This window comes from Mustela putorius, unplaced genomic scaffold (assembly GCF_011764305.1).
Source record: "Mustela putorius furo isolate JIRA1106 unplaced genomic scaffold, ASM1176430v1.1 tig00000139_pilon_pilon_pilon, whole genome shotgun sequence".
Lineage (NCBI taxonomy): Eukaryota > Metazoa > Chordata > Mammalia > Carnivora > Mustelidae > Mustela > Mustela putorius.
In genome coordinates, this window is record NW_025421293.1 from 11079007 (window position 1) to 11147603 (window position 68597).

At 50.1% G+C, this 68597-nt stretch overlaps 3 protein-coding genes across 11 annotated transcripts; all 3 read left to right on the forward strand.

Annotated features, from left to right (window-relative positions):
* The first annotated feature begins 491 nt into the window (after window positions 1–491).
* ZDHHC4 (zinc finger DHHC-type palmitoyltransferase 4) lies at window positions 492–14952 on the forward strand. Of its 6 annotated transcripts, XR_200981.3 has the most exons (9): window positions 508–678; window positions 1093–1284; window positions 1868–1991; window positions 2810–2861; window positions 3752–3930; window positions 5652–5777; window positions 7313–7557; window positions 12149–12213; window positions 14605–14737. XR_200981.3 is itself a non-coding variant. In XM_004774991.3 (8 exons), the coding sequence occupies exons 2-8, from the start codon at window positions 1180–1182 to the stop codon at window positions 14893–14895; spliced, it is 1122 nt and encodes a 373-aa protein (XP_004775048.1). In that variant the 5' UTR covers window positions 492–591; window positions 1093–1179; the 3' UTR covers window positions 14896–14952. The 6 variants fall into 6 exon arrangements, 5 of the variants coding, with proteins under 5 accessions (XP_004775048.1, XP_004775047.1, XP_004775050.1 ...); XM_004774991.3 differs by lacking the exon at window positions 12149–12213 and having other exon boundaries at window positions 492–591; window positions 14605–14952; XM_004774990.3 differs by lacking the exon at window positions 12149–12213 and having other exon boundaries at window positions 14605–14952.
* A 1126-nt stretch (window positions 14953–16078) lies between these two features.
* On the forward strand, window positions 16079–29863 carry CUNH7orf26 (chromosome unknown C7orf26 homolog). 4 transcript variants are annotated; one of them, XR_200982.3, is made up of 7 exons: window positions 16079–16576; window positions 17056–17277; window positions 19550–19715; window positions 23351–23875; window positions 23974–24078; window positions 24842–24881; window positions 29126–29227. XR_200982.3 is itself a non-coding variant. In XM_004774997.3 (6 exons), exons 1-6 carry the CDS (start codon window positions 16385–16387, stop codon window positions 29325–29327), a joined length of 1317 nt encoding a protein of 438 aa, XP_004775054.1. In that variant the 5' UTR covers window positions 16080–16384; the 3' UTR covers window positions 29328–29863. The 4 variants fall into 4 exon arrangements, 3 of the variants coding, with proteins under 3 accessions (XP_004775054.1, XP_004775053.1, XP_004775056.1); XM_004774997.3 differs by lacking the exon at window positions 23974–24078 and having other exon boundaries at window positions 16080–16546; window positions 29126–29863; XM_004774996.3 differs by lacking the exon at window positions 23974–24078 and having other exon boundaries at window positions 16081–16576; window positions 29126–29863.
* Window positions 29864–53601: 23738 nt separating this feature from the next.
* ZNF853 (zinc finger protein 853) lies at window positions 53602–61276 on the forward strand. Its single transcript, XM_045075137.1, has 4 exons — window positions 53602–54141; window positions 54919–55036; window positions 57676–57831; window positions 58138–61276. The coding sequence occupies exons 1-4, from the start codon at window positions 54130–54132 to the stop codon at window positions 59916–59918; spliced, it is 2067 nt and encodes a 688-aa protein (XP_044931072.1). The 5' UTR covers window positions 53602–54129; the 3' UTR covers window positions 59919–61276.
* Window positions 61277–68597: the final 7321 nt, after the last annotated feature.

Here is a 68597-nt window from a genome sequence, read left to right on the forward strand (position 1 = left end):
GAAGCAGCTCTTCTCACCCCAGGTTCAACTATCATTAAACAGCCTTCCTTCTTATCCTCCAGGTTTGGAGTCAAGCAATTGTTCACTGTTCCTGGGGACAGGATGTTCAGAGCTGTTCTGAGACATCAGGAGCAAAGACACTGGGGCGGGTCGGACGGGGACGGGTCGGACGGATCGACGGATCCCTACGGTGCGGTTAGCAGAAAGCAAAGCAAGTCCTGCCCATCGCGAAGACTCGGTATAGGAGCCCCTAAGTGTGCACGCCACGGGCCAGCCGGGGTCCCTGCTTGACTGGTTCAACCCAAGCTGCCAGGCAGCTCGGCCCGCTTCAAAGTTCGATTTTCCAGCCCTCGGACTCGACCACCCCTCCTGAAAGGTCCAGCGTGCGAAGCTACCAACACCATCCCAACCGCGAACCCCAGCCGCGAATCCCACCCTCAGCGGCTGCTCGTCAGCCCGCCCGCCCACATTTCCGCCGGAAGTCGGCCTAGAGGCCCGCGTCGCGTGCTGACGTCACAGGCCCGCCGGAAGTTTAAAGAAGCGCCCTGAAGGCGCCGCCTCGGCGCTAGTGGAGGTTGACTGATCCCGGCGGTAAGGTCGCCTCCGAGGGCTCTTTTTTGACACTCAGCTGGACCAGGGGCGTCTGTCTCCTTGTCTGATCCGCCCTTACACCTGTGTGTGAGTGTATATGTGTGGGTGTGGGTATGTGGTCGCAGCCCCACCCCTCCACCCCTCAGGGCACCCACCGTATCCCCTCTGCGCCTTTTACACCCCGTCCCCCAACCAGGCTCCCGGCCCCCGGGGAAAACTCCGACCAGGCCCACCCGCCGGGACCCCCGGATAGTGTAGCCTCGGATAAGCCTTTCTGTCCGGTGGCCAGCGTAGGCACCTCAGAGATTAGGAATAGAAACCAGGACCCAAGGCTCCTGGCTTAATCTTCCCAGTTAGCTTTTCCTTCCGAAGTCCTATAGTCCCGTTCACAACCGCGGGATCTCAGCATCCCCTGACTTTAAAATTATTTTCCACACTTTATACCGTCCCCTGACTCCCACCCTGTTTTATTGTGTGGGTGTTTTATCGATGTCTCTGCAGCCAGATCCAGCCTTCTAGAAGAACCATGCCTCCTGCAGCTTTGGGTGCCACCTGTTGTGCCAGGCACACGCCGCTGCACACGAGCAGATGCCGTTTGAGTTCTCCGTGAATGTTGGGAGGAGGAATGCCCGAGCTGCCGGTAGAAAATTATCCAAACGGGAAATATGTAGGCTGGGGACCCTGACTCACATCGTGAGAATTGCTGCTCATTGTTTCCTCCGTCTTATCTCATGAATAGTTTGTAGTTTGGTTATCTCAGTTGGAAGTCCTGCCTGGAATCATATCTGCTAAGGCCAGAAGTAACCGTTTCCAGTTAATACAGGCCTGTGTGTTGACTCTGGTCCCCCTGGGTGATCCACGATTGTTGTGGGAGTGAGTCCCCGACTGCCTCTGGGCGATGTTTGTTCCAGTAGTATTGTCAGCAGATTCTTTTGGGTACATTCCGTATCAATATCTACGTGGGTTTGTATTTAAGTAAATACAAAGATGATTTGTTGCTGGTGGGAGGGAAAGTGTATGCATTTTGCACATTCCCCCCCCCCATTTAATTTTGGAATGTGTAGGCAGAAGATGCCCTAAATAAGTCACAGTGGTTTGATTAGGAAGTTCTTGAAGGACAGTCTCAGTGCAAAGTGGGCGGTCTCAGTGCAAAGCAGTGTGTGCATAAGGGCTGCTGAATTCTGTTTGGGGACCCGTTTACAGAGTTGATATCTAAGAATATGCACCTTGGAATATATCCCCCAGTAGTAGTCACACTCTTTCTGTTTCTTTGTAGCCCCAGGATGGACTTCTTGGTTCTCTTCTTGTTCTACTTGGCTTTGGTGCTGATTGGTGTTGTTATGATCTGCATCTGCTCAAAAACCCATTACCTGAAAGGCCTGGTCAGAGGGGCAGCACAGGTAATGGTGATGCCTGGAGACCACTGGATTTTGACTACCACCAGTCTAAAAGGCTCATCAGTTCCCTGATGGAACAAAAAGAGAGTTGCCATTTTTATTATTTGTTCAGTTCTTTCATTTATGGTATTTGTGGTCTATTCAAAAGTCTCTCTCTCGCTCTCTCTCTCTCTCTCTCTTTTTTTTTTTTTTGTTATTGTTGAAAGTAATCTTGTGATGTCGCTTTGAGAGAAGATAACATTCTCAAGGTTGGCTATTTTTCTTTGAATTTGATGCCTGTAATTGGGCCTGGATGTGAGCAGTGTGTGCCTAGAGGGTCCTGATGGGTGGAACTGGGGGCTGTATGACCAGGGAGTAAGCATCATGCTGCCAACCATCCTTCAGGGGGCAAAGTGAGCAGAGTTGGGGTCAGCAGCCTTTGGGAACGGGTTGACTTGGGACTGACCTGGGTTAATGCCTAGTGATTACAAATGAACTCTGGAACGTAGGATTGAACCCAAGGTAGGGAAGGGAGTGGAGTTCACATTAACATACCTACCAGCCCCTCTACTCTCCTTCCTTTGCCTGAAGACCGCAACATGGTGCTTTCTTTGGAGTTAGAGTGGAAAGGTAGGAGAGGAACTGGCATCAAAGGAAGACCAGCTGAGGGAAACCCTTTATTTTATTCTCTCTCAAATCTCTTCTCTGCCCTTAATGCAGAAACACAAATCCCCAGTATCACTAGCTCAAAGGGGAGCATCTGGTATGTTTGGGAGCGGGGAGAATGTGAAATGACATTGAATCCTTCTTTTTTGTTTAGATAATTTCCTATATAATTCCAGAATGCCTTCAGAGAGCTGTGCTAAAATTGCTTCATTACCTCTTCCATACACGGTATGAGTTTAAATACTCTTTTCTTGTCCGGGCGGGTCAGTTGGTTAAGCGTCTGACTCTTGGTTTCAGCTCAGGCCCTGATCGCAGAGTCCTGAGAGTGAGCCGTGAGTCGGGCTTTTTGCTGGGCATGGGGCCCGCTTAAGATTCTCTCTCTTCTCTTTCCTTCTGCCCCTCCCCCTGCTCGCTCACTCTCTCTCTCTCTCTCTCTCAATAAAATCTTGAAAAATTTTTTTAAAAATACTGTTTTCTTTACTGTTTTGATTATTATTTGTTGCTGTCCCCTAGCTTCAGGACACTGCTTGTTGGTTTCCTTCCAGTTCGGGGAAGGAAGCTGAGAAGGATCAAGAATCCTGGGTTTAGGACCTCTGCTCATAAATAATCTGCCTTTTATTTCTGGAGTTTTCACAGAAATATTTAAGGAATGGCAATATTACATGCATTTCTATGAAAAGAGATACATCCTGATACCTCAATCCCCAATAAAGACAAAAGGGGTGCCTGGGTGGCTCAGTCAGTTGAGCCATCCAGCTCTTGATTTCAGTTCAGTTCATGACCTTGGGGTCATGGGATCAAGCCCCACTTTGAGCTCCCGGCTCAGAATGGAGTCCGCTTGAGATTCTCTCTCTCCCTCTGTCCCTCCCCCTGCTGTCACACGCTCACACACTCTCTCTCTCTCTCTCTCTCTGAATAATTAAAATACTAAAAAAAAAGTTAATAGATGACATCTATTGAGTACTGAGTATTGTGAGGCAATGTGGGAACTGTCTCAAATGGTCTCTTGCATAATTCGTGCTATTATCAAGCCCAAAGGAAGTGGTTGGGCCCAGGTTAACTTTAGTATGACACGATTTCTTCATGGAGAAGGCCACATGCTGCCTTTTTCCTTTCAGAAACCACACCTTCATTCTTCTGCACCTTGTCTTGCAAGGGATGGTTTACAGTGAATACACCTGCGAAGTATTTGGCTACTGTCGAGAGCTGGAGTTTCCCTTGCATTACCTTCTTCTGCCCTACCTGCTGCTGATTGTAAACCTGGTGTTTTTCACGCTCAGCTGTGTGAGCAACCCTGGTAAGTTGAGGCCCTCAGTGTGGAGACTGGCGGCAACTCAGCCGTCCACCTACACGGTTACAGACTAGTGATCCCTCTGGAGACTTGGTAAAAGATGTGATATGCAGTGTCTTCATCATCTTCTCGTTGGGATTGTCTTCTGATTTTATTTGTTTCTTCTTTGACCCTTGGGTTATTTAGGACAGCCTAAAATTTTCTACATGCTTTTTTAGTTTATTTTTTGATACTTTGTGTTATGTAGCGACTTTGTGGTCTCTGTGGCCCTGTTTCAAAAATTTCATTGGTATTTGCATCATGCCCGGTTGTGTGTCATTTTTGTAAGTGATCTGTGTGGTTTTGAAATAATGTATATATTCTAGTTCTTGGGTGTAGACCCATATGAGTTCATTAAGTCAAGTTGGTTAATTATGTTCAAATCTTTTATGTTCATCCTAATATTTTTGTTTGCAATAACGGAGAGAGGTATGTTACCTCATTCTGATGATAGATTTGAGGTTTCTCCTTGTCAGTTTTGGCTTTACTTATTTTGAAGCTATTATAGATGTATGTATGTATAGGTGTGTATAATAGTTATGTATATATTTGTATTATATGCATTCAGGTTTAGAATTGGTATTCCTTTTTCCTTGAATGTTTTTTCAAAATACAATGAGCCTCTTTGTCACTAGTAATGCTCTTTGCTCTCAGTTTTCTTTTGTTTGATATTATACTTTTTTTAAGAGGGAGAGAGGGGTGGGGGACAAGTGGCAGAGGGAGAGAGAGAATCTTTTTTTTATTTTTTAAGATTTTATTTTATTTGACAAAAAGAGGTCATAAGTAGGCAGAGAGGCAGGCAGAGAGAGGAAGGGAAGCAGGCTCCCTGCTTGAGCAAGGAGCCTGATGCGGGGCTTGATCCCAGGACTCTGGGATCATGACCTGAGCTGAAGGCAGAGGCTTTAACCCACTGAGCCACCCAGGCGCCCCAAGAGAGAGACTTTTAAGCAGGCTCCATGCCCAGCGCAGAGCCCAACACAGGCTTGATTTCACAATCCAGAGATCATGACCTAAGTTGATATCAGGGGTCAGATGCTTAACCGACTAAGCCACCCAGGTACCCGTTACTGTTTTTTTTTGTTTGTTTTTTTGATTGATATTTGCTTGGTATCTTTTTTCCATGCCTTTACTTTTAAGCTTTTCTATCCTGGAAGCCCCACCTGTCCATCAACGGACGAATAGGTAAATGTGATGTGCCTCTTCAATGGAACAGAGTTTGGCAATAGGAGTGATATGTGCTAGAACATAGAGGAACCTTGAAAAACTATGCTAAATGAAAGAAGGTGGATACGAAAGACTACAAGTTGTATGAGTCCATTTATAAGAAGTATCCAAACAAGGCAAATGCATGGAGACAGAAAATAGATTACATGATTGCCAAGGGCTGGGATTCGAGAGGATTGGGGTTGACTGCTAAGGGGTTTCTTTCTGAAGTGATAGAAATGTTCTAAAATTGATTGCAGTGATGGTTGCATAACACTGTGAATGGACTAAAAACTGTTAAGTTGTACACTTTAAATGGGTGAATTGGGCTTATGAACTGTATCTCAGTAAAGGTATTTATTTTAAAATGAGTTATTTAGAATAGTAAATACAGAAGTTTTTAGTCACTCTTTGTCAGGACAGATTTTGTGAACGTTCAGTCCATCGGATCGCTTGAAACCGACACTTGTCCTTACGTTTTTCAGGTACCATAACAAAAGCAAATGAGTTATCATTTCTTCAAGTTTATGAATTCGACGAAGTGATGTTCTCAAAGAATATGAAGTGTTCTACTTGCAATTTAAGGAAACCAGCGCGATCCAAGCACTGCAGTAAGTTTGGCTTTGGTTCATCCCAGCTCTGTCCTTGCGCAGCAGACACATGGGCCTTGTAGCAAGAAAATGTTACAGAAATCTAGAAGCAGGACCATTTTTCTCTTAGACATGGAGCAGCCACTGCTGGTAGAGACCAGATAGTGGTTTCTTACAGATGACTGGAGGTGAGCTCTTATTTTATTTTATTTTAAAATTTTATTTATTTGAGAGAAAGGGAAAATACGAGTGGTGACAGGGCAGAGGGAGAGAACAGAGCAAACTCTGCGCTGAGCAGGGAGCCCTGACACAGGGCTCAATCCCAGGACCCCAAGATCGTGACCCGAGCCGAAGGCAGACATTTAGCCCAACTGAGCCACCTGGGCTCCCCTGAAGATGAAGCTCGTAATGTTCTTGTGTAGTGGGCAACTCAGTCCTGGACATAACAGCCTTTCCTTTGCCAAGTGGTAGGTCTTGTTACCCAACAGGAATTTCTGTGGGATGTTATGTTTACAGATGTCTTTCATGGCAGAGCCTACTCCTCTGGGGAATAACCAAGATTCTAGACTAGTGCTGTCCAACAAAAATACAAATTGAGCCACATGTGATTTAAATTTTCTAGTAGCCACATTACAAAAGTAAAATGAGGGACCATTAAATTTAATGATACATTTTATTTAACCTAACATACCTAAAATATCATTTTAATGTGTAGTCAGTATAAAAAATCATTCATGGATAGTTTATATTCTCTTTTTCATACTTAGGTTTTGAAATCTGGTATATATTTTCCATTTACAGAACATGTCCACTGAGACACTAAACTTCCCCGGAACTACTTGATCTATATTTAGATTTTATAAAATTTGCAGTAGGAAGAGCAGATTCACATACCCAAGTTATTCCAGAAATTCTTACGCGTTTTAAAATAACTGAATCAGTACCAAAAAGTCATTTTCCTTTAATGCCTACATAATGGTTCATCTTTATCAGAAGAATTGATTTGACTTTAATTGTTTTGACTCTAGTTTTAAAATTATATCTGTTCAGGGGCTCAGTGGCTTAAAACCTCTGCCTTCGGCTCAGGTCATGGTCCCAGGGTCCTGGGATCGAGTCGAGTATCAGGCTCTCTATTTGGCAGGAAGCCTGCTTCCTCTCTTTCTCTCTGCCTGCCTCTGCCTACTTGTGATCTCTGTCAAATAAAGAAATAAAATCTAAAAAGTTAAAAATTAAAAAAAAATTATATCTGTTCAAGTAACGCTCATATTGAACTTAATGGAACATTGCATAAATTGAAAAACTATCTAGAATTTATCAATATCAACAGAGTATGCTTTCATATTTTTCTTGTAGTCACATTTCAAGTGCTTACTAACCCACCCGTGGCTCGTGGCCACTGTACTGATGCTGTAGTTCTGATAGCTCGGTGATAGCAGCTGTCATTTCTTCCAGCTCATACTGCCAAGAGTTCATAAAAAAAATCTCCATAGATGTGTGTGGTCTCATTGTTCTATCAAGAACTGACTCAGGCTTGTGGCTTTCCCCGTTCTGTGCAGGTGTGTGTAACAGGTGTGTGCACCGTTTTGACCATCACTGTGTTTGGGTAAACAATTGTATCGGGGCCTGGAACGCCAGGTACTTCCTCCTCTACCTCTTGACATTGACGGCCTCAGCTGGCACCATGGCCGTGGTGAGCACTGTGTTTCTGGTCCAGTTGGTGGTGCTGTCGGACTTGTATCTGGAGACTTACGTTGATGATCTGGGACACTTCCAGGTTGTCGACATTGTCTTTCTCATTCAGGTAATTAATGTGCAGGTAATTATGTTGTAGGGTGTATGTTTCTGACTTTTGGTTTCAAAATTGGAAAAAGGACATTTTCCTAGTCAAAAGATGAAGCCGTTCCTTTTAAAAAAATTAATATGTAACTTTTAAATATTTAATTACTTATTTAAGATTTTATTTATTTGAGAGAAAAAGAGTGTACACGGTCACACGCATGAACAAGGGGAGGGGCAGAGAGAGAGAGAATCTCAAGCAGACTCCCCACTGAGCATGGAGCCTGACACAGGCCTCAGTCTCACAACCTTGAGATCATGACCTGAGCTGAAATCAAGAGTCAGATGCTTAACCGACTGAACCAACCAGGTGCCCCAGTATATAGTTTGTTTAGTTGATATATAATACATTTACCATAGAATTCATCCTTTTATTTAGTTTACTTATTTTTAAGTTTACTTATTAATTAAGTAATAAGTTTACTTATTTTTTTAGTAATCTCTACACTCCATGTGGGGCTTAAACTTATGACCCCAAGATCAAGAGTTAACCTGCTCTTCCTACTGAGCCAACCAGGGGCCCCTAAAATTCATCCTTTTAAAGTGTATAGTCTAGTGGTTCAGTTGTGTAACCTCTACCACCATCTAATTTCAGAACATTTCATCACCCCAAAAATAAACTCTTACCTATCAGCAGTCATTCCCCATGCCGCTCTTTCCTGGCAACTACTAATCTACCTTCTTTTTTTAATGGATTTGCCTTTTCTGAGTATTTCAGATAAATGGAATTGTACAGTATGTGGCCTTTTGAACTGGCTTCTTTTTTTTAACTTAATATGTTCAAGATTCATCCATGTTGTACCATGAATCAGTATTTCACTCCTTTTCGTGGCTGAATAATATTCCGTTGTGTGGATGGACCACATTTTATTTGTTCATCACTTATGGACTCTTGAGTGTTTTTACTTTTCATTTGTTTTTGAATAAGGCTACCATGAACATCTGTGTACGAGTTTTTTTGTGGATACAGGTTTCTACTGCTTTTGAGTCAGGCCCAGGAGAATTGCTAGGTCATATGGTCACTATATTTGTAATCATTTGAGGAGCTGAGATTGTTTTCCAAAGCATCTTCACCATTTTACATTCCCACCATCCATGTATGAAGGTTCCAACTTCATACATCCTTGCCGGATACTTGTTAGTATCTGTCTTTTTTTTTTTTTTTTTTTTTTTAAAGGTTTTATTTATTTATTTGTAAGAGAGAGAGAGTGAGAGCGAGCACAGGCAGACAGAGTGGAAGGCAGAGTCAGAGGGAGAGGCAGGCTCCCTGCGGAGCAAGTAGCCCGATGTGGGACTCGATCCCAGGACGCTGGGATCATGACCTGAGCCGAAGGCAGCTGCTTAACCAACTGAGCCACCCAGGCGTCCCAGTATCTGTCTTTTTGATTAAAGTCATCCTAATAGATGTGAAGTGGTGCCTTATTGTGGTCTGATTTGTGTTTCCCTGATGACTTAACGATGCTGACCATCTTTTTGTGTGCTGCTTCGTCATTTATATGTCTTCTTTGGAGAAGATTTAGAGGAGAAGCTCATTTTTTTGGATTGTCGTTTCTTCTTGTATTGTAAGATTTTTTCATATAACCTGGACACTTGATCCTTCACAGGTATAGAATTTGCAAGTATTTTCTCCCATTCTGTGGGTTGTCTTTTCATTTGGGGGATAACTTTCTTTGAAACACAAAAGTTTCATATTTTGATTTTATATTTTCTTTTGTTGCTTATGCTTCGGTGTCATATGTAAGAATCCATTGCCTAGGGGTGTCTGGGTGGCTCAGTTGGTTAAAGCCTCTGCCTTAGGCTCAGGTCATGATCCCTGGGTCCTGGAATCGAGCCCCACATCGGGCTGTCTGCTCAGCAGGGAGCCTACTTCCTCCTCTCTCTCTCTCTGCCTGCCTCTCTGCCTACTTGTGATCTCTGTCTGTTAAATAAATAAATAAAAATCTTAAAAAAAAAAAAAAGAATCCATTGCCTAATCCAAGGTCATGAAGATTTATACTTAAATGTTCTTCTACGTATTTATTTAGGTCTTTGATCCTTTTTGAGTCAGTTTGAGTATGTGCTATTGGGTTGGGCTCTAACTTGATACTTTTAGTATGTGAATGCCCAGATGTCCTGCATCTTTTGTTGAAAAGACCCTTCTTTGCTCATTGAATTGTTTTGACACCCTTGTCAGAAATTAATTTACAATAATGTAGAGTTTTTTAAAAAGCTCATTTGATGACTAAAAGATTTCTACTGAATTTATGGGAAGTGGCTTATGAACAGTCACTAGGGAACTACTTACTTCTTCTTGAGTGTTTTTTCCTTTGGTTTCAAAGAATATAAAAATGCCATGAACAAGTGGGATATACTCGGATATACTCCATGAATGCAAGGTTGGTTCAATGTTAGGAAACTGACTAATATTTTATACAGCAAGGTTGGTTCAATATTAGGAAATTGATTTAATATTTTATACAGAATTATTAAATATAAAGAACAATGACCTGATTATTTCTCTAGATGCTGAAAAGTGTTTCACAGAATTCAACACCCATTCTTATTTAAAAGCACTCAGAAAATAGGACTGGAAGGATACTGTGTTAATATGGTAAAACACAGTCTTTTTTTTTTTTTTTTTAAAGATTTTACTTATTTACTTGATAGAGAGACGGTGAGAGTGGGAACACAAGCAGGGGGAGTGGGACAGGGAGAAGCAGGCTTTCCCCTGAGCAGGGAGTCCAATGCAGGGCTTGACCCCAGGACCCTGGGATTATGACCTGAGCTGAAGGCAAACACTTAATGACTGAGCCACTCAGGTGCCCTGACAAAATACATAGTCTTAAAGCCAGTGTTTTTTTAAAGTTTATTTTGAAATAATTACAGTTTTATAGGAGATTACAAAGAAACACACAGGAAGCCTATGTGCTTGTAAGCCCTTAGCCCCGTGCCAGCATCCCTCTACAAGCATGGCTCAAGGCCAAAACCAAGCAATTGAGGTTGTCACAATCCCCATAGCCAATTGAGATTTTACCAGTTACATATGTGTTTATTTGTGGTTTTGTGTATGTGTGTGTGTGTGTGTAGCTTTGTGCAGTTTGTCCCATGTGCAGCCATGTATAACCACCACTACAGTCAACACGCTGTATTATCCATCACTACACACTCCCTCATGTTACTGCTCACAGCTACAGCTTCCTCCTCACATCCCTAATGCCTGGTACCACTACTCCCTTCTCCACCTCTGTTATTGTTATTTTATGATTGTTACACAAATGGATCATACACTATCTTTCTGAGGTTGGTTTCTTCACTTAATGCAATTTCTTTGAGATCCACACAAGTGGTTGCACGGATCTAGGGTTCCTTCCTTTTTACTGCTGTATAGCATTCCACACTCTGTTTAGCTATTCACCCTCTGAAGGACCCTGCGAAATGCTGCATTGAACATTCCCATTCACAAGTCCTACGTGATGATCTGTCTTCAGTGTGATCGTTGGGTTGACGATAAGTCCATTTTCAGTCTTGGAAAGGACCGCCATCTTCTTTTCTAGAGTGGTTGTACCCCATTGTACATCCTCACCAGTGAAGGGGGAGGGACTGGTTTGTCTGTATCCTTGCTAGCACTTAATGTTATCACTGTTTTTCATTTTAGCCATTCTGATAGGTTGTGTAGTGATAACCTTGTCGTTTCAACCTTGAACAGTTTTTACTCTTAAAAATTTTTTTCAATTATGGGGTGCCTGTGTGGCTCATTTGGTTAAGTATCCAATTTTTGATTTCTTCTCGGGTTGTGATCTTGGTGTTGTGAGACCGAGCCCCATGTTGGTCTCATAAATTGAAGACATCATGTCGCTTTGCCCCTAAATTCTTGAACATGCATTTTTAAAGAATGTCAACCTTCTCCTATATAACTATAATTATGTTACCTCATGTAAGAAAAGTAATAGTAAATCTATGTAATAAACATAGGATATATAATAAATAGGTACTAAATCATCTAGTCCATATGGAAATATCCCCACTGTTTCTCTTTTTTTTTTTCATTTTTTTCAAATCAATCTTTTATAGCTTTTTTACCTCCTTGAACCAGATTTCACCTCATCGTTAGGCAACTGAATGTTGTCTTGTTAGTCTGTTTAAAATAATGCCCCTGCTTTTTCTTTTTTTTTTTTTCATGAAATTGACATTTAGTAGTTTAGTTGGTTGTCTTTTAGAATGTCCCTTGTTCTAAATTTGCCTTTTTCCTACTTCTGTCAACAGATTTTCCTCTGTTCCTTCATAATAATGTGAACTGGAAGTTAGTCTAGAGCCCTGATTAGATTCAAGTTAAATATTTTTGGCAAGAATGTTTCCTAGGTAGGGATGTGTATTTCATGTTACTTCCCATCAGGTGGGACATGGGACCCGTGATACACAGCTCTCTCCATGGGTGAAGTGTGTTTTCCCCTTTGCAGTGTATATAGTTTTGTCTTTGTACTTAGGACTTTCTGTAGGATAAATTCCAAAAAATATGTACTGGATCAGAGATTATTAACATTTATAAATCTTTTGACTTGAATATATATTTTTATCAGTGTTCATTTCGTTGAGGCAGAGCTGGCATTGAGGATGCCCGGGAGCAGCAGGTGCTTCTAATTTGGTAGGAAACTACTGTGTATCCTTTTTAAAAATTCTATTTCTTTCATTGCTTTTGATTACTTTTCTCATTTGTCAGTTATTTGTAGATCTTTTCTGAATTATGTCCTTTTAACTGTTTACCTATTTGATACTAGAATTACTTTTGATTTGAGATTGTGCAGTAATGACAGTTTATTCTTCTATTTGTTTTCAATTTATGTATCCTTTTCTGTATTTAAAAACTTAGACCTCCTTTCTCATCTAATATATCTCTTTTCTTTATAACTTCAGTTAGAAAGTCTCCCCTGTCAAGAGATGCATCTACTTCTCTCTTACTCCTGACTTTCAAATATACTGAACTCTTGGGGCACCTGGGTGGCTCAGTTAAGTGTCTGCCTACAGCTCAGGCCATGATCTCAGGGTCCTGGGATCGAGTCCCTCATCTGGCTCCCTGCTCAGCAGGAATTTGGTTTCTTTCTCACCCTCTGCCCACCCCCCAACTTGTTCTCTCTCTCTTTCTCTCTCAAGTAAACAAAATATTTTAAAAAATACTGACCTCTTTCAAAATTCATTTTCTTTTCTTTTTTTTTTTTTTTAAGATTTTATTTATTTGTCAGAGAGAGAGAGGGAGAGAGCGAGCACAAGCAGACAGAATGGCAGGCAGAGACAGAGGGAGAAGCAGGCTCCCTGCCGAGCAAGGAGCCCGATGTGGGACTCGATCCCAGGACGCTGGGATCATGACCTGAGCCGAAGGCAGCTGCTTAACCAACTGAGCCACCCAGGCGTCCCTCATTTTCTTTATTTAAAAAATATAACAAAAATTCAAGCAGTCAGAAGCGTTTAAAAAAAAAAAAAAAGACGGAGAAGGTGGGGAATTGGGCATAGGTAGTAAAGGTACAGAGTCATATTTGAAAGATGAAGAAGTCCTGGGGATACAATGTACAGCCTGGGAACTGTAGTTAACAATACTGTGTTGTATATTTGATGGTTGCTAAGAGAGTGGGTTTTAAAAGTTCTCATCACACACACACAAAAAAACATTTTAACCATGTGTGGTGATGGATGTATTAACTAAGCCTGTTGTAATCATTTGCTGTATGTCATATTATGCACCTTAAACTTTCAGTGTCCTGTCAATTATATCTCAGTAAAGCTGGGGAGAGAAGCATGAAATTTTAAACATCTTTAGGAAGAAATGAAAAGAAAACTGGGAGATTCGCCCCTCCCCTCCTAACAACTTCACACCCCAGGGGCAACTACTTTTGTAGTTGTTGTTATTGTTGTTGTTTTTTTTTTAAGATTTTATTTATTCATTTATTTGTCAGAGAGAGAGAGAAAGCACAAGCAGGCAGAGTGGCAGGCAGAGGCAGAGAGAGAAACAGGTTCCCCACTGAGCAAGGAGCCCGACATGGGACTCAATCCCAGGCCCCTGGGATCATGACCTGAGCCGAAGGCAGCAGCTTAACCAACTGAGCCACCCAGGCATCCCTACTTCTGTAGTTTTGTGTGAACATTTCAGTCTTTTTTCTTTTGTGTGTTTATATAGTCATAGGGAGTTTCATGGAATCTTTTTGTTTTTACACAAATATGATCCCATGGTGAGCCTCGCCTCTTGTCTTTCACATCCAACAATCTTTTATCAGTGTCTTTTCCAAATTGGAACGTAGGAATTGATCTCATTTCTATCGGCTCCTTTTTATTCCAGAGCGTGACTATCCCAAGGTTTGACTTCCTTGTGGATGGACTTTTTTTTTTTTTTTTTTAAGATTTTATCCATTTATTTGACAGAGAGAGATCACAAGTAGGCCGAGAGACAAGGCAGAGAGAGAGGGGGAAGCAGTCTCCCCGCGGAGCAGAGAGGCCGATGTGGGACCGGATCCCAGGACCCTGGGATCATGACCCGAGCCGAAGGCAGAGGCTTTAACCACTGAGCCACCCAGGCACCCCTGTGGATGGACTTTTAACGTGTTTCTTTTAGGAAGAGGGGCCATTCAAATCAGTGTAGTGAATACTCTTGTATGCGCATTTCCATGGTCATGCTGTGTTGAGAGAGAGTGATCTCTGTCCATCTGGACTTGATTTTGATGCATGAACTCAGGTCTGTAGTTAGGGCTTTGTTTTATACACCGCTAACAGGGAAGGCACTCCCTCCTGGGAGTATCCTTTCCCTTTTCCTTCAGTGTACACGTTTCATTTAGCTCACTTGGAACTCTTGTACATACTCGGGTTTCCTCCCGGGCTGTTTTTCAGTGCTGCTTGTGGTTCGGTGTTTAGATGGTCAGATGTGTATGCAGGTCGGGGAGCTGGGTGGGCAGCTCTCGAGTGTTTGCGGACTGGGCCGCAGCTGGAGGGTGCAGCCCTTTCTTCTGTCCCAGCCTGGCTGCCTAACGTGCTGTTTCTTCTTTGCCCCCAGTACCTGTTCGTTACCTTCCCAAGGATTGTCTTCATGCTGGGCTTTGTCGTCATGCTGAGCCTCCTCCTGGGGGGCTACCTGTGCTTTGCTTTGTACCTGGCTGCCACCAACCAGACCACTAACGAGTGGTACCGAGGTGACCGGGCCTGGTGTCAACATTGCCCCCACGCGGCCCGGCCCCCTTCAGCAGAGCCCCAGGTCTACCGGAACATTCACTCCCATGGGCTTTGGAGCAACCTCAGAGAGATCTTCCTTCCTGCCACTGCACATTATGAGAGAAAGAAAAACTAAGAATGGGAAGTGTTACTGCCACTTAAATATAGTATAAATTTATTTATACAAATAGTACTTTCTAAGAGTTGGTGTGGTGTTTCTTTTTCTGGTTTCTGCATGTTTATCGATGGGCTCTCAGGGGTTCAGGAAGGGAAGAGAAAACTCGTGTTTCCTTAATCCGTACAACTGCCACGCTGATTCCCGTGGTAGAAATCTTCCCTGTTCATCCTCTGTTCCCTCAGCCTGTTGGAATGGAGTTTATCTCAAGTCCTGGTGCCAAGAGCATCAAAGATGACTTCGCAGAGGTTCCAGCGAACCTTGGTCTCCCACTGTAGATTCGAGGCTTCCGAAGGAAGGGTCTTGACTGTGTCCCCTGATGTGCAGGAGAGTCTCAGTGAGGTAGGGTTGTACCAGCTGCACGCTCTGTGATGCCCTTTCCAGCTCTCCCAGGGAAAGGACTTGGCTTTTCATCTCCTTAGTCATGCTCAACACCCTCACCCAAGCCCTCCTTGTGGCCAGCATGGGCCTTTTACACAGGACCCAATCTTGCACTTGTGGTCCCCCGGCTGCCCTGCCCTGGCTTCTTGTGGCCATGTTCAAGTTTTTTCTGCCCTATTTTTAAAATTCCGAACTAACACCCCAGGCCCCGCGCTGCTACTGCCCCGTTAATTCAGCGTAGGGATGGATGCAGAAGAAAGTGTTGAGGATTTTGGGGAGGGGAGAGTTTTCAGGAGCAGGACACCTAGGATTCCCATGGCCAGCCGCACTGGAGGGGATTGGGGAGTAGGGGGACTCGGGACAAGAACTCGGAGGCCAGGGATCGGATGGCATCATTTGTCACTGCGGCCCCAAGAGTTCCAGACTAGATACACCCTTTGACACGGCCCTGCACCACCACGCCTCTGTTACAGGTGGAAAAGCGCGGTTAAATCAATCAATGGACTTAGAGCGCCGCGCAAAGGAAGCCCGCGGAGCTTCACGTCCGGCGCGCGGGCCGGTGGAGCGCCAAGCCCAGTGAGCGTTCAGTGGTGGGCGCGGCCGCCCAGGTCCGCGCGGCGGAGCGCTGGGCCCCAGGTCCGGGGGCGGTCGCAGGGCCCGGGGGCGGGGCCTGTGGGGCGGGGCGTGCCTCCCTCCGCGCGGGCGGGCCGCGCCGCCAGGTGGCGCCCTCTTGAGAGCCAGCCCTCGCGGCCGCCTGCGCTTGGCCCCTGCGGGCCGCCGTCGCCGCGCTCGGCATTCCGCCGCCGTTCGGCTCCGCGGCGACGGGCTCCCGCTGCCCTCGGTGGCGCCGCACTCGCACAGCCGGGAGCCCGCTGGCCGGCGGCGGCGGCAGCGATGGCCCCCTGAGCGGCCCGGAGCGGGAGCGGCGGGCGGACGGGCGCCGGGGTCGGCGGGCGGAGGCCGGGTCGCGGCCTCTTTGTCTCGGCGGCGGCGGCGGCGGGCGCGCCCGCGGGGCCCGGGGCGGAAGTCCCGACGCGCTCCGGGCGCCCCGGGCCGCAGCGGCCGCACCATGAGCGACATCCGCCACTCGCTGCTGCGCCGCGACGCGCTGAGCGCCGCCAAGGAGGTGCTGTACCACCTGGACATCTACTTCAGCAGCCAGCTGCAGAGCGCGCCGCTGCCCATCGTGGACAAGGGCCCCGTGGAGCTGCTCGAGGAGTTCGTGTTCCAGGTGCCCAAGGAGCGCGGCGCGCAGCCCAAGGTGCGGCGGGCGGCCGCGAGAAGGAAACTCCCGCTTCTTTCCCGCCCCTCGCGGTGACAAGCCTTGGCCAACCACAGACCCTCTTCCCACCGGCGGCGCCGTGCTCGCCCCGGGGCGCGCTCCTTCGCAGCAGCCCCAGTCCACCTGCTCTGGCTTCCTGAGCATTGCTCGGCTGTGGGCCTGCTTGCCGGGCGTGCGACAGCCCGGTCTCGGCGGTGCTGCAGGAAGAGACGTTAAAGGCCTGTAATCGAGTCTCAGACCGCTGTAGGTCATCATCCCGAGGGCCCCAGGAGGATGTCGAATTCTGTATACTGACATTTCCCGGGATTAACAGAGTTCTTCCCCCTGGGACCCAGGCTTTAGAGGGGTGAACAGTTCCCAGGGGGAAAATAGGATTATTTCCTGTTTTCTTACCGTATGGATTAGTGCGCACGTTAAAGCTAAGTTTCTTACCGCTTCTCTTGGATTTGTTTTTGCAGAGGTTGAATTCACTTCAGGAGCTCCAACTTCTTGAAATCATGTGCAATTATTTCCAGGAGCAAACCAAGGACTCTGTCCGGCAGATTATTTTCTCGTCCCTTTTCAGCCCCCAAGGGAACAAGGCTGATGACAGCCGGATGAGCTTGTTGGGAAAACTGGTCTCCATGGCTGTGGCTGTGTGTCGGATCCCAGTGTTGGAGTGTGCGGCTTCCTGGCTCCAGGTACTACCCGAGAAATAGCCTTCTCCGGAGAGGCTCTGAAGAGGAGTTTAGTGCCCCTTAATTGGATTTTGGGAGAGGCATTTTCTGTGTGTTATCTCCTTGGTGTCACTGCCCTGTCTGCTAATACTCCACACCTACGGTTAGATATGGGTAGTACCCATTCCTAACAAAACTTGTTTGTAATGGTAAATGAATTTAAGAGAAAAAAAGAAAGTTCTTCATCTCCAGAATAAGCAAAATATCATTTTTCCTTGGTTGAAAATGATATGGTAGGATTTTGAAAACAGCTATGCATAATGTGGCCTCAAAGATAGATTTTTTTTTTTTTTAAGTAAGTAAATTACACAGTCAGTAAGCATGTGAATTGTTTCACCTTGTTGCAGGGTGACAATACAAAGATCCCGGCTCTTCTTTTTTTTTTTTTTTAATTATTTTTATTTATTTGAGAGAGAGACAGTGAGAGAGAGCATGAGCGAGGAGAAGGTCAGAGAGAGAAGCAGACTCCCCATGGAGCTGGGAGCTCGATGCGGGACTCGATCCCGGGACTCGATCCCGGGACTCTGGGATCATGACCTGAGCCGAAGGCAGTCGTCCAACCAACTGAGCCACCCAGGCATCCCGATCCCGGCTCTTCTAATGGGTGTGGCACATGAGCCTTTTAGAATTTTTTTTTTTTAAGATTTTTTATTTATTTATTTGACAGAGATCACAAGTAGGCAGAGAGACAGGCAGAGAGACGGGGGAAGCAGGCTCCCCACTCAGCAGAGAGCCCGATGCGGGGCTCGATCCCAGGACCCTGGGATCATGACCTGAGCTGAAGGCAGAGGCTTTAACCCACTGAGCCACGCAGGCGCCCCTAGAATGTTTTTAAATATCAAACAATATCAATATATTTGGTGTTAGATGGTATTTTGAAAGATTCATTTTTTGCTTTTGTTGCTCAGAGTCTTTCAAAAATTGATAATCCACGTAGAGTAATTGTTAACTCAGAATTGAGATTAACATGATTCTCAGCTAAGCTAAAAGAATTTACCATGTTCAGTTTCACAAACTTGCTTCATTCTCAAGTACTTGAAGCCTTTGGTGTTGGGTTTGTTTCTCCAGTTTATGTAGATGTTTTCCTTGAAATCTGTTTATCCTCAAAATTTGGCTAGAAGAAAATATACTGTTCTCTGTGGCACCCAGGTAAGTCTCAGTGGAATCCGTACCTTAATTGTCACCAGGCTGGTTTCTGGGCCATCTGAATCGATCACGTGTGTTGTATTTAATATCACAGTTACCTCTGTCCCTTCATCAATCACCTAGTAAAGTCAGGCTTCACATCTTCTAATTCATCACGTAATTTCTCATTTCTCTCTCCTGATGCTGTCGCGCTGGCTTTCTGGCAAAGCAAAAGCAGATGTCAGTGACAGGAAAGAGTCCTAGTGGTTTGAGCCAAGATTTGCCACGCTGGGGCGAGGGGCTGCAGCTTCCCATTGGGGATGGTTGGTTTGAGGTGGTGGGGGCCGAGTTCAGCCCGAGGGAACAATCTGGCTTGCTTTCTCCTTGTGGTTCTCCCCACCCTCCACCTCCCTGTAGGCCACATCGGTGCCCTGGACCTGGAGCGTCCTGAGCAGCCGTGAAATGTGGCAGGAGCTACAGATTGGCCTCTGATGGCGGGGGGGGGGGGGGGGGGGGGGGAGGAAAAAAGCAGGGGAGGGTGCTGATAGAGAATTTGAGAGTATCACAGAAACCTGTAAGAGTAGGATCCACTGCTCCAGAATCACAGGGGCAATCCCAGACTCTCCATGAGCTCTTTAAAGTGGTAACACCTGCTCATTTTTGTCTTTGGAGCCTCACCTGGAGGGTCACAAAAGTTGTCATTTCCTCACCTGAAGTCGCAAGTTACCTTTCCTAAGTGAACTTCAGAGCAAGTCAGCAGGCCTTTCTCGTAAAGGGCAGGACGGTCCATGCTTTAAGTTCTGCGGATCATATAGTCCGTCACAAGCAGTCCCCTCTGCCCGTGCCGGGTAGGGAGCAGGCTTACACAGTCAGCAAACAGCCAAGCGGATGCATGTATCAGTAGAAGTTGCTTTGCAAAAAAACCGGTGGCAGGGTGGATTGGGCCTGTGGCCTTGGGTTTGCCTCGACCTGGCTTCCGAGTGAGCTCTGAACATCTTTTTCGCCTGTTGGGAGCGGTGCCGCCAGCCCTGGTGGTCTCCTCCACGCGTACATCTTTGTCACCCGTGAGCTCATGACGCCTGTAGTTACATGCACTGTGGCTTCTTTCCAGAGGACGCCTGTGGTCTACTGCGTGAGGTTAGCCAGGGCCCTCGTGGATGACTACTGCTGTCTGGTGCCGGGATCCGTGCAGACGCTGAAGCAGATCCTCAGCGCCAGCCCTCGCTTCTGCTGCCAGCTCATTACCTCCGTCACCGCGCTCTATGACCTGTCATCAGGTAAACTCTAAACAGGCCGCTGAGGTCGCTCAGGTGACTGCCACTCTTCTTCCCACCGAACACCCAGGCGGAAAGCCCGGTGGACGCTCTGGCCTTTTGTTTTTTCTCTGAAACGTGTGTTTTCTTTTAGGCTGAAGGGGAAAGGAAGGGACCGCCTGGACTTCTGGAATTTGCCAGCAGGGAGCTTTCCTAGTGCCTCCCACTCGGCTGAGTCAGGGACCGTCCCGAGTGGCAGGCAGCCTGCAAATGCTGGCGTCTCATGTCTGGGGAAGACGTGGCTTTCTCCCCAGACGTGATTTTCTTTTTTCTTTTTTTTTTTTTTTTCAATCCCTCACTTTTTATTTTGGAAAATAGCAACACTTCAGGAAGGTAGTGAGACTATTAGAAGTTGCGAGACTCTCACCTAGATTTCAGCCCCTGTTAACACGTGCCATGGGCTTTCTTGCCCTTCCTCTCTTACACACACATTCCAGAACATTTGGTTTTCCTGAACTTTCAAGAGTTTGTTAGCAACATCACATACCAAGTACTTCAGCGTGTATCTGTCCCCCGAGAACAAGAGCTTTCCCTTACGTAATCCTGGTACCGTTATCTTGGAGCCTGAGAAATTAAACATCGAGGGAATTCTATTATTTCTTACATAGCCTGTCTTCAGCTTCCTTAAGTGTCTCAATAATGTCTCTTAGAGCCTTTTCCCTCCCTTGCTTCGAAAGGTCAGGAGAGCTCAGGATCCCTTCAGGGATCAGACGTTACAGAGTTGTCATGTCCCTCTGATCTTTTTAAGTCTTGAACAGATGAAGCATTTAAAAAAAAAAAAATCTCTTAGGACATTGATGTTTTTTGAAGAGCCCGGGCCTGTTGTTTTTCAGAGTATCTCTCGATTTAGATTGATCAGACTGTTTCCGTATGCAGGGTTCAAGTTCAACATTTTTGGCAACAACCCTGCCTAGGCGGTGATGTGTCCCGGGCATATGGCGCCAGGAGGCATGCATGTCACTTCCACCTTGGTGATGTTTTTGAGGCTTTCTTGGGAAGATGCCAGGTGAAGTCCTCAGGGCAGCCAGCAGATGGCATTTGGCTTCGGCTGGGAGGGGCCCGTGTCCTCTGCCCCCTGTCCCTGTCCTGAGCATCACAGCCTTCTGGTCCGATCACTTTATACAGGCTCTGAATACAGAAAACCAGTACAGGTTGACCAGCTCTGTCTGAATTAGAGCAGGAGTCGCAGGCCTACGTTCACTAGGCTCTGCTGCTTACTCGTCTCCCGCAGAGGTGGGTGCCGGGGAACATGGATTGACCGGGCTTTGCAGAACAGCGCATCCTTTCACATCTGTGTGCCCATGTGAGCCCCACGGCCCATGCGGCCCCTGGGGAAGTTTCGGGCCTCACCGCGGTGAGCGCTTTTTCTGCAGAGTCGGACTCAAAGTCCACTCTTCTGTTTCAGGTTCCTCCTCCTCTGCCCACGGCTCCTGCCGCTTTGGGGGTTGACAGCGTCTTATCTCGGTCTGATAGCGAAACCAGCTGCTGGGGAGCCCTCAGCAGCCCTTCCGTTTGTGTTCAGTCCAGCAGCTCCGGGATCATAGTTGATTCTCCTTTTATTTCTACCTTTCCCCGCCATGCTGTTCAGTTTTTTTAGTTCTCTTAGGAACATTTGTGTGGACAGAGTGCGAACACGGAATTGTGTATCACAGTCACAAGTACTTTCAAACTGTTTCTGTCCCGGCAACATGCCCCTGGGCTGGGAGGCAGATGTTGTGAGCGGTGGGTGCCCTGCTGTTAGAGTGAGCCCGTTCCCTGGCGCTCTCCTGCAAAGGTTTTCCCAGAGCTGTTCCTAGCTGGGAACAGTAGCAGGCCCTCTGGTTTCCTGTAGAAAAAATGTCCTTAAACCCACTGTACTGCACCACGGTTTCATTTCCAAGCCATCGGTTATTCCAGACCTTCAAGGACCAGAACTGCCCTTAACACTGGGGACACATTAGACAGCGCACAAAAGGCGGTCATGTTCAGAGCATACCGCCAGTGTTCTGGAATGGAGATGAGGCGCGGTATTTTTCTCTTAAGCCCCTTTGCCTGTCTGATGTGTCAGGGATGTGATTTCATGACCACGTCATGGAGGTATGACAGACATACCAAAAGCTGTGCATCTTTAACATGTCCAGCTTGTTGAGTTAGGAGGTGGGGAGGTCACCAGGCACCTGGTGGGGGCTGTAGAGGCGGAGCTGGATTCCGCAGTCAGGATGGTGACTAATGCTGCTCTTGGGGGCCTCTGGTGATGGGAGAGCCCTCCTGGGGACTCTGTGCTTCAAACCCACAAGACAGAAGCAGCTCACCTCAGGAGACAGGACCTCCTCTTGCCTGAATGGTGCAGAGACTTGGGTCACACGCTCCCTGGGCACCAGACACACGCAGCTTCGGGCTCTTGGAGACGCCTCCACTTAGATGGGGGTGGGTGCTGGACGCGCGTATGAGACTGGCATTTCTCATGCACAAACCTCTCCGGGGGGCTCGAGGGGCCAGACATGGGCTCCCCCAACATTTATTTTGCCAAGTGAGAACCACAGGTGACAGTGGTTACCTACCGTTGTCCTCATTTATAGCAGAAGGGCAGGGCCAGTCGAACTCCCAGTCAGGAGGTCGGCATGATCTCAAGTGGGGAAGAGCCATGTTTCTGGAGAAAGAGGATCCTCTGCCCACACGTGTCCCACTCGCCCTCACTCCTCTCTCGTGCTTGTCTCTGGCCTCGGCATCCCGGAAGGGGACCCATCTTAGCTCTCCGTGAGCAGGGGGCCGCACCGCCCCAGAGACAGAAGGGCGGGGGCCCAGTCCCACACTCACAGATACCTTCTGGGCGTTGTGTGCCAGGCCCGGGGTGGGCAGTGCAGCCGGGTGGTCAAGAGCCAGACCCTCTGGGGCCACGTCTGGGCCCACCAAACACTTTTCGCAAGTCCTGGGAGAGAGACTTAATATCACTGCGCCTCCTGCCTGTGATAACAGGTGGTTGTTGGTGGATTGAGTTGATCTGTGGAAAGGATTTAGACCAGTACCTGGCTCATAGACCCCAAAAAAACGGCAACACTTGCTTTGTAGAAAGTGCCACGTAGAGGAGGTCAGGCTCTGCTTAGACAAAGATTCCACATCTGCGGCTGGGATGGCTCTTGGCCACCAGCTGAACATCCGACCGCACCCTGAGCTGCTCTATGAAGGCCACCGCAGCCGTCACTGGGCCACAGAGGCGACACCAGCAGAAGGACAGACACTATGGGAAGGGCTGAGCTGTGGTGGCAGTTTGGGACATAAAAAGTGTGGGAATTTATTTAAATTGACCCAGGGGACAAACTTCAAAGCTTGGTGGAGTCCTAGAGAATTGTTTATTTAACAAATATGTTTTTAAGCCCTACTGTGGCCAGACAGTCGTGGCCCTGGGGAGAATCCCCAACTAAGACAGGAGTCCCAGCCCTCACGAAGGCAATGTTCTCGGAAAGGGGACAGAAAATAAACAGCACATGGTCTGAATGTCGGGAGCTGGGTACCATGCTGGTAGGGGGCCCCTCTCCCCAGCCGCCGCAAGTGTTAGGGTTAGGGTAAGTGGTGTCACCAGGGCTGCAAACCCATCTGACTTAAAGTGTCTTTGTTGGCAGATGACCTCATCCCACCATTGGACTTGCTTGAAATGATTGTTGGCTGGATTTTTGAGGACCCGAGGTTGATTCTCATCACTTTTTTAAATACTCCGATTGCGGCCAATCTCCCGATAGGATTTTTAGAGCTCACCCCGCTCACTGGGTTGATCCGCTGGTGCGTGAAGGCCCCCCTGGCTTACAAAAGGAAGAAGAAGCCCTCCCTGTCTAACGGCCACGTCCCGACCAAGGTTACGAAGGACTCAGGAGGGATGGACAGAGACTCCCACCTGTTGTACTCGAAACTCCACCTCAGTGTCCTGCAGGTCCTCATGATGTTGCCAGTGCACTTAACCGAGAAGAATCTCTACGGCCGCATGGGCCTCATCCTGTTTGACCACATGGTCCCGCTGGTAGAGGAGATCAACAGGTTGGCAGATGAACTGAACCCCCTGAACGCCTCCCAGGAGATCGAGCTCTCGCTGGACCGACTGGCGCAGGCCCTGCAGGTGGCCATGGCCTCCGGGGCGCTGCTGTGTACGAGAGGTGGGTGACTCCCTGGCCCCGGGCCCTCCCGAAGGAAAGCAGGGGTTCCGGGACGAGTAACTCGTCTCTGCTTTTTTTTACGATCTCTTTCCTCTTAGCACAGGGGACTGGGGTGAAGTCGCAGAGCGGACCCAGGTAGAACGCTGGCCGTGACGTCTGTGCGTCTCCTGGCTGCTTTGCCCAGGACTGGGGACTCCTCCAGAGTGAGAATGTCACCTTCTTTCCTCGTAGAGAACCTTATCTCTTTTTAAAGATTTTATTTATTCATTTGACAGACAGAGATCACAAGTAGGCAGAGAGGCAGACAGACAGAGAGGAAGGGAAACAGGCTTCCTGCTAGCAGAGAGCCCGATGAGGGGCTCAATCCCAGGACCCTGAGATCATGACCTGAGCCGAAGACAGAGGCTTTAACCTACTGAGCCACACAGGCACCCCTAGAGAACCTTATCTTTTCCTGTAGCCCCGTTTTTATTGAGGCATAAGTTTCATACAGCACAGTGCCCAGGTTCAAGGACAGGAAGCATCCCCAGTACCTGTTTCTGGGTCCGTGATTCTCCTATACTTCAGTGCTGGAAGGCTCCCAGTGTCTGATAAACACCTGTGCTGGTTTAGGGACTGTGCACTGGCAGACATTGCCTCTGGCCCCAAGCAGCGGTCACTGTGGTGCGGTTCCCACCGCGCCTGGGGCATCTGATCCACTCTGCAAGAGCCCTACCTCCAGGCCCTTTCCCTGCTACCTGACAAATGACCAATAGACCTGCTCGCCTTCTTGAGTCACGTATTCAGTCTGGGGCCTAGTTGTTAAAGCAAGAATCAAAAGAAGAAAGAGCGTAGTTTCTAAGCGATGCTAGGAAGTTGTAGTTAAGACACAACTGCTGTCCAGCCAGCATCCTTGAAAAGATCTCAGTGACAGTTTCCCCTTGTTGTCTCCAGTCTGTTCCTGATTTTGTGTCTCCTTGATTTCAGATGACCTGAGAACTTTGTGCTCCAGGCTGCCCCATAATAAGTAAGTGTTCTCGAAGGCATTGGCCTGCGGTGGGGTGGGGAGGGGTGGGGCTCTTGTCCTGGCCTCCTCGGGGAGAGTTGGGCTGCAGGGTCTGAAGCTTCTGTATGTCAGGAGCCCCCTCGGGACCTGACGGGGGATAAGATAGTATGACCCACAGGAGAGAAAGCCCAAGTGGAGAGTACATCGAAGAGGTGTGGCCATCCTGTCCAGGGGTCCGGGGAAGAAACCAGACCCAGCTCGGAGTCATTGACCGCTCGCTAAGTTAGCATTTGTGGTTCGTGGTGACTTTGACATTTGTGCATGCACACAGCCCGTGACAGTGTGGGTGGCGCAGCCCTGTGGAAAAAAACCCCTCAGAACCATGGCCCAGGGGCACCGCATGTCATTTTAGGCTTTGTCGCTGGGTGGCAGCAGTGAGTGGCTTCTGAGTGTGATTGTCCCTGGTTTTCCCCAAGGCTGTGGCAATTTCTTCACCTGTCTCGGAGCCTCTCTTTCCTCCCTGGTAAAGCTGGGGGGATGATGCGCCTGTGTCAGAGAGTCGTAGTGAAGACTAAATGAGGCGCTGTGTGTCAGCTCCTGGCCTGTTTGTAAGTGGCACTTATTGTCATCATTTGGGAGAAGCCCTGCGAATTATGGGGAAGAGCAGGGCTGTGGGGTCACACGGCTCCTGGGGAGAGGTCCAGGCTGGTGTCTTGCTCTCTGTGTGACCCTGAGCGGTTTCCTGGACTTGCACTGCCTTGCTTTGTAAAATTGAGAAAATAATCGTTCCTGTCTCCTGTCCCCCTGCCACTCCTGCCTGCTAGGATTTTTGTGAGGATTAGAGTGAAAACACAGAAAGCCCTCCGAACAGCATTCTTGTCTTCTTGCGTATCTAAGAAGCAGCAGCTGCTGGTCCACTTACTGTTGTCATGACGTCGGAATGTCCCTTCCTCTGATTAATTTCACGGACACTAAGAAGCAAAAGCTGTGTGTGTGAGAACGTTTCAGGCAAATGCAGAATCATCAGTAGCAAAATACCAGAGGCAACCTCCCCGGTGGGAAGCATGGGGATACTTAGTAACTTAGGAGAGATACATCTGAGGGACAGAAATTATGTATCCACTCCAGAGAGTAACTGTGGCCACTAAGTGAGGGAGAGCTTGTAGCTGAGCACACAGCTCCCTCCTGGTGTGCACGGGGACAGAAGCCGACGGAGTGAAGTTCATAGGATGACCAACATCCTCCTCTCTGCAGAGGCTCACGTTGGCCTTTATCAGCTGGGGCTCCGGGGCCAGTGGTCTCGGACAGTGGACAGAGGGCAAGCCCGCCCGCCAGGCCCCCTGCGGGGTCGGTGCTCACAGCTGCCCAGGGCCAGGAGTCTGAGCACGGATGACGGGCTGACCACAGGCATCACCCAGGGCCAGAGGAGTGGCCAGGAGCCGGCTCACAAGCTGATGGTGACAGTAGTCGCGGCCCGAGGACTGTGCGCTCTTATGCAGTTGGAGATCTTGGTGCCAAGGCCTTGCGGCTTTGGCAGGTGTCTGGGCCGAGGCGGAAACCAAGTGGGTAGAGTGTGTGGGTCCTGGAGGAACAGAATGGGCCGCTTGGCATATTTTGTCAGCAGAATGGACAGCTTGCCCAGAGAGCCACCTGTCCCTCAGGAGCCCACAATGTTCCTTTCTTTCTTTTTCCCCTGGCATCTGAGGACATCATTACTGAGTTGGCAATTTTCTGCTCCTCCTGCAATAATCTCTCCGTACTGTTTCCTGTCTCTCTGCACAGCTGTTATCTAATGTGTAGCGTTTCAGGCCATTAGAGCAGGGACAGGGTCTAAATCCTTTCTTGTCTTAGCATTGTGACCAGGGGTCCCCCATTGGAATCCCAGGGAAACGTCTTCACAGCCTGTGCTGGGCCCCATCCTGAGTCATATGGCCCAAAACCCACCCTCCCAGGGGCAGCCTGGCAGCTACGCAGGGAAAGGCAGGACACAGAGCCACTTGGAAAATTTCTTTGACTTCTGATAGTAGTCTCTTTTCTGTCAATTTTCTTTCTGAATAGACTGGAAACTTCTTTTTTTTTTTTTTTTAAGGTTTTATTTGTTTATTTGATGGAAAGAGAGAGTGCGAGAGGGAACACAGCAGGGGGAGAGGAAGAGGGAGAAGTAGGCTCCCTGCTGAGCAGGGAGCCCAACACGGGACTCTACCCCAGGACCTGAGATCATGATCTGAGCCACCCGGGCACCCCTAGACTGGATACTTCTTGAAACCCCTTTTATCTCTGGCAGGGTGTGCAGATTCAACAGAGCGCATGACTTAAATTTTGCTTTTGTAATGCTCTTCTTAGATTTGTTTCTGTGTTTGCTTATTTGGAGTGACTTTCTCACTGTGAGTTATTTAAAAAAAAATACATGGTAACATAAATGAAAAGGTGCTCCGGGGGCGCCTGGGTGGTTCGTTGGTTAAGCGTCTGCCTTCAGCTCAGGTCATGATCCCAGGGTCCTGGGATCGAGCCCCGCATCAGGCTCCCTGCTCAGTCGGAATCTTGCTTCTCCCTTTCCCTCTGCTGCTGCCCCTGCTTCTGCTCTCAATCTCTCTCTCTCTGTCAAATAAATAAATAAAATCTTTCTAAAAAAAAATGTAAAAGAAAAGGGGCTCCAAAGAGCTTTAGGCCACTAGAAGGCACCAACTTTCTTCATGCCTTGGGTTTACTTTCTGAGCTCCTCCTGTGGGCTCTGAGCACCAGACTTTATCTTCAGGGGTGGGAGGGGTGAGGGTCAGTCTGCAGAAGACTTAGCCCCCACTGCCAGAGCTCCAGGTAGGTGGTGGCCGGTGGCCAGGGCAAAGTGGCCTGGGGTTGTTCCTGGACCAGCAGGGTCGCGTGCAGGGAAGGTGTGGCCTGGTGGGATGAGGATTCCTCAGGGTGAATGATGGGTGTGAACTGGACCCGGCAGGCAGATTTGGTGCTGTGGCGAGAGTGACTTAGATGCTGCAGAGACACAGAAGCCAGCCAGAGCCACGGCCCTGGGTTGTGGCTGGAGAGCAAGCGTAGTCTGTCCATCTGCAGGGGAGAAAGGGAAGAGGCAGGGCTAGGAAAGGAGGCTTCTGTCCTGAAGAGGAGAGGGCCCAAGAAGTTTCTCCGGTTAGGGCGTGATTGGGTATTCGGGGTTGGCCGCAGGAAGTGGGCCCGCTAAGGCCTGCGAAGCGTGTGGCGCTGGGAGACTTAGGAATCTTTGCTCATCTCGCTGGGAGGAAATGTGGGATTGGCGAGGAGAGGGCCAGGCAGAGGGAACTCTTCAGGGAGTTTTAGAAGGGACCAATATTGGAAACTGAAAGGGATTCCAGGAGGAGGGCGGAGGCCATGGGTGTCCTGAGCCACCGAGCGCAGAGAACAGGCCTGTGGAGGCACGTGGCACCTAGGGCTTGGGGTGGTCATGGGTGGGAGTTGGCAAAGGGGTGACTTGGGTCCTCCCGCGGAGACCCTGGGTGTGATGCGTAGGGCTGGAGAGCGACTGCAGAAGGCTCTCCCGGAAGGGAAGGAGCCGGTAAGCAGGAGGGTTGGGAGCTCCGCAGAGGGGTGGGGAGGGTGGCCCCTAAAGCTGGGAAAGGGCCGGGTCCAGGCCTGGGCCATCCCGAGGGCAGGGCCTACACCCTGCTTACATGTGAGCCCCGGAAAGGCCCGCGTTCATGTGTTGTGCCTGGAATTCATTTGGGCCTCAGTCATTACGAGTGACATTGGGCGCCCTGTGGCCTGCCGTACCTCTTGCTGCCCTGCCTTGGTCATAACCCTCTTAAGTATAGGTGATTGCGCCTGAGCCGGATGTGGGGGTCTCCAGGCCCCAGACACCGAGCCTGTGCCCAGAGCTTCTGTGGACTGCAGCCCTGTCCCTGCCTCGCCTTGGGTACCTGCCCTGTGGTTTCCTCAGTTCCTTCCGAATTGTCGCCTGCAGGATCCTGCTTTTCCTACTGCCAGCCCTTCCTCTCTCCTCTGTCTCGGGCCGCTCTCAATCCGGCCACCTCCAGGTCACCTCCTTCTGCTCCAACCCCCACTCCCTACCCCAGCCATAAGCCACCCCCATCTGTCCCGAGTTGACATGTTCCCCCTCTGGAAACTTCCATGTGCTGTGCCTGCGTCTGGTGCATCTCCCAGTGCGTGTGTGGGGCCACCACCGTGCCCAGACCCTCTCCCCCTTCCGGGGGCCGCCGCGTCCATGAGGGGACAGGCCAACCCGACCGCCGTGTCCCTAACCCCTGTTCTTGTCTTCACAGCCTGCTCCAGCTGGTGATCTCGGGCCCGGTGCAGCAGGCGCCCCACGCAGCGCTGCCCCCCGGCTTCTACCCTCACATCCACACGCCCCCGCTGGGCTACGGGGCTGTGCCGGCCCACCCCGCCGCCCACCCTGCCCTGCCCGCACACCCGGGGCACACGTTCATGTCGGGCATGACCTTCCCGTTCAGGCCCATCCGCTAGGCCGGCCCCGGTGCCACCGAGGGGCAGTGTGCTTTCCGCCCGGGCCGGAGGAAGCCTTCCAGAGAAAGGGGGAGCCATGCCCTCGAAGAGGACCTTTTCAGGCAGCCGGTGGCCCCTCATCCCCAGCAGGACTGTCTTGGTGCGGGCGTTACGCGGCATTGCAGTCCAGGGGGCCTTCTGCCGGGTCACGTTCAAGTCCGGATGGGACGTGTGGAAGGAAGGACGCAGCGCGCGCCCAGCCGTGTGGGCGTCCTGCGGAGACGCCGATTCTTGGAGCCGGTGTCTGTGGGTCGTTTCAGACGCGCGGGGAGCCCATACTGCCCCGAGCACGGCTGTGATGAGCAGCATTTGCAGGTCCCGCTGGTGTCTCTGCGTGTGAGTGGGACGGGTCCCTGGGAGCTCTGTGAGCTCGAAGCTGGGCCCCGGCGTGGGCCGGGCAGGGAACCGGGCAGGGGGCCCCAGCCCAGGAGCTCCTCTGTTTTATTGAGGTCTAAATTTTCCTTTCATATGTTCAAATAAATTTTTTCTGAACAGTTGTATAGACCCGATGGGCTATTGTTACGCCATAGTCGGTGTGAGCGGCAGTGGTTTCCTTGTGGGTCTGCAGTGGCGGGGTAAGAGGTCGGAATATAATTGGAGGCGCCGCTTACAGAAGCACCGCCGGCCTCGTCCCCGCCGCCCTGCTGGCCCCCAGGACTCTGTCTGCTTCCCTCTGTGCAGTGGAAGCTCTCTGCTTTGAGTTCTCATTTCCTAGTTCTGGGAAGGCACAATGCCTGTAGCGATGACACGGGACCCCCTTGGGCTGGAAGTGGCGCAGGAGAGACACTTAGAGCCAACAGTGAGCAATGAGGGGCTGAGATGAACTTGGGGGGATGACATTAGCCTTGTGGTTTGTCTACCCTACTGTTCCCGGTCAAACACCGTGACCCAGCCTGCCTCATGCCGGAGCACGAGCTGATACACCTGCCGCGTAGGGGCCATCCTTGCTTGGAAAGGGTCCCAACCACGCCTGCTTTCTCAGCAACGTAAGACTGGCTTCTTTGGGCCCCTGCAGTGCTCAGCCGGGGTCCCAGAGCGGCAGCGGGTCTGGTGGGAAGGAACCCGCCGGCAAGCCAGCCTCCCAGGAATCCGGTTTTAAGCTCCTTCTGAGAGCCACGAACTAGAAAGGAAATTGCCCTTACCTTGACTTTGACTTCATTATTCTTGGTTGATTGTGTTCCACGTTGGTGTGTTTATCTGCTGAGGTTGGCTCAGGAACTGATGTAAAAAAGTAAAAATAAATATCGGCGTAAATGTCTTGGTGGGACACACCCATGAGACCGAGGAGATGAGCTCTTGGCTGGTGCGCGCTGTTCAGCTCCGGTGCCCAGTGTTTCTGGAAACCACGGAAAAGAAGCCCTCCTGTTGCTGTGCCGTTAGGGGAGGTCTGTGAGCATGGCTCGGTCCCAGAAAGAGGCATCCACCAAATTTCCAGGGCCCAGTTAGGGCTTAGTTCATCTTAGACCCAAGGTGGTTTTCGCCTTGAATGACTGGGGGAACAGACAAGGGGAGGAGCAGACTACGGAGGGGAGGGGCGGGGGAGGAGGAAGGAAAGATGGAGGCAATAGAGCTCCTGGAGCTCTCCACTTCCTCTGGTGGTGTTTCTAGTAGTGTGTAACTAATTAAGTCAACTTTTTAAAAAGATGGGTGTATGTGGACTGTTAGACCTTTACCAATTCTTGCCTTTCCACCTATTAACTATAAGAAGTAGTTCCTATTTACTAACTAAGTGCCAGGCTCTTCCTAATGAGTATTTTATGCACATAAAAAATTTGTGTAGGGGCGCCTGGGTGGCTCAGTGGGTTAAAGCCTCTGCCTTCAGCTCAGGTCATGATCCCAGGGTCCTGGGATCAAGCTCTGAATCGGGTTCTCTGGTTAGCAGGGAGCCTGCTTTCTCCTCTCTCTCTGCCTGCCTCTCTGCCTACTTGTGATCTCTGTCAAATAAATAAATAAGACCTTTAAAAAAAAAAACCTTAAAAAAATTTGTATATGAGGAAAATATGTGCAGAGTATAAAATGAAGTATATACCTATATAGAATGTATCAAAAATGCATATTAATCAAAAGACATCCCAATAGGGATGCCTGGGTGGCTCAGTCATTAAGTGTCTGACTTTGGCTTGGGTCATGATCCCAGGGTCCTTGATTCAACCCCCTGCATCAGGTTCCCAGCTCAGCAGGAGGCCTGCTTCTCCCTCTCCCACTCTCCCTGCTTGTGTTCCCTCTCTCACTGTGTCTCTCTCTGTCAAATAAATAAAATCTTAAAAAAAAAAAAAAAGACATTCCCCCCCCCCAAAAAAATGAGTGTAGGACATGAACAGATACATATAAAAAACCCAAACTACCCATTAAAAAAAAAAAAAAAAAAGATTCTAAAACTGGTAACCAGGGAAATACAAATTAAAAAGAGATACAAATTTTAAAAAGATGCCATGTTTTCCATTTATCCATTAGACTGGCAAAACAGAAAGTAACTAATGGCCTGAGGAAACAACGGTCACACTGTTTATGTAGATAACTGGTTTAGCCACTCTGGAGAAACGAAGAAATAAAATGGCCCTATGGCCCAGCAAGCCCAGAGTGTTCACGGACGTTGATGGCAGTATTGTTTTTTAAGTAACAGTTCTATAAAGAGAGAACTCACTCACCCAATTCACTCATTTCAAGAGCACGCTTTGGTGGTTGCAGAATATTTGCAGAGTCGTGCAAACCAACATCACCACTCTCTGTTCTAGAACATTTCATCTTCCCCCAAAAGAAATCCTGTGCCCTCTAGCACCCTCCCCCACCGCCGCACCCCCCTGCCAACCTGTCTACTTTCTGTCTCTCTGGACTTGCCTGTTCTGAATGTCTCGTGTAAATGGAATCCTATAGACGTGGTCTTTTGTGACTCGCTTCTTTCGCTTAGCATCATGTGTCTGGGGGTCATCCTTGTAGTGCGAATCACCACTTCATTACCTTTTATGGCCATAATACCCCATTGTGTGGATGTATCCCATTTTGTTTGTCTATTCGATGGTTGATGGACACTTGGATGCTTTGGCCCATATGACTGTTTCTGCTATGAACATTTGTGTACAAGGTTTTGTGTGGGCGTACATTGTCAGTGTTCTCAGACAAACACACACACATCCCTATGGAAATGCTGAGTGCAGGGTGTGTGTGTGTGTGTGTATGTGTGTGTGTATGTATGTATATATATATATATTTGTATGTATGTGTATGTATATATATATATAAATATATATATATATATATATATATATATATATATATATAATTTTTTTTTTAAATAAGGAAAATCCAGAAACTGCTTGAATAGCCTCAGGAGAGAACCAACCAGCTAGGAGTTGTAAATTCAGGCTTCTGTAGAGACCAGGCAGGTGTTGACCATGGGTGAAGCTTCCAGAATTAGACACCATGGGGTACCAAGTACTGTGCCAAACTGGGGAAATCCTAGGGGTGCCATATCTGGACACCCAGGCCAAGGTGAATGTTGTCCGAACCTCTTGAGTATTCAGGAGAAGATGGAAATCAATTTTTTATGGTATATTTTCCTAATTTGAAAACCTCTCTTGGAAAGTAATCTATGACGTTAGAAGTCAGGATGCCCGTTGTATGTCCTGGAAGTGGGGTAGTGATCAAAGGAGACCTTATGCTGTCCGTATTGTTTTAAAGTTTCAATTTTGTTTTAAGTGTTTTAATTAAAAGAACCATTCTGAGTCATAATGAAAGATAACAAGACTTGAATTAGTCCCTGATGGCTAGAAGAGAAACTCATCTTTGGCAGATCTACTGGCGAGTATTGCACACATTTTACTTTTTTTACAAGGACAATGTATTCTCGTTACTTGCCTAATTAAAAGCTACTTTTTAAAAACGTGCATGGTAGAACATCTATCTCTGGTCATGATGGGCCAGATCTGTCAGACCAGCCTTTCTGCTTTAACTAAAAATGCTGGAAAAAAATACAGAAATATCTTTTTAAAAAATATTTTATTCATTTATTTGACAGACAGAGATCACAAGTAGGCAGAGAGGCAGGCAGAGGGGGAAGCAGGCTCCCCACTGAGCAGAGAGCCCGATGCGGGGCTCCATCCCAGGACCCTGAGATCATGACCTGAGCCGAAGGCAGAGGCTTAACCCCCTGAGCCACCCAAGCACCCCCAGAAATATCTTGCCGTATGCAAGAGCCAACAGGTTGTAAAGAACTTCCAGGCCAAATGCTGGGGCGGGGGCAACCAAGACGCGCACTGAGACCCTTTGCCCTGAGGCTCTCAGGGGTTAAGGGCTGAAGGTAAGTGTCTCTCTGTTTTGCTATGTCAAGGGCTAATATACACCCTCAGTAAACACAGAAGACTTCAGGGAAGGTGGCTCTTGCCCCAAGCAGAGCACGGGAGGGAGGGAGGGAATGTCCTGTTCTAAGAAGAGAAGGACAGGGACCAGGACTCACTCCTGCTGACAGCGCAAGGAAACCTCCCTCTCTGACCTCAATTCTTGGGGATCCCTAGACTTGTCATCCTCCCAAGTGCCCAGCAGAGCAAATGCCTATCCTCTGGAGGAAAGGTGTTTATTATCCTAGGCTTCAAGGAGCTTGCAAACCCACTGTTCAAGGACAGTGAAAAATGAGCCAGGCGCCATAGGCAGGCACCAACAGCTACACCCCGCAAGCAGAAACAGGCTCAGAAAGTCAGGAATGTCAGGGTCTGACTCCACACCAGTCATGCTTAGTCTGTTTAAAGGAATAAAAGACAAGTGTGGGACTACAGGGAAAAAGAAAGCATGAATGTGACCTAGCAGATCTGGAAAAAAAAGCCAGATGGAACTTCTAGAAATGAAAAGTGGAATCACCTACTTAATTCAGTTAGCGTGGAGTGCGTGGGGATGCAGAGGGGCATGACCCCCTTGAAAAGAAATGTGGCGATATTTAGCAAAATCTCATATGGATTTGCCCTTCCCCTAGGAATCTGCTACTCGTAGGGCTGTGCCCTAAAGATCCAATGGCAGAAATACAAAATAATATCCGTGCAAGACTTTTCCCTGCAGCAGTCTTTTTCTTTTTTTTTTTTTAAGGCTTAATTTATTTGACAGACAGAGATCACAAGCAGGCAGAGAGAGGGGGGGAAAGCAGGCTTCTCACTGAGCAGAATGCTAGATGTGGGACTCAATCCCAGGACCCTGGGATCATGACCTGAGCCGAAGGCAGAGGCTTAACCCACTGAGCCACCCAGGCGCCCCTCCCTGCAGCATTCTGTGTGATACCAAAGACAACATCTCCCATGAACCTCTCAACAGACGTATTCTCTGCATGGTAGAGTGTAAAGCTACTGCTAAGAGAAAGGTCTATTCTGTGAGGGTGTGAGAGCTAGGATTGACTGCTAAAAAGGAAAAAAATCAAGGCCCTGAGAAGTGTTAACTCTGTGCTGCTTCTGCATAACAAAGGTGGGGAACCATAAATAAAAATGCAGGAAGGATAAAGGGGAAACTAGTAAAATAGTAGCTTCGGGGACTGCTGTGCCATATTATGACAAAATGTACCTTGCTTTGTAGTTTCGACGCCGCATCAGTATTTAACCTAATTAAGTCAGAAACATAAAAGCGAACTAAAGCAAAGGAAATTCACTTGGTCTCTGAATTGCTAGCATAGCCATACAGAAAAAAATGTCCAGTTGCTTTAAAATACAGGCTTTCAGGGCACCTGTGTAGCTCAGTTGGTTAAGGGCCTGCCTTTGGCTCAGGTCATGATTCTGGGGTCCTGGGATCGAGCCCCGCATCAGGTTCCCTGCTTAGCAGAGAGCCTGCTTCTCTCTTTCCCTCTGCCTGCCGCTCTGCTTACTTGTGCTCTCTCTCTCTGTGTCAAATAAATAAATAAAATCTTTTTTAAAAATAAGGAAATAAAATACAGCCTTTCCCTTATACCTGTGCCTGCCTCAACTTACGAAACGATGTTCAACACCAGCCAGAATTTTTAAAAATGGAAATGAAAGCAGTGAAGTCATTTTGCCTCTCACGTTGGCAGTCGTTAAAAAAAAAATGTGTTGTTGATAAGTGCGTGGGGCAGAACTACTGGCCGTCTCGTACCAGCCAGCCACGTCCTTCTTCTGATCAAGACCCTTGTCTGGGACACATGGTTGACAGCCACCTGCTCTGGGAAGGGTGGGCCCTTCCCTTGGAGGGAACTGTGAACTGTGATTGGGCTTCCTCACCTCTGGTCAGAATTTGGTCCTGTAATCAGCAGAGGATGCCATTCTGGTCAGTGTGGGGACAAGTGTGAGAAGATGGCTTCTGGAAAGTTCTCCTCCAACCCAAAAGGAACCGCAAGTAGGGACACACCCACTTGGATGAGGGACATTGCTGAGGACGATACAGCACCTCTGTTCGGAGACAGTGGGAATCTGGGGAGGGTGTCCTCAGGCCACTAAAGTGACCAACCTTAAAACTTCCTACCATGGCACAGCATATTAAATGAGATAATGTGTTTTCCTTTATAGGCCAGTTTTCATTGGGAGTCTCTGAAATTCGGAACTAAAAGGATCTCTGTTCCAAGCAGAGTGGTGGGGAAACGGGCACTTTTATTCTTGGGTGGTGATACTTAAATTGATACAACGTCATCAGGGCAGTATCTATCAAAATTACCAATAAATATATAAAATTTAAAAATCCATATCTCAAGGTAACACACCCCCATATAGAGGGAGACCTCACAGATGAACTTTGACAGTTCAGTTTTGTGGCCAAGCATGTTTGCATTAGCAGAAGATGAGAAACAGCTTAGCTCTTCAACCGTAGGATCCTGGTTAAGTAAATTAAGGCATATCCTTGCCATTGGAAGGTAGGGGGAGTTTTTTCTAAAAAATGGAAAGATGTCCAAGAGCAAGTTGGTACAAGTCAATGTATATATGGCGAGCTCGACTGGATAAGCAAATTATACACAATGAACAATGCAGCCCAGTGATGATGGCTCTGTTGTTTCTCCCCACCCAAACCCAGTCCCTCTTTTCCTTTTAGTGATAGCATCCTGGGGTCACCCCAGGCCCTGGCTCCATCCTCCATCCCTGACACCAGGGGGCGGGGCCACATGACCCAGGGCTGGCACAGCCGAGCATGGTGATTGGCTGAGATGAACCTCTGAACCCCCAAGTGAACCCTCATGAAACCCAACTTCAAGACTTTAGAACTACTGGAAAGAGAATAGCTCTTTCCACCCTGAGGGGGGAAGAATGTAAGTCTGCAGTTACGGGGGCAGACAGCAATGACATGGACAGAGGGCTCTGTCACAGAGGAGCCAAGAAGTGAAGACATCCCAAGTCCGGATGATGTCTGAGCCCTGCGGATGGTTTCTATATCCTGGGCTTCCATTCATTCATTCATCATTCATTTTATTTGTATATATCCCAGGCTTTTGAATTTGAGTCAAAGATGCTTCCCAACCTTTCCTGCCCCCACCCCAAGCAAGTGTAAGGTGATTTTCTGTCACCTGCAACTGAAAGATTCTTGATTAATTCACAAATATATAATCTGTGTTATTTTATAGACGACGCCTGCAAGACTGTGCCCTTCGCTGTTAAGAGTGGTTGTATCTGGGGGTGGGATTTTAGAAGATGTAAATTTTCTGAATTATAGGATCATGTTTTCCGATGGCAACCTGTAGCCGCATGTGACTCTTGAGTCGTTGAAGCATGGCTGGGATGAATGAAGGTGTGCGGTTTGTTGTATGTGACGAAGACGTATTTAAAAAAAAAAAAGAATGTAAATTTCTGGTTAATTTAAAAAATCAATTAGATATTGATACCATTTTGGATCTTTTTTTTTTTTTTAAAGATTTTATTTGTTTATTTGACAGACAGAGATCACAAGTAGACAGAGAGGCAGGCAGAGGGTGGGGGGGAAGCAGGCTCCCTGCTGAGCAGAGAGCCTGACGTGAGGCTTGATCCCAGGACCCTGGGATCATGACCCAAGCCGAAGGCAGAGGCTTTAACCCACTGAGCCACCCGGGCGCCCCCCATTTTGGATCTGTTGTGTTAAAATGTCCTACCAGAATTAATTTTACCTGTAGCTGTTTACTGGTCTAAATGTAGCTACCGAGATTTGTTAAATTCTCCTTATGGCTTGGATTATATTTCTCTTAGCCCTGGTAGAGACTGCACCAGAAAACCAACCTATAAATATTTGTTGAATGAGTATGATGTTTGAAATGTTTGCAACAGGCAGTATTAACTTTGTAATCTGATGAACCAAAGCTTGGAAATGCTTAACACAGTTGTGAATAGTTGCCTAGTGATCTCAATCATGCCTCAGTGCCTGGGATTTTGCATTAACGGCAGAGGGCTGGGAATTATTTCCATGGAGGGGTCAAGAGCATGGGCTTTGAAATTCCACAGACCCGGATCTGACCCCAGCTCTGTTCCTTTGTGACCTTGGGCAAGTTCATTCAACCCTCTGAGTTCCGCCCTCTTCAGGCACAAAATGGGGTTAGACACGTTTTCGTCCATACGTGTAGCTTGACTAAGGTGTCTGAAGGGAGAACCTTCTGTCTCTCTGCTCTTCAGTCTTGTACTAACACGAAAGTTCAAACACTTCCCGTCTACCAGTGTGGAGTGGAGGTTCCTAACCATCTACCAGGTCCGTTCTCTCTTTCTACCATAATGAGAGGGGAGCTGAACCCATCGCTAGATGCCTTGCTCTAACCACCCTTGTACCTCATCTCCCAATCCTGGGCAATATGAATCGGGCAGCGGCACCACTCAGAATTTCCCTAGGAATTTAGTTACATTGGCCAAGAAAAGGCACCTCTCCTAACTTCCCCCATGGGGAGCGTAGCTGACTCACAGCCCCAGCGGCTGCCTCTGCCAAGGATACCAGCATGGGTCCATGCTTGCAGGACAGAGAATGCCTCTAATTTGAGTCTTGGGCTCCCCGTGGCACCCCATAGTCTGGGAATCTGTTCTTTTAACAAATGCCCCAGGTAATGCCCATAGCCAAGTCATTTTAAGAAAGACTTGGTTCAGGGGCGCCTGGGTGGCTCAGTGGGTTAAAGCCTCTGCCTTCAGCTCAGGTCATGATCCCAGGGTCCTGGGATCGAGCCCCACGTCGGGCTCTCTGCTCAGTGGGGAACCTGCTTCCCTTCCTCTCTGTCTGCCTGCCTCTCTGCCTACTTGTGATCTCTGTCTGTCAAATAAATAAATAAAATCTTAAAAAAAAAAAAAACAACCACTGGATCTTCACTTGGGAATATTTAAAAAAAAAAAAGAAAGAAAGAAAGAAAGAAAGACTTGGTTCAGTAATCATCATAACTGCCCAATACACCACAAATAATGGAGGAGAAGAAAAATGGTCTGTGACTTGCAAAGAAACTAGCCTCAAGCCTTCCTTTTAGACAGAGGCCCTAGGAGAAAGCCCCAGGCCACCATGCAAAGGCACTTAGTGTCACCAGAGACTTGATTTTGCAGGTAGGGATAGTTTGGTAGTGACAGAAACAGCAGACCTAATCGGACATCATTTTATTGAGGCACCTGCTGGTCAGTGGACAGGTCCCCTTGGTTGCCTGGTTCTGCTCACTGGGGACACCTGTCCAGTACCTTCGAGATTCACTGAGGCACCCTCGTCTCCTAATTGTTGCATTAATTTTTTTTTTATTGAGGTCAGATCCACAGAACATGAAATTCATTGTTTTAAAGTGTATACAGTTCAGTGGTTTTTAGAATACTCACCACGTTATACAACCATCACAGTTATCCAATTCGAGAACATTTCTATTGCCCCAGGAAGAAACCCTGTACCTCCCCTTCTCCCTTTCCCGACCCTTGACAACCACCAGTATACTGTCTATAGACGTGCCTGCCATACATGACATCACTTAATATGAGGTCTTTTGTGACTGCTTTCTTTCACTTAATATTGTGTTTTTCAAGGGTCATCCATACCCATCAGAGCTTCATTTATGTTTGTGGCTGAATAATATTCCATTGTGTGGCTAGACTGTATTTTGTATACCTGTTCGTCATTTAGGTGGTTTCTACTTTTTTGGCTTTTATGACGAGTGCCGCTATGAACACTTGTGTATGTGTGTTTGTTGGAACACCTCTTTTCAATTCTTTTTTTTTTTTTAAGATTTTATTTATTTATTTGACAGAGAGAGAGTGAGCAAGCACAAGCAGGGAGAGTGGCAGGAAGAGGGAGAGGGAGAAGCAGGCTCTGCAGGGAGCCTGATGCGGGGCTCAATCCCAGGACCCCGGCATCGTGACCTGAGCCAAAGGCAGATACCCAGCTGACTGAGCCACCCAGGCTCCCCTTGTTTTCAATTCTTATAGGTAGACACCTAGGAGTGAAATTGCTAGGTCATATGGTGGCTCTATGTTCTTCTAAGGAACTGCCATCTAGGAACAAATTAGCTAAGAAAGTGAAAGACTGGTACACCAAACACTACAAAAGTTGTCAAAAGAAATGAGAGAAGACCTAAATAAGTAGGAAAACGTGCCATGACTTAATATTGTTAAGATGGCAATCCTCTCCAAATTGATTTACAGATTCAGTGCAGTGCCATCAAAATTCTAACTGCCTTTTTAAAATAGAAGTGAACCAGCTGATCCTAAAATTTACATGGAATTAAAAGGGAGCCGAGAGACTCAAAACAGTCTTGAAAATCAACAACAACAACAACACTAGAATATTCACAGTTCCTAACTTTAAAACTTGCTACAAAGCTACAGAAATTTTAAAAAAGCACAGTAGTGGTAAAGAAACAGACATATAGGGGCACCTGGGTGGCTCAGTGGGTTAAAGCCTCTGCCTTCGGCTCAGGTCATGATCCCAGGGTCCTGGGATTGAGTCCCGCATCGGGCTCTCTGCTCAGTGGGGAGCCTGCTTGCCCCTCTCTCTCTGCCTGTCTCTCTGCCTGCTTGTGATCTCTGCCTGTCAAATAAATATAGACCAATGGAACAGAATAGGAATTCAGAAATAAAACCACATATCTGTGGTCAATTATTTTTCAGCAAGGGTGTCAAGACCATTCCACTGGAAAAGAGTAGACTTTTCAACCAATGGTGCTAGGACAACTGGATCTCAACATGCGGAGGAATGAACTTGGACCCCTATCTCACACCATATATAAATATTAAATTATCTCAAACTGTAGTGAAGACCTAAATGTGGGTATTGGAGCACTCAGGCAGGCAGTTAACTACTCTTAGCTTAGCTTTGACTTCCTGCTCACCTACAGACGGTGTGTGTGTGTGTGTGTGTGTGTGTGTGTGTGTGTGTGAAAGCTTAGAGACTTTTCAGGTCTTTCTTGAGCATATGCATGGCCCCAGGCATGCCTACAGTCTTCTAGATTTCTAGAAATATGTCAGAGCTTCTCAAAGACCTTATTCTTCCAAAGAATCTCATTGTCCAACTTCTCTTATTTCCCAATCTCTTTCCTCCTCAGCTTTTTAGTTAGTCTGTTGTCCATTGCCTCCAGCAACCACTAAACATTTTTCTATAAATATTTTTGATAAATGTCCCTCAGTAACAGCTTCAGTAGTTGGAAAGTTCTAAGGGAAGAGAAAACAAGCCTTCTGAGTGGGCCTTCCAAGAAGCCATCAGACAGATCAGTAAGAACATTTCTTTGCAAATTAAGTCTGTTCTGCTCTCCCTTTGATACTAGTACCAGGAATTCAGCTCTTCTTTTCTTTCTTTTTTAAGTTTTATTTTTACTGAAGTAATTAAGTGAGTAATTCTCTTAATTTTCTTTCATCTTAGAATGGCTTTCTATCACCTTCTCCCTGAAAGATATTTTTGCTGGACATGGAATCCTGGTTTGATATTTCTTCTATTTGAGCACTTTAAAAAATCTTGTTCTATTGTTGGGGAGCCTGGCTGGCCCAGTCAGTGGAGTATGCAATTCTTGACCCACGGGCTGTAAATTGAAGCCCCCTGTTGGGTGTAGGGATTAGTTAGAAATGAAATCTTTAAACAAAATATTGTACCACTGTTTTCTGGCCTCCATAATTTCTGATGAGAAATTCAGTTATTTGAATTGTTAGCCTTCTGTTTATAACATGAAGTTTTTCACTGGATGCTCCCAAGACTTCTTTCCCTTATCTTTGGTTTTCCTCAGTTTGACTGTGATGTGTTTGGGTGTTTAGTTGTTTTGTTTTGTTTTAATCTTATCCTTCTGGGGGTTTTCTGACATTCTTGAATCTGTAAGCTTAAGTCTTTATCCAAATTTAAGATGTCTTTATTTCTTCCAGTCATTCTTTCTTTCCTTCTTTTTTTAAATGATTTTTATTTATTTATTTGACAGAGAGAGAGAGATCACAAGTAGGCAGAGTGGCAGGCAGAGAGAGAGGGGGAAGCAGGCTCCCCGCTGAGCAGAGAGGCTGATGCGGGCAGAACTCGATCCCAGAACCCTGGGATCATGACCTGAGCTGAAGGTAGGGGCTTTAACCCACTGAGCCACACAGGTGTCCCACAGTCATTATTTCTTTCAGTATTTTCTCTGCACCAGTCTCTTTCTCCTCTCCATTAGGGTCTCATGATACTAATATTAGACCTTTTGATGCTCAGTAGGTCACTGGTGCTCTCTATTTTTTCAATCCTTCTCACCCTTTCTGTTTATCTGTCCTCAACTTTACCGACTCTTCCATTTGTCATCTCTCTTTTATTATTGAGCCCATTCAAAGATTTGGTTTTGTTTTCTTTGTTTTTTGTTTTTTGGGGTTTTTTTGGTGGTTTTTTTTTTTTTGGTGTTTTTTTTTTTAATTTTATTTTTCTTTGAAGTTATAAAGACTTTATTTTTATTTATTTTTTAAAGTTTTTATTTATTTATTTGTCAGAGAGAGACACAGCAAGAGAGGGAACATGAGCAGGGGGAGTGGGAGAGGGAGAAGCAGGCTCCCCGCTGAGCAGGGAGCCCAATGCAGGGCTTGATCCCAGGACCCTGGGATTATGACCTGAGCTGAAGGCAGACTGAACCACCCAGGTGCCCCTACAGTCTTTTTTATTCAGTTTATATTTATCTGCTGAAAACAAGTTCCATTCATTTCAAGCATGTTTACCTTTACCTCTTGGAGGATAGTTATGATCATTGCCTTAGAGTCTCTGATAATTTCAACATCTAGGTCATCTCTGGGTTGGTATATGTTGATTGTCTCTTCCCTCCTGAATTCACCATGTTTTTTTTTTTTAAGATTTTATTTATTTATTTGACAGACAGAGATCACAAGAAGGCAGAGAGGGAGGCAGAGAGAGAGGAGGAAGCAGGCTTCCTGCGGAGCAGAGAGCCCGACTTGGGGCTCGATCCCAGGACCCTGGGATCATGACCCGAGCCGAAGGCAGAGGCTTTAACCCACTGAGCCACCCAGGCACCCCCTGAATTCACCATGTTTTTCTGGTTCTCAATATGTTGAGTAATTTTGGATCATATGCTATGCAATACTGCTTTGGTTTTTTTGTTTTTGAGACTCTGGGTCCTGTTACATTCTCTGGAGAACATTGGGATGTTGCTTTTTTTGTTTCTCCAAAGCAGGTGATCAGCCTGGTTAAGACCACAGATTCTTTCCTTCTGTGTTCAGCGGTTCCCGTGTCAGGTCAGTTTTCAAAGACTTTGTTTGCTACATAGCTGGTGAGTGTGACCCATGGATGCCCCGTGGCAACGTGTACTAGTCAATACGCAGAAGGAGGGGAGCCCACTCTCAAGCTTCCTCCTCTTTAGAATTTCCTCCACACCCCCTGACTCCCAGGTCCCCTTTTCCAGCTTCCTTTGACCAGGAAGACGAGATTCTCCAGGAATGTCCGCCCCCCCCCACCCCATCTCCCAAACCCTGCTGTAGGCACAGTTCTGTGTGGCTGGGCTTCCTCTGGGGTGAAGTAATGAGCAAAAAGACGGAAACAAATGACAGGGATCCCATCATTCTTCACACAATAGGGACCCTTTATCCTCGTTCCTCTGTCCAGAAATATGGGTGATCTCCAAGATGTTAGATGCCCATGCCCCCTTCCACCCTGACCATGACAATGAGGTTTCACAAATGGCCCTGGGCTCAGGGTAGGACTGGGAAGAAGAAGAAGAAAAATGTGGAAATTCTCTACCCACTCTCCTGCCCGTGGGGTGGGGCGGGGGGGGGCACTGTCCTGGTCTTCTGGCCCTAAACACTAGTCTCTCTTGAAGGTTTTACAATCTCCCAATGCTATTCAAGTCCCTTGATTAGCCCTCAGCCCAAGGCCAGTAGATAAAAAAGATAAACAAAGAGGAAACCACCACCTCTGCCACACTGGTTTCTCTTTGTCTTTTGACTGTCCCAGTCGGCCCGCTAGTATTTACTTTTCATAACCTTTCGGTCACTGCTTTTTGGTTTTTTCCAGTTTCCAGTTGTAATCAGCCGAGGAAGGAGATGGCGTCCCCTTTTGTCTTCTCAGAAACCTTTCCCACAGAGGCCATTTGCTCCTTCCTCAGGCCTGGGGATTACCTGAATCTAATTCCAGATCCTTATGCACCAGGCTTAGGGGTTTTCTGGCATGCGATCTTACAGAGCCGAGGTTGATTGTTGATCAGTTTCATTCCGGGGGACATAACTGTGCATTGGCATAGCCAGTGGGTTCTGCAGGCCACCGTTCATGCTTGAGCTCCCAGTAGCCTTGATGACCTAGCTTGGTGGCCACTGATTAACTGCTGAGTCCTGAGTCCCGTCTCTAGTGGCCTTGACCTAGGGCCTGGGTGGGGAACCCCAGGCTGGGGATGGGCTGGCAAGAGCCCATAGTGGATGCCAGGATGCACTCTTGAGGTCCTCCTTCCTGCTTTAGGGTTGAAGGATGGGTCTCCCTGAGTGGCCAAGTGTGTCGTTGCCCAACAGGCCGTATCTGCGCCATCTTCAGACTTGAATTTGCTAAAGAGCAGCACCTTGCCCCAAGGTCCCATCCCTGCCCCAGAGGAGCCTGTATCTAATGACTGGCTCTCATGCCCCGACCTTGTGACAACTCTGAAAACAGTCTTGGCTTCAGAGGTCCCCACTGGCTTGTCTGGGGCCTTCGTGGAGACCACACCACAGTCCAGAGTCTCCTTGGCTTGGTCCTGCTATCTCCTCTCTTCCCATCCAGTTGCCAGCCCTCTGTAATGAGGCTCCGGCAGGCTAATCTCCATCCCAGAGGCAGCCTCCGAGCCAACCAAACCGGCAACACAGCCTTTCTCTGCCATTAGGCCTACCTAGGCTGTGTGCTCTGTCCTTGGTGCCGAATGCAAGGCTCAAGGTCCAGGCACCGGGCGACAGGCCACACACCGCAGCCTGCACAGAGGCTTGGCTCAAGCTGCTGTTTTCCAGACCCAGAAAGGACGGCTTCCGCACATTAGGTATTTTCTTTTTGGGCTGCCCACTGATTTGAGCATCAGACCGGTGCTTGAGACCTGATTTCCACGCCACCCACACAACACCTAACGTGCGAAGCGTGCCAACTTTGCTTCTGGAAATTGAGTGCTGCCTTTCGGTCTCGGCCTGTAGAAGGCCCTCCCATCCCTGCTCAGACTAGGAAGTTCATTTCCAGGGCCTGGAGGCATGCCCAGCTGATAAAGAGCTTTGCTAATGATCCTGGGGTTTCCATCCCTGGCCCATTTCTCAAATTGGGGGAAGTCCTCTGAGCCCCTTTGGAAGAAGTAGTAGAGGGGACAACTGGGGTAGGGGCAGAATGTGTTCTGGGCCCAAAGTCTCTATTGCATCTTTAATCCAGGCCAAGGGCAGTGCCCCTAGGCACAGAGCTTGCTTTGGTTCAGGTTGGCATTGGCTTCCCTGGAAACTGCTGCACATTGGCCTTGGGGCAAGCGGACCCCAAAATGCAGACTGCCATCCGCATTCAGTCCTCCCACTCGGCCTGACTCAAGAAGCCTCATGGTGCTCCTTGTGGCTGAGTTTCCTCACAGTTCCTTCCACTCCTACAATCCCTGCTCCTCCCCCCGCCCCAAGTTACTAAAGTTGTAGCCCCTCAGGACATTGTTTGGAAATAGGGTCATTGCAGATGTCACTGGTTAAAATGAGGTCATGAGGGTGGGCCAGAAGCCAAAGGGACAGGTGTCCTTATAAAGAGGGGGAATTGGGACACACGAACAGGGAGAACACTACAACGATGAAGGCAGAGAACGGGGTGACGCTTCTAGAAGCCCAGGAATGCTGCAGATGGATGGCAACAGCGGAAGCTGGGAGAGAGACCAGGAGCAGACCCTCCCTCACAACCTCAGAGGGACTCAACCCGTCCAACACCCTGATCACAGACTGCTGGGCTCCAGAACTTTCTGACATTCATTTCCGCAGTGTCGGCCCAGTGTGTGATGGGTTGTCACGGCAACCCCAGGAAACTCAAACGGAGTCCAAGTGGGGCTCCCTTCTGGGGACCCAGGAATCCGCCTGAAACCGAGGTCTTGGTCTGTGGCTCCCAGTGCTCTGAGATGCTCTCAGAGCAGCCCCACCACGGTCCCCGGTTCAGTCTGGTCCTCAGCAAAGGGATGCCAAGATCTTACTGAAGGGAATGTCTGCCGTCAGACGGACCCATCCAGTACTGTGGTCCTGGCATCCCTGTTCCTTCAGAGCCTCGCTGTCAGAGGACCCATGGTCTCAGGGGGCCCTCGCTTGCACCGGATTCATTGTTTTAACAGAACACACTGACCCATCCTGAACACAGGTGGGAATCACCTTGCCTTGTCCTCATCGTGGCCCAGTAGCTGGTTTCAACTACCACATTTTTCTGGGGGCATCTAGGCCTAAATGCCACTTCTAGTACCAGTTTCTGCATTTGTGAGGGTTCTGTGCTTGCGGAGACCAACCGGGAGTGAATTAGGCAGGAGAAAGAGTTTTTGTGGAAGGATCCTCGGGCACATCCCAGGAAGGGTGCGGACCGGAGCTCTGGGATTCTCGGCAATGGGAACTCAAGAGTTTCTCTCTCTACGGCACCTCCATGGTACAATCCCTCCAGGCACCCTTGGTTCCAGGGAGCCTGTGCTCCGGATCCCCCGGGAGAGGGAGAGAATCCCCGTAGGTGACACGTGAAGATTGGATTCTTATTCTGAGTTGTCTTTGCAGTGTTAGTGGGTATAAAAAGCACCCCAGTCTGATTATTTTAGTAATTCATTCAACAAATACTTAAAAGGGGTGTCTGCTGTCGTGTTCAGGAAACAAGGGTGACCAACCTAGACCCATTCCTGGTCCTTACAGCTGGCAGTCGGGCAAGTGCCATGGGGTCCTGGGGCTCTGAGAGGGAACACTGCGGGTTTGACCAGGGGAAGCAAGGCCCGAGATGCATTCCAGGCCACCGGTGCTGCTCCCCCGTCTGTCATTCTCCCCTGGATCATACCCCACACCTTGTCCATCATCCCCAGTGGAAGATGAAACCTGCCGCGGCCCCAGGTGGCCATCAGGGCACAAGTCTGGCACACTCCTCTCCCTAGTGGGGCCCCCACTCCCGGCCCACTGTCTGTTCCTCTCTGTCTCTCCTTCCGTCTGTCTCTTTTGCTCACTGTCCCTTGTCTGTCTCTCTCAGTAAGGAAAAATCAAAAGCACACGATTTTAGAAACTGGGACACAGGTGAACTAGTGGCTCTGACTCAGCAGAGGACAGAAAGTCGAAAGCTAAGCTGTCAGAGGGGAAAGCCAACAAGGAACGACCCAGAACGCCCACCCCCACCCCCCACCCAGAACGCCCGCAAAATGCAAGGCTCCCAGCAGAGCAGAAAACAGAAAGGCTGTTACAATGTGTCCCAAGGGGCCAGTGGGTCCCCACACCTCCCCTTCCACTTCGCATCTACTCTGGCAAAAGCCTGGTACCAAACAGGGTCTGACTTTGGGGAGCACTGGGCATCAGAGGCAGGAAGAGTTCTTCTTGAAACCGTGGTGATTTAGGGAAATCTGATTTCCAGTCTCCACCCCCCCAGCCCCCCCACCCCAATTTGGCTCCTAGAATGCTCAGGGCCAAGTCACTTCCAGGCAGGAGATCAAACAAGTCCTTTCTAGAGAAACTGAGTGGCCTTGGCCTGAGAGAAAATACTACCAGATTAGTTAGAGAACACCCCTCCCCACGGCGGAATCCCTCTCTTGGCTTGCAGAGCGACTCACTCCATACATATCACCGAACAGGCCAGCATCACCAGGCATCTTAGGAAATCCTCCAACAAGAGAAATGAAGCAAAAGCTTTAAAAAAAAAATGGGGGGCCTGGCTGGCTCAGTTGTTAAGCATCTGCCTTTGGCTCAGGTCATGATCTCAGGGTCCTGGGATCAAGTCCTACATCGGGCTCTCTGCTCAGCGGGGAGCCTGCTTCCCTCTCTCTCTCTCTCTCTGCCTGCCTCTCCATCTACTTGTGATTTCTCTCTGTCAAATTAAAAAAAAAATAGAGCAAGTGATGATAGAGGAAGTAGAAACAAAGTTAACTGTCATCAGGGAGATGGGAGCAAATATTACAACGGTGCAGCAAAAGCACGTATAAGAAAAAACGAGTCTGAGAAGAAGAAAGCTTCGGAAATTAAAGACAGGGTTGCAGAAATAAAAGCAAAAAGGTTAGAGGACAGTGAGGAGCAACTCTTCTAGAAAGTGTAACCAAGAGGGGCCCCTGGATGGCTCCTTCAGTTGTCAGACTCTTTTTTTTTTTTTTAAGATTTTATTTATTTTATTTGATAGAGAGAGAAAGCAAAAGAGAGAACACAAGCAGGGGAAGTGGGAGAAGGAGAAGCAGGCTTCCTGCTCAGCAAGGAGCCCTGTTCGGGGCTCGATCCCAGGATGCTGGGATCATGACCTGAGCCGAAGGCAGACGCTTTACAACTGAGCCCCCAAGGTGCCCTGGGTGTCAGACTCTTGATTTCTGCTCAGGACATGATCTCAGGGTCCTGGGATTTAGCCCTTGTCAGGCTTCTCACTCAGTGTGGAGTCAGCTGGTCCCTCTCCCTCTGCTCGTCTCCCGGCTCTTTCTCTCTCCAATAAATAAATAACATCTTTTTTTAAAAAGGAAAGTATAACCAAGAAATTAAGTGATGAAGATGAAGGAAAAAGTATAATGACATTAGAGGATCAGAACAGAAGATCCAACACCCGAATAATCACAATTCCAGAAAAACAGAAAAGAGAAAATGGAAGGGGACACTGTCGGATCCAGAACGCAAATTCAGGGGCGCCTGGGTGGCTCAGTGGGTTAAAACCTCTTCCTTCAGCTCAGATCATGATCTCAGGGTCTTGGGATCGAGCCCTGCATCTGGCTCTCTGCTCAGCAGGGAGCCTGCTTCCCTTCCTCTCTCTCTCTCTCTGCCTGCCTCTCTGCCTACTTATGATCTCTGTCTGTCAAATAAATAAATAAAAGCTTTAAAAAAAAAAAAAAAAGAAAAACATGAGTCTCCTGATTGAAGTGGCTGCCTGAGATCCTGTCATCATGGACCTTCAGAATCCAGGTTTTTAAAAAAAAAAAGTGGGGGGGGGATTTACAACCTTCCAGAGAGAAAATACCAGTCACCCAAGAAAGGATCTGGCATCCTTAATAGCCACACTGTAGGTTAAAAGACAAAGAGAAGGCGTCTGGAGAAGCCATTGTCATTCTAGAATCCATGCCCAGTCACATGTAAGAATAAAAACTTTTTATTTTTTTAAGATTTTATTACTCTATTTGAGAGAAAGAGTGAGCACAAGCAGGGAGATTTGCCAAGGGAGAAGGAGAGGGAAAAGCGGATTCCCTTGCTGAGCAGGGAGCCCAGTGCCGGGGCTCAATCCCAGGACCTTGGGATCATGACCTGAGCCAAAGGTGGACAGATGCTCAACCAACTGAGCCACCCCAAGCGCCCTGAAAGAAGCCTTTTTAGACATGAGGGCTCCCCAGATTTTCCTTGCCATGTACTCTCTCTCAGGAAGCCCACTAAAGAATGTGCTCCCCGGAACGAGGGTCAGGATGTTCAACGCTAGTGACACAGCCTTCCCATCCCTGTCTTAGCTCAGAAATGTCTGCATTTCCAACGCCGGCTGGCAGGAGGCTTGCTTTCGTCACCAAATGCGCCAGCTCTTTGCCTGTTGCCTCTTGACTCAATCCTCCGGGAAGTGACATTTCTCCGGGCTCCCTTGCCAGCTGGCCTCTAGGGAGATTCTGCTAATGGGAAGCACCACGGAGGGATCAAAAGTCAGGATGGCAGCGAAGACCTTTCTTGTTCCTGGCAGAGCCGTCACTGGCTGGAGAGTCTGGGCTGGTCACTTCTTGCTTACATAGCCCAGTTCCCCCAGGGCCTACCCCAGCCTTGTTGATACGGCAGTTGTGTCTGTCTGTCTATAATAACATTTCTCCTTCTCGCCTCTCTCACCCCTCTTGCCCTAGAGGTCCTAACGTCTAGGTAGTTCCTCCGTCCCCTGTGTCATGCTCCAGCCCTTTTAACGTGTTTGTGACCACTGTCCTGTATTAAATATTCTGCTTAATTACTTACGAGTTCTGGTGTTTTCCTGACCGGATGGATAGCTCAGGCTGAGTGACGTTCCAGTGTCCTGTGGTTACACAGTCTGGGACACATCACCTCCAAGGCCACAGGGCAGGGGAGGTATGAGGCAGAGGTGGTCCACCAGCTTTGGGTTAGACGTAGCCCAGGTCACTTCCTTTCATAGTCCCCTGGCCAAATTATTCATTTAACCACAGCTGAACTGTATGTAAGACTCGGAAATACAGGAGAAGACTTGGAATATTTGGTGAGTGCTGAGTGTCTGTAGGAGGACTTCCGAAGGAGGGAGATGCCGTGTGAGGAAACAGATGAACACAGGAGAGAGAAAGAGCAGGAGACACCGAGTCCCAGACTGACAGCACTCCAGAGGGCAAACTGCCCAATTTGGGTCCAAAGGAAGGAGGCTCCAGGAGGGATGTCTGGAAACAAAAAAAACAAAGAGATTTTCTGACGCGTTTGCCCAGGTGGAAATTTGGGTTGATGGGCATTTAGAGAGCCAAAGGAGAATGCAGGAAGATGTTTCAGGAGATTCTAAGACTGAATCAAAGCAAATTTTAAAAAGAAAAGAGAGAGAGAGAGGGAGAGCACGAGCAACGAGGAGAGATTAATTTAGGAAGGATTAAGAGTGGTTTAAGAAAGGAACTAATACAAATCCTTTTACTGAGCTAAGCAGGGAAAAATATTTACAGAGATGTATTCACGGGAATGGTACAGTGGATTTCCCCCCGACTGTGCTAGAACTGGAGAGGTGTGGTCCCGTCCGAGACTTCTGCAGCTGACTACCAAAGTTGGTTCAGATGCCCCAAAATAAGGGCATCACGCCCAGCAAGACTGCCCCTAGTGGCAAGTCTGGGAGTTCCCAGGCTGACTGGCTACAAAATCAGGGATTCCTTTGACCTACTCAGGTCGGGTCATTAACTAGATCAACTCACAGAATTCAAGAAATACTCTACTTACAAGTACCATCTTACTGCAAAGGATACCCAGCAGGACCAGCCATGGTCGCTGAAGAGATCCAAGGTCTAGGAAGAGTCCTGAATGTAGAATTTCCATGTCTTCTTTCTGGAAAAGGAGTGTCTGTTGCCAACCAGGACGCTCAGCTGAATGTTGGTGCCCATAGTTTTTACTGGTGTTTCATTGCATAGGTATGATGGATTGAATCATTGGCCATGTGACTGACCTCAATCTCTAGCCCCAGAAGTTGGGTTGATATCTCTGGCTAACCCTGTAATCATGTGGCTGGTCTTTCTAGTACCACCAGCCCTCCATCCTGAAGCTAATCCAGCCACCTTGCCCCCTGAGTAACAAAGATGTTCCTATCCCTGGAGAAATTCCAAGGGTGTAGAAACTCTATCCCAGAAAACTGGATAAAGACCAGACAGATTGTAGGCAGGAAGAAGACATGCGTATGTGTGGCTTCAAGGGTTGAATCTGCATCTCCCAGACTGGGATGTCCATAGATACTACATAAGATGGAAAGAACAAATAATAGCATTATAAGCATATTATTTAAAAATGGCAAAAAAAAAAAAAAAGGCAGAAGAAATGGGAGAGGACTTGGAAGCGAGGAGAGGTTTTTATTGTTGCTAAAGCCTCCTGGAACAATTAGACTTGTTCAATTCACTATGTGTCTTGCCTGGACAAAAAAAATTAAAGGGAGAGGGTTGCCTGGCTGGCTCAGTCAGTTGAGTGTCCGACTCTTGATTTCAGCTCAGGTCACCAACTTAAGGTTGTGAGATTGAGTCCCGTGTCAGGCTCAACACTGGGTGTGGAGCCTGCTTGGGATTCTCTCTCTTCCTCTCCCTCTGCCCCTCCCCACCCGCTCTGTTCACTCTGGTTCTCTCTCTCTTTTTTAAAAAAGATTTTATTTATTTATTTGACAGAGAGAGAGATCACAAGCAGGCAGAGAGGCAGACAGAGAGAGGGGGGAAACAGGCTCCCCGCCAAGCAGGGAGCCCCAATGTGGGGCTCTATCCCAGGACCCTGGGATCATGACCTGAGCCAAAGGCAGAGGTTTAATCCACTGAGCCACCCAGGTGCCCCAACTCTTGTTCTCTTTCTTAAACAAAAAATTAAAGGAAGAAAGAGAAAAAGGGTGGCTGTTGTTTGTGGGGTGCTCAGTCTGGGTCATGGACAGGATAAATACTCTTCAGGATAGAACTGTTGATTTGGGAAGACACCTTCTATAGGTTTTGATGATATAGAGATGAGCAACGAGCCCAGAGTCAGAGAGGAGGCAGACAGCAAGGAAGGGGGAACCAAGGCTGGTCCCTGTCACCGACCACCAGACAGCTGTCCAAAGCTGCCTAGAGGTGGAGTAGCATGAGCGAGTCAATGATGCGGAGGTCCCTGGTGACATTAGGGGGAGCGGTCTGAGTGGGGTGAAGTTGGGGAACAGGAAGAAGGGACAGGTAGATGGAGATACAGACAGAACTGCTATGGGGCATCTTTCCAGGCAGTCTTGCCAGCAAGGGCAGGAGAGAGAAGGGGTTGCTTGCTTTTAAGATGGGAGAGCTAGGAGAAGGAGCAAACGCTCTTGGAAAGAAGCCAGCAGAGAGAGAGGTTAAAGAGCCAAGGAATGAGAGGATTCTCTGGATTCCTCCATAGAGGAAGGAAGGCGGGGACAGCTCTGCTCCCAGCCCTCCCAGGGGAGGGAAGGTGCACAGCCTGCTGGCCAAAGGGGAGATGCTTGCTTATCCGTAAACCCTGGCTAGCAGAGTGCTGTCCCATTCCACAGATGCAAAGGAATAATCTGCCTCATTACCCAACCAGAAGAAGCCATGGTGAATCCAGAATTTTCTGCTTCCAAAGCTAAGCTCTTGCTGCACTGGTTCCCCTGATGAGGCAGAGCCGGTTCTCGGGCATCTAGAGCACCCAGTCTGGGGGTGAGGAAGGGCTGGATGAGAAGTCCTCAACTCTACAGCCTGTGGGGACAGGAAGCATCCAAAAATGGAACAAGGGGGTGGCCCTGCGAGCATGGAGACCCTAAGGAGGGAGGAGGACATGACCACACCGCCTCCCATGAGGCATTCCCATACTCTAGCCCAGGACCACCTCTCCAAGGCCAGATCTTGGGCTTTTTCAAGAGAATTGGAGTATCTCAATTTTAATGCGAACTCTCCAGATTCGGATAGTGCAGCAAAGTGATGGGATATCAAGATGGTCAGCTAAGGCCTCCCTGAGGAGAAGACCCCTGACTCAGGGGTCAGGGGCAGCTTGGCCTGTCCCGGGAGGCCTCAGCACAGCAGTACTGGGCTGGGGACCTGGGGTGGGCTGAGGTTGGGGTGGTGGAGGGAGGCCTGACCCGTGGGGCTTGTGCACAGAGACAGTGAGCCTGGCTTACCCTTCAGTTAAAGAGGGTGGCTTCCACCGCCCCATCTGGTCCTTTGGGGTCCCAGCCCAATGTCCAAGCACGCACAAACTCTGCCCCGGCCCCCGCCTCCGCCCACCAACCCAGTCTTCACCATCCCAGGCTCCAGGAGGAGGGGTTCAAGGGGCCGAGGGGGCGGCCTCTTTTGGGTCCAATGGTGGGGGAACGGATTGGGGCCCCCCATTAGGTGAGTGTCCTCTAATAGAGTACTAATGAACCCCAACCTGGCCCCGGGCCAGGGGCGCCCCGAGGCTGCACCCGGCCCCCCGGGGGGTGGGGGTGGCAGGGCCGGGCCGGGAGCCCTGTGGGTGAGCGGCCGGCCCGGGAAGGGTTAAGCCCACCGAGCTCGCGGCGGCCTAGAGCGGCGGCGGCGGCGGCGGCGGCGGCGCGGGGGCCGGGGCGCGGGGCGCGCGGGTGGCGGGCGGGGGACAGGATGCGGATGCCGGGGGGACTTCCTGTGCCGGCCCCGCCGCCCCCGCCCCCGGCCCGGCCCGCTGCCCGCTGCCCGCCGCCCGCCAGACGCAAGCTCGGGCGGGCGGGCGAGCCAAGGGGACCCCGGCGCGGGCCGCCCCCCGCCCGCTGGCTCCGGGCACCTGTGGCCGCCGGCGGACCGCGGCCGGACCCGGGCTGACCCCCTGCTGGGCCGAGACCGGTGTCGCCCGGCACCCCCGCAGCCCTCGCTCGGGACCCGCGCCCGGCCGGCCCCCGGCCCGCTCCCCGCCCCCCCCCCCCGGAGCCGACACCAACTTGAGGTCGCCAACTCCGCTCGGCCCCTTTTTGGGCCCAGGGCGACCTCCACCGCCCTGACCGCGACAGGCCCGCCGCAGTGCCCAGAAAGGCCCCCGGTGGCCCAGCGCCTCCCCGGCTGTTTCTGGATGGAGGCGCCTCGGGAGGGAGCTGGCTGACGCTCCGGCCCGCGCTCTCCAGCCGCTGCTGACCACACCTCCCCTGGAGCGGAGGCCGCTGCGAGGAGCCGGAGATGCTGCCCCAGGTGGGCCCGGCGGAGGGTGGGGGGGCGGCGGTGGGGAGGTCGGGGAGGGCGGGGGGACTGCTCTCTGGAGGGCTTCGGGACTGGATTCTGGAAAGGGGAGCTGAAGTTAGGAGGGGAGGCAGGACTGGATGTGGCGACATCTCCGCAGGGGCCAGGGTGGAGGCAGGAGAGGGCTGAGGAACCTTCCAGACTTCAGGAGCCGGTGGGCCAAGGCTGCTTCCAAGGGCTGTCATCCTCTGAAACCTGCCTTCCCAGGGAACTGCGGTGGCACCTGGAACCTGTGGCCCGCTGGTGGCCTTGGAAGGCTGGGGTGAACCCCAACAGTGGTTTGGGAGGCAAGAAACCAGGGAAGGGAACACACTTGTCGGTGCTTTGAAGGGGGCGGTGGAACGGGAGATGTTTCTCTTTTTCTGCAAACTTCCTCAGATGTCCCTGGTGGGACTCTGGCTCCCCAGCGAAGGCTGGTTCCCACAGTCGGATCTCAGCGAGGAGCAGGTGCACCAGCAGCCCCTCAGCCTGGGGCTGAGCGTGGGCCCTGCAAAGTCGGGAGAGGAAGGAACTGCCTCTGGCCCCGGGGAAATGAATGGGCCCTGGGAGCTGAGCCTCCAGGCCGCCCTGCTCCTCCCTTCCTCAGCTGTGGATTGCACCGTTCTCCTTTCCAGGCTGGGTGGAGATGCCGGCTCTGGGGTTCAAGTAGGAGATGGAGGGCTCTCTGGCAGTCGGTGTCCCTGGGGTGGGGACTCACCTGAACAGCTTCCTTCCTTCCTCTCAGCACAGCTGGCTCCCCGGGATCTTGGTCTGAACGCTAGGATGGAGCTGGGGGCAGCGACCGAGACCTTCGTGCTGGAGCTTCGGTGTCTTGAAGATGGGGGCCCGGGGCCTGGCACCCTCTCAGGTAAGGGGCTGGAGAGGGGTGTGGCTCTGACCTAAGCCGGGAGATAACCCTCAGGACTCCTTGAGGATCTTTTGCCAGAGCCCCAGGGGCTGCAGGGTCGGGGGCAGCCAGCTGTCTGCAAGGGCGCTCAGCTGGTTTCCAGGTGGAGAGGGCTGGCCGCAGCCGCTCACGCCCCGCCCACTGCCTGGAACAACACTGGCAGGTTCGCCTTAGGATTTTCAGAGGCGCCTCTGTCAGGCTGTGGTTTTGCTGGTGACAGGCTCTTGACAGTGCAGACATTTCACAGTCCATGCCCGGGACCCCGGATGTGTGCTGGCTGGCTGGGAGCTGCTGCTGTGTCCCCAGTGGTCAGGTAGTCTCCACTGTCCTCCCACATGTCCTGGGCTCCGGACTCATGTTCTCAGATTGAATTCAGGGGTTCTCTCCCACTGCCCCCCCTACCCCAGGCATTGCCCGCCCCCCCGGCTTCTCTTTTTCCTGGGGCCTTCTCTGACCTTGTCCGCTTTTCCTGACCTTTGCTTCCATCTATCTTTCTCCCTTTTTGCCCAGAGGCAAATGTGGCCCTGTAGAACCTTCCAAGATGCCTTCTCCCCCTGGGGGCCACTCTGGTCCAATTTCCCTCTCTGTCCTTTGAGGGCACTGAGTGAGGTCCAGGCCAGGGTTGAACAGCATGGAAAGAACCAAAGCAATTAGAGGGCTTGGGTGGGGATGTGTGGATGAAATGAGGGGTCTTCCAGCTCAAATATTTAACCGACAACAGTCTTGCAAGGGTATGGTAGGCACCTCAGATGATAATAATATGTTTACTAAAACATCATTGTTACAAATGCTGATGTGACTGCAGGAAGCCAGGACCGGCCACACGGCCAAGCGCTAGGCTAAAATATGAGGACTGACACAAAGGCACAACGTGTCCCTGCTGCTCCCAGAGGTGGCAGACCTGCTGGGGAGTGGGGTGGGGGTGGATGGACAGGTTTGCGTGGCTCTGTCACCACATGCCTACTCCTGGCTGGTGTGCGTATGTGAAAACTACTTGTCTTGTTAGCATATGAAAACATTATGAGGAATAGTTTCCTAAAAGGAAATTACTTACATGGAGATTATCCCTTGGTTTTATTCTGTCAATATACTCCTGGAAGAGTGGCCAGAAAGCAAAATGTTAAAAATTGCACCCCTGCTTTCCGTTACAAAAATGAAAACATGAGGCGGTAGGAAGAACGATTGTTGAAGGCACACTGGGGAATGGAGCAGGCCTCTTTAGATTTTCTGGTAACACAGTATGAATGCTCAAAACGGGAAACGACATGTGGCTATTGGGCAGTGACATGTGACAACAGAGTGACACGTAGGTGGCAGGAGTTACTGTTCACCTGTACAGTGCTGGGCCACACCTGTCCCCCCTTGAGTCCTCACTGTGTCCCTGAGAAGGGTCGCTGTCCTTTTGCAGGCAGGGACACTTGGGTTCCCAGAGGCTATGTGACTGGCCAGTCACTGTGCGGACGCAGGACTATGGGATTAGTCCTTTTCATTCCAGACTAATAGTCTCAAACGTGTCCCATCTCTAGGCTCCTTCAAACAGGGATAGCTGTGTCCTTGGCATTTCTGAACTGTTCGTCAGTTTGTGAACGAATTTCCTAACCCACAGGCAGAGGGATTTGTCAGGCACATGCCAGGTTCTAGAGGCTAGGTCCTTCCTGCCTCACGCACGGAGCTGGAAGCGGGGGTATCCTGAGGCTGTTACCGACGGGTGGGGGGGTGGCTCTGGGGCTGTAGGAGGCTGAGAGCCACTAACTGGTAGAGTTAGGGCCTTACCTGAGGACTTCCCACTGGAAACCTAGTGCTCTCTCTGACACTTCAGGGACTTTTAGAAAACATCTGTGGTAATACTTCCAAGTATCTTTAGAGAGATTCTTTATTACTGGAGCGCCTGGGTAGTTCAGTTGTTAAGCAGCTACCTTCGGCTCAGGTCATGATCCCAGGGTCCTGGGATCGAATCCCGCACCAGGCTCTCTGCTTAGTGGGGAGCCTGCTTCTCCTTCTGCCTGCTGCTCCCCTGGTCGTGCTTGCCATCTCTCTCTCTCTCTCTCTCTCTCTGTCAAATAAATAAATAAAGTCTTTTTTAAAAAGAGAGAGATTCTATATTATTTACAGAGAAGGCAAGTTCGCTTATTTAAGGCATGACCCTAAGTGAGGTCAGAGTTCAGCATGGGCTTGTGGCTTAGCTGTCAGGGTGACTTGTTTGCTGATTCCCACTGGATGGTAATTAAGCCCAAGAGACTTCTCAGGGAATGGTATTGGGGAGCCCCAGACGCCCAAGCTCTTGTCACTGTCAAGATCTAAGCATGGAGGCTGTATGGAGGAAGGCCCAGAAGAGAGGTCTCAGAGCCAGGGTCCAGAGTGACGCGACCCGCAGATATTCGGGCACATTTCTAAGCCAGTCCCACGCCTCTGGGCATTTCAGTTTCTGCCCCAGTACGATGGCCAATTGACCTGGTCTCTTTGGGCCCCTGCTGAGAGCTCAACAGTGTGTCCTAGAGTGGCAGTGCGTGGGGCAGGGTTAGCGGGGAGGCCGTGGGGGTCTGACCCTGAGAGCTGCCTGTGGATCCTTCTCTCCTGGCTTCCTGCCGTTTCCACTGCAGGTGGCAGCGGTGGGGTTGAGAGTCAAGAGGAGGAAGAGGCTCGGGAGAAGAAAGGCAGCCCCCCACGGCCAACAGGCTCAGCCCCGATGGAGGCCGGGGGACTCGCCGAGGAAGCACAGCCCGGACAGCAGGACCTGCAGCGACAACAGCCAGAGCAGCTGCAAGAGCAGCTACCGCAAAGCCCGCCGCCAGGACTGCAGCTGGAATTGCAACAGCAGCAGCAGCAGCAGCAGCAAGCTGGGCAAGGCCGGCTGCCCCAACAAAACAAGGCCCTGCCCGGAACACCCCAACCTGTGCCCCCTGGGCAGCTGAGACCACAGCTGGGGCTGATGCAACAGCAGGAACGAGCACAGGAGCAGCAAGAGCAGGAGCAACAACAGAACCAGTTACAGCAGCAGGAACAGTTACAGCAGCAGCAGCAGCAGCACCTGCAGCAGGAACAATTACAGCAGCAGCAGCAGGAACAGTTACAGCAGCAGCAGCACCCACAGCAGGAACAATTACAGCAGCAGCAGCAGCAGCACCTGCAGCAGGAACAGTTACAGCAGCAGCAGCACCCACAGCAGGAACAATTACAGCAGCAGCAGCAGCAGCAGCACCTGCAGCAGGAACAGTTACAGCAGCAGCAGCAGCACCTGCAGCAGGAACAGTTACAGCAGCAGCAACCCCAGCACCTGCAGCAGGAACAATTACAGCAGCAGCAGCAGCAGCAGCAGCACCTGCAGCAGGAACAATTACAGCAGCAGCAGCACCTGCAGCAGGAACAATTACAGCAGCAGCAGCAGCACCTGCAGCAGGAACAATTACAGCAGCAGCAGCAGCACCTGCAGCAGGAACAATTACAGCAGCAGCAGCAGCACCTGCAGCAGGAACAATTACAGCAGCAGCCGCAATACCAGTTGCAGCAGCTGCAGCAACAACAGGAACAGCAGAAGCAGGAGGAACAGTTACAGCAGCAGCAGGAGCAGTTACAGATGCAGCACCTGCAGCAGCAGCAGCAACAGTTTCAGCAGCAGCACTTCCAGCAGCAACAGTTACAGCACCTGCAGCAGCAGCAGCAGGAACTATTACAGCGACAGCAGCAGGAGCAGTTACAGATGCAGCATCTGCAGCAGCAGCAACAGTTAGAGCAGCAGCAGCTGCTGCAACAGCAAGAGCAGTTGCAAGAGCAGCCGCCGCCCCGTCCCCTGGAGCCAGAGGAGGAGGAAGAGGTGGAGCTGGAGCTCATGCCGGTGGACCTGGGGACAGAGCAGGAACTGGAGCGGCAGCGGCAGGAGCTAGAGCGGCAGCAGGAGCTGGAGAGACAACAGGAACAGCGGCAGCTGCAGCTCAAACTGCAGGAGCAGCTACAGCAGCTGGAGCAGCAGCTGGAGCAGCAGCAGCAGCAGCAGCTGGAGCAGCAGCAGCTGGAGGGGCAGCAGGAGGTGCAGCTGGAGCTGACCCCGGTGGAGCTGGGAGCCCCGCCGCAGGAGGTGCAGCTGGAGCTGACCCCCGTGCAGCCGGAGCTGCAGCTGGAGCTGGTGCCCGCGGCAGGGGGAGGCGGGCCCGCCGCCCCGGGGGCTCCAGCCGCGGTGGTGGTGGCCCCACCGGGCTACGTGGTGCTGCAGGAGCTCATGGTGCTGCCGGCCGTGGCGGCGCCCGCCGTGGTGGCCATCCCAGGCCCCGCGGGCAGTGCGGCGCTGACTCCGGCCCGGCAGCGGCGGCGGCGGCGTGCGCGGGACCGGCCGACCATCTGCGGGGAGTGCGGCAAGGGCTTCAGCCGCAGCACGGACCTGGTGCGCCACCAGGCCACGCACACGGGCGAGCGGCCGCACCGCTGCGGCGAGTGCGGCAAGGGCTTCTCGCAGCACTCCAACCTGGTGACGCACCAGCGCATCCACACGGGCGAGAAGCCCTATGCGTGCTCCTACTGTGCCAAGCGCTTCAGCGAGAGCTCGGCGCTCGTGCAGCACCAGCGCACGCACACGGGCGAGCGGCCCTACGCCTGCGGTGACTGCGGCAAGCGCTTCAGCGTCTCGTCCAACCTCCTGCGCCACCGGCGCACACACTCGGGCGAGCGGCCCTACGTGTGCGAGGACTGCGGCGAGCGCTTCCGCCACAAGGTGCAGATCCGGCGCCACGAGCGCCAGCTGCACGGCGCCGGCCGCTCGCGAGGCCTGGGCCTGCTCCGCAGCACGCGCGCCACCACGGGCGGGCCCCCGCGCTCCGAGCAGGCGGCGGGGGCCGCTGACAAGGCGCCGTGACGGTGGCCGGTGGGGACGGGAGGCCGGGGGCGTGGGCTTGGGCCTGAAAGGTCGTGGCCTCCTCCCGCCTGCCCTGATCGGTGGCCACGGCTGGGCTCCCGGCTGGGCTCCCGGCTGTCTTCCTGCTCAGCGGAGGGGAGGCCACGTGCACACACACGGCCCCTCGGAAACACTCCACGCGGGGGAGCGCTGCTGGGGCCGAGTGGCACGGATGTTGCACATTGGGATGAACGGCATGCTGCACAAATTTGTGACTGGGTACTGATCCTCAATCCTCGAAGAATCGGCCAGAGCCCTTCCCCCGGAAAACCGGACTTCGTGGAGGGGAGAGCCACGGGAGAAAACTGCCAGTGACACGTGTGACCGCTGGCGACCTTAGACATGCCTCGGACACTAACCAGGGAATGAAATGTATGTGGTAAAATGCACACGGATAGGATTTGATCCTGGTGAAAATTTCTTCAAGGAAAAAAAAAAATGGGGAGATAAGGAAATTTAACTGCACTTTGTAGAAAACCGATCAAGGCATTAAATTGTCCTCAAAGGCATTTGCCTTGAAAGTACTTTCTAGAATGAGAATGCATCAGGGTGGATATCATCCTGATTGAAATGTTGGTGTTCATAAGCACAGGGTCAGTGTCCACTGGGTCAATGCACAAATGCCAGGAAGCCCTTCCCCAGTGGAAGCTAACCCTTCCCTCCTGGGAAACCCAGGGTTTTAGCGAGTGTGGGAGGCAGGCTCTCACCCTCTTTGCTGCCAAGGTCCCATGCCCACGGTGGTGTGTCCAGTGTCTTCTTGAGCAGGAGCCTGCTGTTGAAACAGAGGGCATTCCGAGAATGCTCTCCAAGGTCCAGCTTGGGGAAGGAGCTCTAAGATCCCTCCCCACCACCGCCACCTCCCTGCAACCCTCCAGCTCTCGGCTTCTCTGTTGCTTATCTGGGGACTAAGCCTAGTGGGTTGGGGCCTTGAGACCCAGGAGCGGGGTTCTCCTGGGCCAGGCTATGCAGGGCGCTGGCCTGAGCAGATCCTGCCTGGTCATTGGCGGGGTCAGAGGGGGAAATTGGGGGGACAAAGGTTGGAGGCAACAGAAATGCTCTTTACAAAGTTTACAAAATTGTCCGGGGGTCTTATGAGCATCGGCAAGGTTAATGCCTCTGGGAAGGCAGGACGGTGGAGGAGGCTGCCCGCCCCTTCTGCCCCCAAGTGCTTCCTGCTCTTGACTTCCCATGTGTGGCTGCTTCCATCCTGCCTCTCTCATCGCTCCCTGCTTCTCCTTTACTAACACAGCCTGCTACATTTTACAAATGTGTTGGTTAAGTGAGAAACAAAAATTGAAAAATAAATTTAAATAAGGAAATGCGTTGTCTTGTCTCTGTGTTTTCAAGACCGGGTTTTGTGTCCTGCCACTGGTTTCATTTCTACAGAAGAGTTTCCCGGTTGCCCTAGAGTAAAGGGACTTCCTATTCAGTCCCACGCTCAGTGCTCCTCACCCCAGCCTCCCCTGGCCCTTTCCTTGACCAGCCTTCTGTAATCTGCAGCCGAGGAACCCAGGACAGGGGCCCATGTCCAGGTGGGTAGGCCAAGCCTGTCGGTAGGTGAAGGCCCTGTGTTGGGGGGGGGGTTGTCCCAGGTGCAAAGCAGGCAGCCCCCCAGTGGTGACAGGCATTGCTGAAGAGCTCACAGCCCAGTAGCAGAGACACACACACACGTAAATGGTCATACAGTGGGACGGGGGATGGGGAGGGGGGACAGAGCACCTGAGTCTGACATGGGGGAGCCAAGGGGCCTCAAAGGAGAAGTCCTAGCTGGACCATAAGGTGTATGCAAGGTGAGGACAGGTGGAACTAGAGGGGAAGGTGATTCAGACAGAAGTCTCAGGGTGCAATGGAGGAGAGCCAGAGAGGGCCTGATGTGATTCGGAATGGTGAGAGTTTCCTGATGGCCGGGCCATAGGTGTTCCAGGAGACAGGTGGTGAAAGGCAGAAATAGGGGCTAGATTTCGTGGAACCCATCGGCCCCAGACTCCCAGATTCATCCTGTTTACTGCCCCGACTTCGCCCCAGACCTTCTCAGCATCCCTGTCACCTTTGTTAGGCGTCTCCATTTCAACAGGCATCTAAGACGAGGCAGGCCTGCCCTCTGTGCCCGCCCACCCCATCCCCAATAACTCCTGATTCTGGAAGTCCAGCCAAGTGTGGTCCCATGGGTCAGGCTCTGTCCCCCACCCACCCACGATCCCTGCCCCCATCACCCAACTCCCCCAACCTTGTTTTTGCCGCCTAACCACAAACCAGCTCGGTCCGCAGTCCTGGCTACTCTCCACCTCCATTCCTATCAGCAGTCTGGGCAGCAGAGACAGGAATAGGCACCCTCCTCCATGCCCAAGAGGGGTGGGAGCCACAGCGCTTGAGCTGTCCCTCGCTCCTATACTTTTGCCTTGAACAAATGTCACAGCAGAACCTTGATGCCGTCCATGGGGTGGCTTGGTCCAGAAGCTGCGCTGCCCACCCACTTGCCCCCCCACCAGAGTGCCTAGGTCCCATGTCCGTGCTCCCCACCCCAGTGTCTCTGCAGCTCGTCCCCACTTACAGCTCCCAGGGCCAGTGCATCCCAGACTTGGATTCCTGTGTCAGGAGTAGGGGATCCTGGTTGCAGAGACGCCTGACAGGCCGGGCCCCAGGGCTGTGTAGCAGGGAGCTGGGGTCCTCATCTCCCTTGGCCCTGGGAAGAGCTCCCTGTCCACCTGCTAGTTGTAGTTCCACCCATGTCCAGGGGTTCTTTCTTCGACTTGAGCCAATGGCCACCACGTTCACATCACCTGTGCCCTGGCTCGTTGTGGGGGACGCTTCTTTCCAGTGTTTAGCCTGGCTAAACCATGTGTGTTGGGAGACATGAGCACTAAGAAATGATGTTTTGTTTTTTTTAATATTTTATTTATTTATTTGACAGAGAGAGAGAGAGAAAGCGCACAAGATGGAAGAGCAGCAGGCAGAGGGAGAGAGAGAAGCAGGCTCCCCATGTAGCTGGGAGCCCAATGCAGGGCTCCATCCGAGGACCCTAGGATCATGACCCGAGCTGAAGGCAGCCACTTAACCAATGGAGCCACCCAGGTTCCCCCAGAAAAGAAGTTTCTTAGTGGTTGGGAATTTTGTAAAGGGGTCCAGACTTAAGACTGGCTCATCAAGTGAAAAATTACAACGTGAATTTTTTTTAAAAAGCTCACAAAATTACCAAGAGTGCCATCAGTCTTAATTTTTCATATAATGATTGTATCTATAAGGGTTTGCAAAAGATATGGATCATGTTTTTGTGAGGGGGTCAGGAAAGGGCTCCAGGGTTTATGTACTTTAGGGACTAGTGCTAGAGAGAGGGACCTGGTGTGAAATCCTTCCTGCCCCTCGGTGATGTGTTCGTCACCATAATGACAGTAGAGCAGGGTGTCATGTTGCTTTCTTAGTGATTAGGTAAATATCTCTTTGGGCTGGCCCTTGGGCTATATTTGTGTCATATCAGGAGCTGGCTGACTGAACCCTGGATTCTCTAAAATGGAAAATCCCCAGGAAAGGAGATAAAATCAAATCTATAAAACAGAAAAGAGCTGGACTCTTGTTACTGGTCTTTGATTCCTTTCAGTCAGCTTGGTATCTTTAGGAAATACCAGTATCTCTCCAGGGAGGACTTGGGGATTGGAATTCCAGCCACCAGTTACTATGTGACAATTTTCCTTGCCTGCAAAATGGGAGCAAGAGTGTTCATAGTTCTGGGTTATTGTGTATCAAACACAATAGTACAGGGGGCGAAATAGTACAGGCAAAGAGGCAAAAGGGCCCAGCACACATTAGGCCCTTTGAATATGTTTGTTGCTTCTAAAGCAAGAGTCAAACATAAATTCCTTCTTCTGGTTGGATTTTCCGAGATAAGGCTTCCTACTGTTCCAATGTTTAAAAATGTAGACATTGTAGAAATGAATCGTGAGCACCCCAGATGGTAGAAGGGCATAGTTATGCCCTTAGGAGCCTCCCCTGCAGGTAGGATCTGGTAGGGTCCCCAGCCTCCACCCAGTCTTCTCTCTAGGACCTGAGGACTTGTTGGTCTCCCAGACTTGGGTGTTACAAAAATCTAAAGCTCAGGAAGACCACACAGAGCTCTTAATTCCCAGCCAAGCCTGCATCTCTTGATTCCTCCTTTCAGTGGCTGGCAGCACCATCTATCTGGGGACATGAAGACCCAAGCCCAGGAGTCCTTCTAGATGTCTCCTGCTTTATCTAATGCCCTCTGCTTCTGCTAATGATTGTTGTGCAACGGTGACTAAAAACAGCATATGCTTTATTATTTCTCATGTCTTTGCAGTCGCCTGGGATCAGCCAGGAGGTTCTTCTGCTCCATGTGATGTCATCTGATGGTTCGGTGGGGTGGGACATGGGTTCATCATGAGGCTGGTAGTTGATACTGGTGGTCAGCTGGGAGCTCAGTGGGGCTGTCCCCCGGAGCAGCTCCACATAATCTCTCTGTGATGTGCGTATCTCTCAGTAGAGTCTGGGTCCCAAGAGACCTGGGCTTGGGATCTGTAAGGCTTCTTATGATCTAGCCTTTGAAGTGGTGGAGTTCACTTATGTCAAAAGTTAATTAAAATGAAATCACTGTCCCAGCCCAGATCGAGGGGTCGTAGTATCCAGCCCCACATCGGGCTCTGAACTGGGCATGGAGGCTGCTTGGAATTTTCTCTCACCCTCTGCCCCTTCCCCTCCCCCAAAAAGATAGAAGTCAGCTGTAAAAATAAATGCAGTGGAAACAAAACTATGTGGTTAAAATACAGCGAGACCCAGTTGTCTGGTGGAAGCTCCGAATTCAAGGCTTGCCCTGTCTTTGTCTAAAGGGTGATGAGCGAATATGGGAGAGGTGTTGGAGACCAGCAGCACTGCAGAGAGACCTTCTCCTGGACAATATCAGAGGATGCGGAAGAGAAGGGAGAAGTGACAGGAAGACAGGAAAGGCAACAAGGTAACAACTGGGTGTTACTGAGAATCCTTCCGAGTAACCCCTTAAACTATCTCTGTCCCACATGACCTGTAGGAGAAAATCTGAATTCCTTACCTAAGAATAAAAGGCTTTTCAGGTTCTCTTTGACTACCCCGCCCCCCATCTTTTAGGCTCCTTCCTACCATATTCTGCCAGGCCCTACAATCTCTGCTCATAAGATTGACTTACCCTCCCAATTTACTCTCAACTTATTCATCTGTTTTAGGAATAAGTAAAGAAACAATGGCGCAATAAATACATACATAAACACAAATCAAATTTGAACAAGCCCATTTACACTGAGCCCTGGTGATTTCTGCCTTTTGCTCCAGCAGCCTGTCTTATGGGGTTGCTGAGAGACTCAGTCAGGACAGGGGAGGGAAGGAACCGGCTAAGGTGGGAGAGGGGATGAGGGGAGGTTGTCCATGACCTTGGGCAGCTGCTAGAGCAGCCCGGGACCACCCCCATCGGGATGTCTCTCACCTGAGGACAGTAACACCTTAGTTTGTATCAACCGTTGCTTCACTGGGCGTTCGTGGTGCTCGTTGCTGAACTCAATCTCGACAGATTTCCCAAATCGACCTGGAAAGCTAGTTTAAAAATACCTTAAAAAAAAAAAAAGGATGTAAGAAATCCAAATGGGGGCGCCTGGGTGGCTCAGTGGTTTAGGCCGCTGCCTTCGGCTCAGGTCATGATCTCGGGGTCCCGGGATCGAGTCCCGCATCGGGCTCTCTGCTCAGCAGGGAGCCTGCTTCCTCCTCTCTCTCTCTCTCTCTGCCTGCCTCTCGGCCTACTTGTGATCTCTGTCTATCAAATAAATAGGTAAAATTAAAAAAAAAAAAAATAAAGATTTAAAAAAAAAAAAAAAAAAAAAAAAAAGAAATCCAAATGGTACCCCAAAGCATAGACTTCTGCATTAATACACATTCCATGTCCTTGTTATAGATATGTAACAGTTTGGGGACCTGTAAAGATGTAGTCGTGAGATGGAGTTTCCCAGAGGAGTCTTATGCCTAGTTCCTGCTTGGTCCTCCAGGGGAATGATGCTACCACCTTCAGGGACTGGCCCCTGGTCCGGGCAGAGCTCACTCCCATTCAGCTCTTAGGAGTTACTCAACTCTCTCCTCATGCAGGAAGCCCTCCTGGGCTCTTCCTAGGCTCTCATGCCATGGACCGGCAAGGAGCCCAGCACAGAGGGGTGAGGACCAAAGTCCCCACCCAGCCCCACGTTCCCAGCATGGGGGGATGACAGAAGTGCAACCACTCAAAAGAACCAGAGCCAGAGGGTAGTTAAAGCAGCAAAAACAGATTTTACTCAGGCCCTAATGCAATGGGGAAAGAGACCTCAGAAGAGAATTTGGATTCAGCAAGGACAAAAGAAGATCCACAGGAATCTTTTCACAAGGAGCAAGGTAGGGGGAAGTTGGTGGATGGACATTTACTAAGATGGGAGAAACATCAGGGGTAGGGGGAGATTCTAGTAAGACAGGATTCTTGCTGAGGGCAATCAGACCTCACAGTGGCCGAAGGGTTGGGGGGGGGTGGCGAGGTGGAGGGGATGGGGCCGAGAACCACGACCAGATACGGAGGGTGATCAGATACCAAGGGTGGGAATTCTGGCTAAACTAACTTGACAGGATTTTTGTTAAAAGTGGGTGATGCAGACAGACATGGAAGCTGGAAGTCAGGGCCTAATTGAGGTGAGGCCCAGGCTAAAAGTCTGGTTCGGGAAATGGTCTTTGTCACAACACGCCCCCCCCCCCACCATCTGTCTACAATCTAGACCCCACCCCTGCAATTGCAGGGGCCTGGATTCAACCCTCTGCCCCTGTTGAGGGGACACCTATATCATCTCTGCCTGCTCCCCCCTTTCTGCCCTCCACCTGCCCTGCATGGCCTCGGTGGGAGGTCGGGATGGACTCCTACGGAAGACTGGGCTTCTGGGGTTGGGGGGCCGAGGTGGGGAGGGGCTCCCTCTGGAAGGAAAATGGGCAGAGTCCTTCACAGTGTCCAAGATTGGAGAACCAGGGACTGTTCCCAGAGTGATCGAGTTCCCCCTAGAAAGTAGAAATTCCCATCTCTACTTGAGTCAGCTTGGTATCTTTTAGGAAATAGCAATGTCCCTCCAGGGAGGACTTGGGGATTGGAATTCCGGCCATCACTGATGTGACCCTGTCACATCACTGTCACATCACTATGTGACCCTGTCACCTTGTGGCATGGACTAGATATTTGTGTCCCCCCCCAACTTACCGCTTTCCTATGTTAAAACCTAATGCGCAGTGTGATGGCATTAGGAGGGGGGGCTTTTTGGGGGGGGCACCAGGTCATGGGTTGGAGCCCTTTCTGACAGCACTGATGCCTTTATAAAAGGGACCTCAGAGGGGCGCCTGGGTGGCTCAGTGGGTTAAGCCGCTGCCTTCGGCTCAGGTCATGATCTCAGGGTCCTGGGATGGAGTCCCGCATCAGGCTCTCTGCTCAGCAGGGAGCCTGCTTCCTCCTCTCTCTCTCTCTGCCTGCCTCTCTGCCTACTTGTGATCTCTCTCTGTCAAATAAATAAAAAAAATCTTTAAAAAAAAAAAAGGGGGACCTCAGAGAGCTCCCTTGAGCCTTCTGCTGAATAAGGACCCGGGTTTTGGCTCTCTTTCAGGCTTGGCTGAAATGCCACCTGGCCCATGGCTCACAGGCCCCACCTCCTTGTTGGGACTCATGCTCCTCTGCCCCTGGGGGCTCTATGTCCCTTACTGCTGTCCTCCCCAGACCCATCCAGGTAGCATGGTGCAGGAGGAGCTCAAGCCAGGGCTAGCCCCTGTGTCTGGGAGAAGTCGCCGCTTCCCCTCTGCCCAGCTCTCCTCCACCTGGTCCTTCCCAGTGCGCTCCAGGGTGAAAGCTGCCGACTGACAGGTCAGTCCCTGGCTGGACTGAGTGGAAACGTCCAGTCTGGGTCTCTGTTGCTCCTGTTGCTTCCTGCTCTCTCAGGGTACAGAGGCCTGTGCAGGCCTTACCCCGGGACATACTGCCGGCCACCTCTCTGTGCTCTCCTTCTGGCTCAGAAGCAAAAATGGCACCAAACTCCTCTCGGTTCCAATAACCCCTAATATGGAATCCCAATACCTTGTCTGCATCTATAATTGCTATCTGAGGGTTCGCTGTCACTGTCACTGCAGTTCTGAGATCCCCAAGGTCAATGCCCAAAGTAGCATCTCTGGGAGGGTGGGGCCAGCACCCTAGTGGAATCGGGGCTCCAGCTTGCTTGTGCTGGTCTCCACTCCTGCTGATCTCTCTCCCCTGTCCACCCTGGCACCTCCCGTTGGCTTTCATGGCTCAGTATGCAGCCCTGAGCCAGAGACCCAAGTGAAGGTTCTGTCTCCTCACTCTCCCCACCACCTAGACAGCAGGGTCTGAGCTCTTCAGAGAACCCCTGGCACGAGAACGGGCCCTGCACTCAGCGGGGGTGCAGCTGTGCGAGGGAATGCGGGCCATCCAAAGGAAAAGCTGGGATAAGGCTGCTGGCCTCAGAAGGAGTGGGGGTACCACTGAGGACCCGAGAATCTGCAGGAAGGCCAATGGCTGGGTCTTGGCTGCGACTGTGAGACTCAGGAAACCCAAGCAATGGAGCTACCCAGAGCTTGTGGGAACATCGCTGCATGATGGGGTGA

Coding starts and splice junctions, on each gene's coding strand:
- ZDHHC4 (XM_004774991.3), top strand. CDS start 1,180: ATGCCGTTTGAGTTCTCCGTGAATGTTGGGAGGAGGAATGCCCGAGCT. Junction 1,285..1,867: donor TGGGGACCCTGACTCACATC/GTGAGAATTGCT, acceptor GTTTCTTTGTAG/CCCCAGGATGGACTTCTTGG. Junction 2,862..3,751: donor CATTACCTCTTCCATACACG/GTATGAGTTTAA, acceptor TTTTCCTTTCAG/AAACCACACCTTCATTCTTC.
- CUNH7orf26 (XM_004774996.3), top strand. CDS start 16,385: ATGAGCGACATCCGCCACTCGCTGCTGCGCCGCGACGCGCTGAGCGCC. Junction 19,716..23,350: donor GCTCTATGACCTGTCATCAG/GTAAACTCTAAA, acceptor CTTTGTTGGCAG/ATGACCTCATCCCACCATTG. Junction 24,882..29,125: donor TCCAGGCTGCCCCATAATAA/GTAAGTGTTCTC, acceptor TTGTCTTCACAG/CCTGCTCCAGCTGGTGATCT.
- ZNF853 (XM_045075137.1), top strand. Junction 55,037..57,675: donor GGGGCCTGGCACCCTCTCAG/GTAAGGGGCTGG, acceptor TTTCCACTGCAG/GTGGCAGCGGTGGGGTTGAG. Junction 57,832..58,137: donor GCAGCGACAACAGCCAGAGC/AGCTGCAAGAGC, acceptor AGCAGCAGCAGG/AACAGTTACAGCAGCAGCAG.